The 71,126-nt window shown below is 47.6% G+C and overlaps 1 protein-coding gene across 1 annotated transcript; it reads left to right on the top strand.

The window, feature by feature from the left end:
* Positions 1-23,655: 23,655 nt before the first annotated feature.
* On the top strand, positions 23,656-49,075 carry CAPN14 (calpain 14). Its single transcript, XM_044379638.3, has 21 exons — positions 23,656-23,913; positions 25,128-25,197; positions 26,013-26,131; positions 26,268-26,404; positions 26,846-27,020; positions 27,650-27,712; positions 29,862-29,947; positions 31,162-31,236; positions 32,317-32,480; positions 33,416-33,579; positions 34,092-34,100; positions 35,889-36,094; positions 37,014-37,050; positions 37,550-37,606; positions 39,289-39,346; positions 41,924-41,988; positions 43,337-43,405; positions 43,997-44,075; positions 44,668-44,784; positions 45,135-45,190; positions 47,566-49,075. Exons 1-21 carry the CDS (start codon positions 23,689-23,691, stop codon positions 47,590-47,592), a joined length of 2,058 nt encoding a protein of 685 aa, XP_044235573.2. The 5' UTR covers positions 23,656-23,688; the 3' UTR covers positions 47,593-49,075.
* The last annotated feature ends 22,051 nt before the right edge of the window (positions 49,076-71,126 follow it).

Raw genomic sequence — 71,126 nt, forward strand, 5'->3', positions numbered from 1 at the left:
AGAGTTGGACGCTTCACCGACTGAGCCACCCAGGCGCCCCTGTGCCTGGCTTTTTCATTGCATTTTTTCTTTCTTTTTCTTAACACATTTTAAAATGATATTACAGAGCACCTGGTGAACCCATCATCCAATCCAAGGACCAGAAAAATAAGCAATAATTTACATCTACCTATGTGTTCCTCCCCTATCCTGCTTCCACCCCACCTGGAATTTAGTGTGCTCTATTCCCTTGCTTTTTAAATTAATGTTAGCACATATGCATGGTAGCCGGAACAACATGTTGTGGGGGCCCGGGCTTCGGGACTTGATAAACAGCTTACCGGCGGCACACAGTCTCCTAGAACTCCATTTTTTCCTATTCAACATTGTGTCACAGCATTGCTATTCAGCCCTCCGCGGCTCCGGGGCGCCTTTCTCCCGCCAGGTGCCTCTCCTGAACCCAGCACCTGTCACCCTGCTGGCTCACGGAGGGTCCCAGTCAGACATCCTGCAACATAGAATCCTGGTCCCCCAACATCCTGGCTGTGTGATCTTGGGAAAGTGGCTACATTCTCCAAGCCCCAGCTCCCTGGTCTCTGGAATGGAGAGAGTAACAGGATTGTTCAGGATGAAAGGAGACAATGAGTGTGCCGTGCTTAGGGCCATGCCCGGTCCGTTGCGTTGCGAGTGCTCAGTGTGACTGTTAGCTCTGCATGTGATGATCACCGTGACGTTCCGTCACGGCGTGTGCGCTGCCCCGGGTTCTGGACCTGTTTGGTAAGCTAGCGCATGAGTCAGGGGGTAGCTCTTCCGGTTCTTTTGTATCTTAACCAAAGATGGCTCACTGACTCTAAAGAATATAATTGCTAATAGAATTTGTGGCATTTGCAAAAGGCCCTCGGGAATGACACAATGAAATAGGGGACTTTCCCGTCTCTTCCTCTTTCTCACCAAGATCACCAAGGTCTGGCTAGAAGTAGAGGGAGAGAGATGGACACTGTGGAGGCAACTTGGAATAAAAGCTTGAGCCCTGGTTCAGGGAGGCTGGGGGAGTTAAGAGAGTTCAGTGGGGGTCCCGTGTCCGCCACCCCTGAACCCTCTCAGCCTGGCGCCTGGGTAAGCCATAGTTTACTCATTTCTTGGTCTCCATTGGAAGGGAAAGTGCATCAAGTCAGCCAATTCCTACCGTTGAGAAAAAGGCTAAACTATTTAACCACCTTATGACAACATCCTCATCTGTGACACCGGACCTGAGAATGACACTTAGAATACTATTGTGGGGATAGAATAAAACAGTGTAGGTCGGGACCTAATACAGTGTCTATGTATTTACATCTATCTAGATCTAGAGCACTCAGTAGATAGTGGTTCACTTCCCCTTGAATGAATGACAACTGAATGCACGTAAGGACAGGGAAGTCTGCAATAAAAATGAGGAGATTAGCAAATTGTGCTGCAGAAGTGTATAAACAGGAAAGGGGATGAAGAAACAGGGTCAGGCTGAGTTCAGTTGTCCAGGTGTCTAGGAACTGCTTTCCCCAGTCATGCCATTACTGCCACATCTACGTAATTGCTGGGACATGTGTCTGTTGTGCATGGCAGCTCTCATGGGCAGGAACCTAGTTTCATCCCGCGTTGTACCAGGAGCAGAGCTAACCTGGAAAGTCCACCATCACAAAGAAGAAAGCCCACACCAGGAAGGCAGTAGTGTATGTCTGGTTTTATTAAAATGCCTGCTTGATGAGCCCCCATGGCTCAGTTTTCTCTCCAAGAACCCCATCTCCCAAAGGCAGGACGTATGTAACTTGCAAGATGAAAGCTATAGTTAGAAAACCTCCCCACCATTACCTTCAACCTCAGACTCTGATTCTGGGGGAGGGGGAGGGAGTAGAGCAGGAGGGGCCATTACTCTTGCAGCATCTGGTCCTCACAGCAATCCTGGAAGTGAAGATGGGGATGTTTCCCGGGGAGGGACATCAAGCACAGAGAGGTTGAAAGCTTTGCCCACCCAGACATCTTCTGTGGAACTAGCTACTTTCCCCTCAATCCACAAAAGCTGAGGCAGCTTACCAAAATCTCCAGCATTCTGAAAAATAATTTAATCCTTGAGGCAGTAGATAGGAGGGGAATGGGCTGGTAGGTGGGTGGTGCAGTGAGAATGTCAGAGCAGGTGAGCTCACCCGGGGCTCCTTGGAAGTGAGCAGCCTGGGTGGGTCCGAGCTTCTGGATCAAAGCAAAACAGAAACAAGTTCTTGGTCCCCACCCAGATAGATCGATCTTTCCCTGCCAGCAGTCTTGGATTGCACCATTCTGCTAGACAACCTCCCTTGGGTGAGAAAAGTTACAAAGCAGTGAAACTCCAAAAGTGCAAGAATCCAGAGCTGGAAGGAGCCTGGTACTAGCAACAAGTACAAGCGTCTTTCCCAGGTCCTAAGTTTTGCCCGTCTGCCCACCAGGGGGAGCCACAGGAAGCTTCTGGAGGGGGAAGGAGGGACTTTCTATTTCTGTGTGTGTGTGTGTGTGTGTGTGTGAGAATTTGTATTGTAGTGTAAACTTTTTTTTTAATAATATTTTTTAATTATATTATGTTAGTCACCATACAGTACATCCCTAGTTTTTGATGTAAAGTTCCATGATTCATTACTTGCGTATAACACCCCATGCTCCATGCAATACGTGCCCTCCTTAATACCCATCACAGGCCTAGCCCAATCCCCCATCCCCCTCCCCTCTGAAGCCCTCAGTTTGTTTCCCAGAGTCCATAGTCTGTCATGGTTCATTCCCCCTTCTGTTTACCCCCCCTTCTTCTTCCCTTTCTTCTCCTAAAGATCTTCCTACTTCTCATGTTCCATAAATGAGTGAAACCGTATGATAATTGTCTTTCTCTGCTTGACTTATTTCGCTTAGCATTATCTCCTCCAGTCCCGTCCATGTTGTAGCAAATGTTGAGAACTCGTTCTTTTTGATGGCTGAGTAATATTCCATTGTATATATGGACCACATCTTCTCCAGTCCCGTCCATGTTGTAGCAAATGTTGAGAACTCGTTCTTTTTGATGGCTGAGTAATATTCCATTGTATATATGGACCACATCTTAATCCAGTCATCTGTTGAAGGGCATCTCGGCTCCTTCCACGATTTAGCTATGGTGGACAATGCTGCTATGAACATTGGGGTGCATATGGCCCTTCTCTTCACTACATCTGTATCTTTGGGGTAAATACCCAGTAGTGCAATTGCTGGATCATAGGGTAACTCAATTTTTAACTTTAAGGGACCTCCACACTGTTTTCCAGAGTGGCTGTACCAACTTGCATTCCCACCAACAATGTAGGAGGGATCCCCTTTCTCCACATCCTCTCCAACATTTGTTGTTTCTTGCCTTGTCCATTTTTGCCATTCTAACTGGTGTAAGGTGGTATCTCAGTGTGGTTTTGATTTGAATTTCCCTGATGGCTAATGATTTTGAACATTTTTTCATGTGTCTGTTAGCCATTTGTATGTCTTCATTGGAAAAGTGTCTGTTCATATCTTCTGCCCATTTTTGATTTGTTTATTTGTTTCTCGTGTATTGAGTTTGAGAAATTCTTTGTAGATCTTGGATACCAGTCTTTTATCTGTAGTGTCATTTGCAAATATCTTCTCCCATTCCGTGGGCTGCCTCTTAGTTTTTTTGACTGTTTCCTTGGCTGTGCAGAAGCTTTTTATCTTGATGAAGTCCCACAAGTTCATTTTTTCTTTTGTTTCTCTTGCCTTTGGAGATGTGTCATGAAAAAAGTTGCTGTGGCTGATGTCAAAGAGGTTGCTGCCTATGTTCTCCTCAATGATTTTGATGGATTCCTGTCTGACATCAAGGTCTTTCATCCATTTGGAGTTTATCTTTGTGTATGGTGTGAGACAGTGGTCAAGTTTCATTCTTTTGCATGTAGCTGTCCAATTTTCCCAGCACCATTTATTGAAGAGACTGTCTTTTTTTCCACTGGATGTTTTTTCCTGCTTTATCAAAGATAAGTTGCCCAAAGAGCTGAGGGTCCATTTCTGGGTTCTCTATTCTGTTCCATTGGCCTATGTGTCTGTTTTTGTGGAAGGCGGGACTTTCATCTCTCTTAAACTAGCTCAGGGGCGCCTGGCTGGCTCAGTCCTTAGAGCCTGCAGCTCTTGATCTCAGGGTTGTGAGTTCAAGCCCCATGTTGGGCACAGAGACTAATTAAAAAGGAAAAAAGATCCCTAGCTCAGGGCTAGTGCTGTCCCCCAAATTTCACTCATGGCTGAATTGGTTCTTGATGGGCAGAGACTGGAAATGTGACTTTCCTACAGCTGGCCAATGATTTTAAGACAGGAAGGCCATGACCATCCTGAAAAGTGCATGGGCAGAGGGAACCTGATAAGGCAGAGGATTTTCTTTTTTTAAACACAGAAGCAGACATCAGTGGAAGTCACAGCCTGCTCACATCTTTAAAAGTCAGCTGCTACCTCATTTGTCTCCATTTTAAAATTGTATGTCTTTTCATTTTATTTATTTTGCATTTGCTTTCTAATTCTGATTCTAGATTTGTTTTACTTACTGAAGTTTAACATTGTTTTATAGTAAAAGCTATTGATACTCTTCTTTATGATTCCTTCTACACTGAACTTAGAATTCCTCTGCTCAGATACTTGAGAATTGTTTTCTCAAAATTGTCCTGTAGTTTGACATTTTTATATGTAACTTTTTAATTCAACATTATCTTTATTGTTGTTGTTGTACAAAGTTATGGGGTGGTTCCAGATGCTTGAGCAGTTTTCTGTTAAATAATCTTCCATTCTCTTTTCCATGGAAGTCTTCTTAAAGATAAATTAGTACAAATGATTGGAGAACATGAAGCCTATTTCAGAATTATCTGTTCTGTTGCAGTAAGTGATTTGTCTATTTTTAGTAACATGCCATTAAAATCACTGTGCTCTTATGATACATTTTAATATTTGGTATGAATATCCCCCCTCCCTTACTTAAGTGATTTTTAAATTTCTTAGATATTCTCTTTCCTCTTGTCCTCATTGTCTTCTTCCTCTCTCTCTCTCTCTCGTTTCTTCTAACTGAAAAGTCATTGTGCAAAGTAACTACGCCATTGTCCCCAAGCAACATCATACCATGAGTATTTCACATATCCTAGAAAGCTAGCCAAATGATTAAATTGAAATGAAAGCTAATATTCAACTACATGGATATTTCATTAATTGAATTAGCCATAGTCAAAGGTGGACATAGAATTCATTTGCGGAATAATTGTCAACAATAATAAAAGCTCTATTTCAAAATTATCTGTTCTTTATAGAGATCATGGATGAAAAATGAGTATTTTTGTATATATGTCTTCATCCATAGCCTTATTTATGTAATATGTTTTATATAAATGGAATTATTGGGAACATTATTAATGCTTTTGGTACTTATCTCCAAATTGCTTTCCAAAAGAAGTACATCAATTTATATCCCTATCACAATGTTACCAGAGTTCCTAGGGTTTTTTTTTTTTCCCTTTAACACTGTATGTTATTAATAAAAAATATTCACCAATGTGGGAAGTGCGCAATGATATCTCATTTTTTAAAATTAGTAGATACATCATTACAAAAAATGTTTGAAAATTCTCTTGTGTTTATTAACCATGTATATTTCTTCCATGATTGTCTATTTTTGTTTATCCTTAATTTTTCTAAAAATGTTTAATGTTTTTCTCGTTGTTTTGAAAGGAACTCCTTATTAACAATAAGGACATTAGTCTCTCATGTGTTTATTCATCCAGATTAATTTTAAAGAAATATGTCAATTACCTTCTCTGTCCCTTCCCCCCTCTGCAAAATGGGATCATTGGGATTTTTTAAATCAGAATCTCACTAAAGCCGTACATTAATTTCAAGAGGATGAACATATTCTTTTTTTTTTTTAAAGATTTTATTTATTTAGTTGACAGAGATAGAGACAGCCAGTGAGAGAGGGAACACAAGCAGGGGGAGTGGGAGAGGAAGAAGCAGGCTCATAGCGGAGGAGCCTGATGTGGGGCTCGATCCCATAATGCCGGGATCACGCCCTGAGCCGAAGGCAGACGCCCAACGACTGCGCCACCCAGGCGCCCCGGATGAACATATTCTTAATATTTACTCTTTCCATCCTAGATGTCATGACTTCCCATTTATTCAAATATCTTCTACATCTTTATAAACTGTTTGTAGTTCCCATCAAACAGGTCAAAACATTTCCTTTAAGATTATTATTTTATATTTTTATTGTTACTCTGGTTGAGATATTTCTATTATGATAACTTCTAACTGCTTATTGTTATATATAGGAATGCCATTATTTTAATAAGATTTGTCTCAAGTATAGTTGCTTTACTTCATACTGATTAATATAATAATTTCTAGTTTATTCTTATGTTTTCTAGTTATATGAGGATCATCCAGCTGGTGTTTTTCCTCTTCATTAATACTATTTTGGTTTATAATTATATTTCATATTTTGGATTTTCAGAACAATGTTGAAAATTTTTAAAAAGGAGCATTCTTATTTTGTTCCCAATTTCTAGATGCCTATCTAGATTCTTCTTTCTTTGCTCCCTTGGCTTGGGAGTTGTGACCTCTGTCAACACTTTTCTCTTTTTTGTCAGATAAAAAATATTCTACTAAAACAGAGCATCTAGTCTATAGAGTCCTCTCAGATTTAACATACATATATTTGTGTGTATGTAGAATCCTGCATACGTAGTTACATGTATACGTTCTGTACTCTGAGTGTTCTTTTTTGGAAGCCGGGGTAGCTGGTGATGCATTCATAGAAATGAGGCCGCAGGAGGGGCTTGGGGAGTTATCCAGTGATAGCCACCAGAATACCGCAGCCCTTCTCAGTATCTTCTCAAAGGGTCGTCCTTTAACGGATGGGACAGAATTCACACGTTAAAGAGACATGAGATCTAATTTCCGGAAAACTCGATGTGAGTCAACACTTAGATGTAGTTGCCAAAGACAGCTCTAAGGTTCTAGCTGCCTGAGGACACACACAGGAAATGGTGACGGCCGGTGTCGCAGGCATGGTGCTGGGCGTTCTCGCACAGACTCCTCACGTCATTTTCTCGAGGACAGTTCAGAGTGTCAAGAGAGAAACTGCAGCTTAGTCCCTAAAATGAAGCAGAGCAGGGGACGTTGCCACAGTTTTTGTGAAGTGCAAGGTCTTGAGCAGAAACGGTATACCCCAGATGTGGCCTCACGTGGCACGCTCAGCAGTGAGGGAGCCAGTCCCAAATCGTATTGTGAAGAATTTAAGGAACTAAAAAATTTTAAGTTATGTTTGAAGGACTGTCACATGGGAGGGCAAACACTATGGATATAGGGGGAGCCAAAAACAATCAATCTACTACTGTGGTATTACCCGCTTGCAGATTTCAATTACTATCTCCCTGCAGGCCGATGATCGTGAACATTCCCTGGATGTCCTGTGGGCAGCGCACACTCAGTCCCGGGGGTTAGAGGGTCCTCAAAGACCTCTCTGTGAGCACGGAATCCAATCAAATGGAATAATCATAATCATTATTTTAACTAAATGTTTTGAGTGGTGATTATGACCAGCCCCTGAACTAAATAATGTTGTATTCCTTGAACATAGTATTAGCTGAATTCTTCCGCTAATCTTCCCAAGTGTGTCTGATCATTATGTTGTAGATGATTAGAGTGAGACCCTCAGGGGTGAGTTAGTTCTCACGCTCTCCGCCTGAAACCGGTATCCAAAGGGTTTATGGGACTAATAAGCAGAGTGGCAACTTTTTACCCAGGCCTTTCTCATTTGCCTTTAAAGTTGCCTGACTCTCCTCGGGGAGGAGGAGGTGGGGCTTTGCCCTTCTGTCTCCGCGTTTGGCTGCCTCTCAAATAATCTCTTTCCTTTCTGTGTGCTCCAGGTCCCAGTGATTGTTTCTGCTGTGCAGCTGGCAGTTGAACTTGGGTTCAGTTACACAACCCATAAATGGTGGAGTTGGGTTCAAGCTTCCAGGTTCATCTGGCTCCAAAGGTAAGCTCTTTGTAGGACACAAATGCCGCATTTCCAGAGCGGGCAGACAAGGTCAAAGGTACCACGCACTGGGGAGGCCCAGACAGGAGGGCCCTCTCGGTGACTGATGTTTTCACAGCTGCTGCCTCGTTCCAGAAGCCTATCAGATTTATGCCTTTCAGTTAAAGGGATGTTCGGGTTTTTTATGTTTTGAAAGGCACACACAAACCCTTCCATGGAACTGCAGGAGGACAACATGTTTCAACACAAATCCCTGCCATGTTCCCATTGAAGACTTTCGCCCACACAACTCCATAAAAGTCTGTTGTTTCCTGGATGTAGAGAAATCCGTTATTTTCCGAGAATGCAGGGTTGAGGATGGCTAACAGACGTACTTGTTAAGGTTAGGAATTCTTTTGATTGCATAGCCTGCAGCCTGCATGCTAGAGATACCGCTTTAGATGGTTATGCAGGACAAAGCTCTCAGGCATGGGAGCTGCCATATTGGCAACTCTGCTGGCGTCATCGCCCAGCTGGGATGCTGCTGACTTCAGGATGCTCTTCCCCTCCTATCTTGGATCTTCTTTCTTGGGCGTTAGGCACCTGTCTTACTCATTTTTGTACCCCTGGGATTAGTCATGGTTTATTGGCTATTGGGACTTCTTTCCTAACAGAAACTTTGCCACCACCTCTTGGAAGGAAATATGGAAATTGTGCTGTTTTTCCCAGCAGTTGATTTTCCCTGTTATGAACATCATAATGCAAAACAAACTTTTTGCCAAGAAAGATAGGCTAGGTCACAAGTCAAAAGGAAAACAAACAAACCAACCAAAACAAATATATAAGTAGAGGTAAAATTGTAAGACACTCAGGGGAAAAGGATGTCAGGAACAAAGTAAGAGTCAGGAAGAAGAATGGTTAGAAACGCATCCCATAGTTGAGTATTGATTTGGACAAGTTTAATAATGCAAAGAACACAATTAAGAATAGAGAGAGAAAACAAGGTGTACACAATGAGACATTGAAAGAAAAAGTCTAGACAACATTTTTATCTGTTAGGGAACCAGACTAAGAGCTCAAAAAGAATACAAATTATGCTGTAGACCTTTTTAAAATTGTCTGTCTTTGGGGCATCTGGGTGGCTCAGTCAGTTAAGCATCTGCCTTCAGCTCAGGTCATGATCCTGGGGTGCTGGGATTGAGCCCCTCTGCAGGAGGCCTGCTTCTCCCTCTCCCTCTGCCTGCCTTTCCCCCTGTTTGTGCTCTCTCTCTCTGCCAAATAAATAAAAATAATTTTCTGTCCTTGGACAGTCTTTCTTTGAAGGAATAATCAATAGTTTCATAATTATGTGATTTATGGGTATACTAGGAAGGCCCATCATGAGAAAAGGTTCTCCCCTAGTGGCTTATTGTTAATAGATGAAGGTCTATGCTTCAAAGTCTATGTTTTGTATTTATTTTTTAAAGATTTGTTTATTTGAGAGAGAGAGAGGATGAGTATGGGGGGAGGGGCAGAGGAACAGGGAGAGAGAGAGTCTTAAGCCGACTTGGCGCTGAGTGCAGAGCCTGACAGAGGGTTCCATCTCAGCCCTGAGATCACCACCAGAGCCGAAACCAAGAGTCAGATACTTAACCCCCGGTTGCCCCAGTTAAGGTCCGTATTTTGTAACTATATCATCGGCACTTGACGATTCAACTATTATTAGCCATCTTTTCATGAATTAGGTTATCAGATTCTTTCCAACAGTCATGGGAGAAAATGTGAAAAAAAAAAAAGGCAGGAGTGCTGGATGAATGGATGTTACCCGAACTTGTTACAGAAATGCCAACGTGTGCTACCCATCTGAGTGAGACGTTGGGTGCCTGTCATATATGTGTCCCAGGTGTTGCCCCAGTATGACTCCAAGTGCTATCCAGCCTGCTCCCCTAGGCCCACAGTAGATTAGAGAAAGGGGGGCGGAGAAGACATAACCAGAGTGGAGGCCGGCAGAGGGGGGCTCTTGCTTCTGCTTCCCTTTAGCTGCTCTCCACCCAAGAATTAGTGACCAATTCTGCCCCAACACTGGGGAAATAGCTAGGCCCCAACTCCGAGATTTTGTGGGGTCTTGAAGTCAACAACTTTGTTTGCCTTTCTAAGATCAAGCAATTTCCTTGCATCCTAATACCACGAAGGTGCTCCCCACCCAGGAGCTGCTTTCCAATTAGACAGATATCAGATGTGCTTCTGCCGCCTGTCTAGGAATTCAGTTGTGCTCTGTGGCCAGGTCCCCATTGCTGTTTTGAACCATCTCTGATGCTGCCTGGTGCTTAACCTAGTGTATTTCTACATTTCTTCACCACTCCAATCCTAGACCATCCGGCCCTGGCTCCCTAACCTGCATGGCTCCCCGTGCACCCCCAAGCCCTTCCCAGGTACAGCAAATCTTGTCAATTCAAGTTCACTTAGGTTATGAGTTTAAAATAAGTGTCCTTGAAATTCTGGTGAGCTCTCTGATAATTTAGGAAAACATTCTCTTATTGAAAACAAACAAACTTCTCTGTTTTTATTTCCCAACTTTGTAGTGAACTCCTTAAAGGGTATTTTCCTATGACATTCTGAAAATATTTTGAGCATAAAGAAATTAATAACTTGGGTCTTAGAATTTACATTGGAATCTTGGCGATGAATTAGCCCACAAAGCCTCTTTTTTTAATCTTGGGTTTTGGATAAATTTCTAATGTTTAAAAGTTATATATGGAATCACCAATTTTTCCTTTCATTCTTCTGAACTTGATGTGGTCCTTTCTCCCCCTCACAAATCAAACCCCTTCTCTTTACCTTGTTTGAGCCTAGTTTTGAAAACATGTAACCAACTGAACAAAAATCAAGCAAGAAAAACATCAGAGAATGGTACAACCTGTCAACTGATTTCACGAAGCTTTGGTGCTGCCATTACTACCCAGACCTTGAAGTCTTATCTAGAGGGCTGCCAGCACTAACCTTTGCCAGAGCTGTAACGAACAGCCCGTGATTTTCTTGTTTTACTCTTAAATCTGCACAGAAGGGAATCAATGCAAGAAATGGTTAGAGCTTGTCCATAACTATTTTAGTAGTTTTCCCCATTTATAGTTGTGTTGGACACCTTATAGTTTTAACTTGTTTTTTAATGTGAGTTGAATTAAGCAATAGAAGTGACCCATGTGAGCATGAATGAATACTTGTGAGCAGTTATATTTCCTGAACTTGGCATCTTAACTTCATCCTCAACCAGACTTTTTCACTTATTATTTCACTGCCTGAAATTCCAGCAATCAGGAATTTGTCTGGATAAGGAGCTCCCTATTTAAAAAAAAAATGCAAATCCTTATAGTAAGGTTAAGGAGGTGTGAGCTCTTGACACATTTATGAGAACTAGTTCCATCAGATTGTTTTCTCGTGCCCTGAAGGAACGAGAATTTTGTTTGGAGGAAAAGGACGGAGTCACTTTGGAGAGAGCACTCAGGTTTGTGTAGGGCCCTTGGAGAGTCCCTGGAGTGGGGTAAGAAGATGCCAGAGACAAACGTGTTTTCCTTCGAATGTTTGCTCAAGGCAGGTCCCAAACAGGGTCATAGAATGTTATAACAAAAAGCTGAGAGATGGTCGAGTACAACTTCCTCGTTTTATGTAACCAAGTCCCAGGGAGAGGAGGTGACTTGCCCAGCTTCACAGAGTCAGTGGCAGAACTTGGACCTGAATCCACGTTTCTTAACTGTCGTGTCAGTGCTCCTTCTCCAATATTCTGCTGCCTAGCGCAGGTAAGGAGGCACTCCATTCCCCTTTGGATTTTCCTCTAGGACCCAGAACTTGGCAAGCGCTTAGGTAGAGCTGCTCTGGAGCTTACAGAGGCCACCAGAACCCTGCTGGGGACTTTACCACTCCTCGAGCCTTGTTTTCACTGGAAAATGAACTCCTGGTCATGAACCACAAATTTGCTAACTCGCTTTTGGTTCACAACCCACTCCTGGGGCAAGGACTACCCATGCTGTGCAAAGAGAGAAGGGGACATCTGACTTCTGCATGACTGTAAGTCACAGGGCTCATGTGAGAGGCCAGGGAGCCTCCCTGGCCTGGTTTCCCTCACCCCAAACAAGAATTCACAGGAGGGTCAAAGGAGGAAATGACCACTGGGCCTTGCCCTCTTCCACACAGTTGATGACAAGCCCAGTGACGACCTGACAAAAACAGCTCTGACGTAAAGTCAGTCCCAGCCCTGCACTAGGCATGGAGCGGGGACCCAGGGTTGAGAAGCAGCCCCAGCCGGAAGTTCCCAAAACAATGACCGATACGAGAGAGGTAAGATCAGTGCAGGGCGAGAGGAGAAAAACGGATAGCTTGGAGACCAATCATAACAGTCCTCCACATGCGCATAGATCCCTGCGGTTCTTAGAAAACATTTCGTGTTCATGGCATGATGTATTATTAATAGGGATGAATTACTATGCTGCATTTTTCAGAAGAGAACATTAAAGTTTTCTGAACTAAGTAGGATCCTCTCTCCTGTCTTTTGATTCCTAAATCCACTACTCCTGCCACCCACACAACACCCTCAGATCAAATAGCGTAAGGAGGGCAGGCCGTTTAAACACGAGGTGGGGGCAAGGATTCAAAGAGCTTTGGACGCAGGAGGAAAGCTTGGGATTTGACTTACCGGTGACAGAAAGACATGGTTTCTTGGTTGATACGATGAAAAGCTAGTGGAATATGATGGATCTGGGACTGAGTTCCAGTCTTACTGGCTGTGGGTATCTCGGTGGGGTTACTGCTCTGTGCCTCAGCTTCGTTTTGGTGAGATGGGGATAATAGTCACCTCACAGAGTTGCAAAGATTCAGCAAGAGTCTGCTTGAGGTGTACTTAGCATTGTACCTGGCCTGTCACAAAGGCCCCAAATGTTGGAATGTTGGCTATTGTCTTAGTCCACTCAGAACGCCGTAAGAAAAAACCATAGACTAGGGGGCTTCAACAACAGAAATTTATTTTCTCATGGTCCCAGGTCAAGGTCTGGCAGGCTCAGTTTCTAGTGAGAGCTCTCCTCCTGACATGTGGACAGTTGCCTTCTCCCTGTACCTGCAAATGGCCTTTTCTCTACGTGTGTGCCCGTGCACATGCATGCACGCACACACACACACACACACACACACACACACAGACCGGTATCTCTGCTGTCTCTTCTTATAAGCATACTAATCCTTAGGATTACATGTCACTATGACCTCATTTGTTTCCTCATTTAATATAAATACAGCTACACCGAGGGGTTGGGGCTTCAACACGTCCATTTCTGGGGAGACACACAGTCAGTCCATCACATCTGTTACTACTGGTATTATTTTCCTTGTCGGTACTAATACAATGAGTGAGGTGATAGACAGTTGCACAAAAAGATCAAGGTACGAGAGGTTAGAGTCAGAGCAAAGGCCACCGCAGAGAAGCCAGTAGGAAGGAAGAGGAGGACGAAGTTCTAGAAGTAAGGGACTCATTCATTCCACTGGCGGTATTAACCTACCGGGTGCCAGGCATTGCTCCATGTCCTGGGGACCCAAAGATTACAAGCATGGAGTCAGGCAAGTGAGAGCTGACTTAGCCTCTGTGCTGAGCTCTGCACAAGCCCAGCTGGGAGCCTAGCACAAAGGTCCCGGGAGAGCCAAGAAAACCTTCCAAAGAGCCGCCATATGAGTGCCAGGAAATGCTTTAGGGGAAGAAGAGCCAGTGTGGAATGCAAGGAACAAGAAGACAAATAGACCGGAAAGTGGATTCAGGAAGTAGGGTTGGGAAAGGAAAGGGAGATCTCTCAACAGCACAGAGGAATCACCGTGTTCCTTCTCAGCAGAGAACATCCCCGAGTGCTGCATCAAACTCCAAAGACCGCAAAAGAACATAAACATTGCATTATTTCCTGTAATGAAATAATGTTCTAAGTCATATCTCCAACAATCCTCCTTTATCTGGAAGTGAGAAGATGACTAACTCTGAAGCAAATTCTGTCTGCCTGCTTTTCTAAGAAAATCACTGGATTTGTGCAATACCATCACAAAGCCCTGGGTGCTCCCCTCCCTTCCAGAAAACATACCGTGGGGAGGAGCCGAGGCTTGGGGAGCCAGGAACGCAGACTCCCAGCCAAGCACATGTGCTTAGAAAGGCTCAGATATAAGGTTGGTCTCGGGCAGGAGGCTTCTAGTTGCACTGGGACTAGAGCCTGCCCATTTGCTTAAAGAAACAAGATCTTCAGTGCAGGTAAATTTCTTTAGCTCCAGGGTTGGGATCAGTTTAGCCCAGAGCCCCTGGGGGCCTCTGGAGTGTTTGGGTTCAAACGATGAGAAAGAGGTAGTTGCTTCTCCTGGTTTGAACTTTGCAGGTCAGAGTGTATATGAAAAGAGCCCTGGAGTCTGGAGGCCTGATTTTTGTTCTCAACTCTGCAGTCCCAAATCTGTGTGACCTTAAGGAACAGACTTCAGCCCTTTGGCCTCAGTCTCATCATTAAACTCAGGGGGTCTTTGCGCCCAGGGGATCTCTGAGGTTCCTCCAGCTTTGATTGTTATCAGTGGTTATTTTGCGGAGTAACTGAAGTCACTAGGTGCTGTCATTTCCCAGGGCTCGGACCAGTCCAGGGGTTTTCTGAGCCTCCTCGATTTTGGAAGGGGTCTGGATGTGGCCGGTTCCTGTCCGGAGCCTTTTGTGGGATCCCGATGTTCTGGGAGGCAGGCTGTTCTCTGGGCGCCGATAGACAGGCTGTTTCGACTTCCGTGAAATCAGGTGTGAGGGAGACACCAGTGATGACGCTCACCTTCTGTAAGAGGGAGATAGTTCCTGAAGGGAACCAGAATACGTCACCCCAAAATATGCCTCTTTGTTATAAAAATCATTTTGAGCTGAAGGCCCTTGAGAAGCGGTAAACACAGAAAAAGTTCTCCCTTTTCTGCCTAAAGGCAGGAAATAAATTCTCCTTTAATTGGAGATATACTCTTGCAGGCTCAGAGAAGGTACTAGGGGAATCTGCAAACAAACCTCGTGAAGACCATGCTTGTCTTTCTCGTTCTTGTCCCAGTGAAGGAAATTCTTGTCTTAGTTAAGGAAGATAAGGGCTGCTTAGTTCTAGTTGGGCTACTCCTAGCCAAATTCCTTTGTCATGTCAATTAGTCACAGATTTATGGTTTCTTTGTGTAAAAGGTATGAAAGCTTCCTGCTCTGGCCACTTAGGTTTTCATCCTCCTGTCAAGGCTCCCATGTTCGTGTAAAAATTCAGTAAAATGTGTGTGCTTTTCTCCTGTTAATCTGTCTTTGTCGGTTTAATTTTCAGACCCAGCCAGGACCCCGAAAGGGTCAAGGAGAATTTGTTTCCTCCGCTCCATTTCTCATATAGTAGTTATCAGTATGGCGCTAGGACTCATTTAGGCTAGAAATCTAGAAATCACCATGGTTGGAGCCATTTGCTGGCCTCTGGACATGAGAAGCCACTAACTGGGACTCTGGATGATTCTGGAGGAAGGCAGGCTGCTCTCAGCTCAGCTCATAATCCTTTTTGTGGTTTGGGTGGAAGGTAGCCTGGATATGGGTTAGACATTGTTGTTTCAGAAATGCCAGGTATAGTCTACGGGAGCTCAGGGCTGGAACAGCAATCCTAACCTTGAACTGGTGAGGCAGACCTAGGTTTTTCAATCTGGGGACTCTCCCTGACCAGATGGGGTGAGAGGATGTCTTTGACTTTTAGAATGAGGAGTCTTAGACTGGTAGGTGTCGACTATTACACGGAGTGAGCACCTCAAAGTGAAGAGAAGAAAGCCCTCTCTAGAGTGGGAGCCTGGTCACTGGACCGTAATTTCCTTGTGGGCAGAAACCCTAATTCATCCTGTACTCCTATCATCAAGGGTGATGCCTGGCCCATGGGGAGGCACTTCATAAAGCCTTGTTTCCGTGAGTTGAATCTACCACTTTCCAGTCTCCCTATAAATCTCTCTCCTGACCATCAAAACGATCAATAGAAAGGAGTAGAATAGACTCATATATTAGTGGTTTAAGTGGCTTTGTGATAAATGTGTCCACTCCGAGGGTAACCAGTAAACCGATTTCTAACACATAGATTGGTTTTGCCTTTTTTTGAAAGTTACATAAATGTTGTCATAGGGTCTCTGTGCCTGGATTTTTTTCTCTCAGTACTGGCGTTTGTGGATTCCGTCCGTATTGTAGGAAGTAGTTCTTGTTTGCTTAGTCTCAGTGCTGTATAGTATTCTGTCGTATGAATGTAGCCCGATACTATTAATCCATGTTCATGGGTATGCAGGTGGTTTCTCGGTCCAGGCCTAGTTTGAATAATGCTGTTATGAATACTACCGTATCTGTCTTTTGGTGCATAAATTTAAGCAGTTTTGTTGGGTAATGCCCAGGGGTGGTTGTGTCATGCGGTGTATATACGTTTAGCTTTAGTATTCACGGCCAAATCATTTTCCTAAAAGATGTTTTTGATTACCTTACTTTCCCCAAAGTTTTGCCTTAGCTTCTAACTGCACAGCTTGGCGTTCTAGCGTCGTGCAAATCCTAGCCCGAGATGCAAAGCCGGCATTCTTCAGGTCCAGGACCGAGCCTTCCGGGGGACAGGGCATGCTCTTACCCAGCATCCTCCTACCTCGTTTACACAGTCGAACAATGGGCAAGCAAGCACTAGGTCATAGCAGTTTCAGGATTGTTCCTTCTGGACAGCTCCTTTTACAATGGTCTCTGCCTTTCATACAAGATCAGAGACCCTTAGCATACCTTTTCTAAGGTGAAAACATCGGTACATCAGTGAGGCCACTCAGCTGTGAGGACAACATAAGCGTGCTGGAGGGGCTGAGCGGACTCTAGGGAGGAAGGGAAACTGAGCTGAACTTTGAAGTCTGGATGCATTTGAAGCAGAGAGAGCAAGAAGCCCTTGTACCTGTGTGTACGTAAGAAGATAAGTTGGGATAGAGAAGAGGCGTGTGCCCTAGGTTGTTTACACAGAAAGGGGCCAAAACACCAAGAGCCTGACCATTTGGTTTGAGGCCATGGGCTGTGTGGGTCTGAGGGGAGTGGTGTGAAATGGCCACTCAGATGGTAAATGCAGGGTCAGTCTGAAGAAAAGCTACCTCGGTTGGACCAGGCAATGTAGTGCGAAGTCTGTGACTCTTTTAAGACGAAAATATTCCTGAAAAAAATAAGAGTGACAAATTTAGATCTGTTTTAAAACTTGTTCCTATTCAAATGTGTTTTGAAATGTTCAGAAGAAAGAAAATTGAAAGGATTAGTCCATTACAAATGCAGAAGGTGGTGGAGAAATGAGAGCAGGGACCAACCCGAGGCTAGGGTTTGGCCATCTCCTGGGTGGGAGCTGTAAGACCAGAAGCAGGCTTGAGGGAACAGAGTGACCCCACTGGGGTTCTGGATGAGGGGTTCACCCCTATGAGGCTGAGCAGGCTGAGAGCCCATTGGACCCCCTCAGAAGTCTCATCTGTACACAGGGGTGCTGAATGGGGGACCACCAAATTCCTTCTAGCTTGATGTTTGGTTCATATACAGTGAGTGACATCTTTCACACCGGCTAAGTAAATATTCCTCAGCCCAAGGACAGTTATGTCTACGGGAGTGTCTGTACTTCTACAAAGCCACAGATTTGTGGCTGTTCAGTGTCCCATGGAGTCAGATGAAAGATGGGGCAGTTGGGAGTGGGTAGAGAGCTCCACAAAATTTTAACATCTCCAGATAAACTTGCAGTCAGCTCATAGGAACCCCGATCTAGCATCACCAGCTAAGGCAGGGGGTTTCCTGCCCCTCCACCCCCCAATCTACTCCCAAGGTGTACGTTCCCTTTGGAGACTCTTCTCCTTGAAGGCTGACCTTGATTTGACTTTGTTCCCCAGGGTGCTTTGCCCCGGAACCTGCATAATTCCCCGGGCAAGTAACCCCAAAGCCAGCATGGGTTAGAAGGGAAGGCTGTTAATGAGGTTCCTGAAAGCAAACCTCATCCTAAAACAGTTCTCAGGGATGTGATCAGAGCAACAGAGGAACAGCCGAATGATGGACAGCTCACAAAAATATTTCATATCCCGTATCTCATTTCAGCTTCAGATCAGGAGGGGTGGAGAGGGCAAGCTTTGTCATTCTTTACATTTTGCAAATTAAGAACCCTCTGTTCATTCATTCAGTCAGCCTGTCAGCAAGCATTTATCAAGCATCTGTTTATTCATGATGTATTGCCTGGCTCTGTGACTCCAAGAGAAAAACATATGCCATTCTTATCCTCTGTAGCTCATGGCTGGGCCACATTCTTCACTGTTTCCTCAAAGACAGAAGTCTGCCCTAATAAATAAAGGAGTGCTTGGGGTCTCCTGTGACAAACCATATCTAAATCAGACATATCTAAATAGTAAAAACTTTCATGATCCTTTCGAACCATTAATTTTCCTTTACCCTTCCAGCTTCTTTTGGTTGGTCTAAGAATTAAATTGACCTGAAACAGATTAACAGGGGAAAACCAAATTTAATTATGTAAGCAAGAGGGCTCCATAAGATTATGAGGCCCACAGGCAGTCAGACAATTGAGGGTTATATGCCAGCCAGAACTAATGAAAAGGACGCAGAGGTCTGGGTCTTGAAAGGAAAGGAGGACAATCCACCCAGAGGTGAAAAAGAGTAAAAGAGTAAACAAATGTTTGCTGGGCCCATAGCAACGATGGGAGATAGAGAAGAATTTTAACGACAGACTTTTCTAGGTCCCACCCTCTCTACCACACCTAGCTTGTCTGTGGTAGTAGTTTCTTTTCTGAAATAAGTCCTCTATCTAAACATTCTTAGGCAGTTAGGAGAGAGGCAAAAAAGAAAAACTTCTTGAATCTTCTGTTTCTTAAAAATAAACAGCCTAAAATAATCCACGTGCCAAAGAAACGCACTTTGGGGTGGCAAATTTTGCTCCCCTCCGTTGCAGAATAACTTCCTCCTTTACAAACAGGTCATGAGCGGTACACAGACATGTGGGTTTTCCTATTCATAATCAGTAACCACAAAACCACCTGAAAACTTCCCAGGAATGTCTGATGCCATCATATCTAAAAAATGAATTAGAGACAAGACTTTAGCAGAGGGAAATGGCAGGCCACATCTTCAAGTCTTTTTGAGACATGAATATAACTGTAAATGTGGAGTCTATAAAAAACTAATGAGTCAATTAGAGATAAAATTCTGTTGCATTAACATATAAACTCTTGATGATGGACCCAGTTAATCACATTTTATTCTCTGAATTCCTATTTGAAGTCTACCACTGTGTCTAGCATTGTGCCATGACAATTTATATGAGTTAGATCATGATTTAAGCAAATTTGTCTGTAAAGGGCCAGCCAATAAATATTCAGGCGTGTTGGCCATATGATGTCTGTTGCAAGTGCCCAACTCTGCTGTTGTAACATGTGTTGTAGAAATAGACGTGGACAGCACATAAACAGGCAGTGTCGCTGTGTTTCAATGAACTTTATTTGCAAAAACCAGCAATGGGACAGATTTGGCCTGTGGGCCATGGTTTGCCAACTCCTGCTTTAGACTAAAGGTTTTTCACACTACTTCGTATCATTAGCTCTTTTGAGTCCTGAGACTGTACACGGTACATGCGTCTCCATTTTACAGGTAAGGAAGCCAGCTCAGAGAGGACAAGGGGTCTGCCCAGGGTCACACAGGTAGGAGGGGACAAACCCAGCCACCTCCTGGGGTTTCTGATTCCAAATCTCGTGCTCCATGACCACTGTATACTGCCTAGGACACAAAAGAAGTACGGTCCCGGCCCAAGACAAATCAGGCAGGGCCGGAAGTTAGTCTTGTTCTTTTGCTCCAGCTGTCGAGAGCCTGGAATTGACCATGTTTCCAATCCAATGCTTGTTATCATGCAGACAGACCATTGCACAAGAAGCCTAGGTTTCTTTTCCAATTTTACTTCTGACAGCTTGGTGGGTTGTGTGGCAGGATGCCAGAGTTCTCTGGAAATCAATCATCCCCTAGGAGGATTCTACAGGTCCGTAGCACCTGCGAATGAGAATGTGGTACTTACTTCTTTTGTTTCCTTTCCAGAGCCCCAACTCTACCCTTATGTGCGTGTGTTTAGCATGGGTACGGTGTCTGGCACGTGGTAGTGCTCAGCACACGTGTGATTTAACCCTGGGCAGGGACCCCAGGCGTGGAGCACTCAGGTGTCTCACCTGGCAGTGTCCCTCAGTGCTCACCAGCCAGCGAGCCCCAAACGGCCCCCTCTGGATTAGGAGCCCCAGGGACATCCCTCACCATCACAGAGCCCCCCCTGGCACCCAGCGTCTATAGAGAAGGCGTGTCGAGCCGATGGAGAAAAGTGCAACGGAGGCTCTGACCACTTATTTGCTGAGCACAAATGAATCCTGACACGGAGAACGTGCCAGAGTAGTCTAACCCTCTCAGGGGAGGCAAGGAAAGGACGCTGGGGCTCGGGCAGTGTGTCTTCAGGCTGCACACTCCAATATCACGTGCCTCCATCGGCTTTTCCTTATTCATTTGCATAGTCTTATGTATGCGCCTGATCTGACACTGTTTACTCGCGAGAGCTAAAATGAGTTTCCAAATACAACCAAGATACACCCGGCCCTTTGCAGAGCGCTGTGGCCCTCCGAGAAAGAGCCCGATTCAGCCACAGTTTGTAACGTACAGAAGGCACGTAAGGCCTGCCAACAGCCCACATCCGGCTCCAGACTCTCCTCCAGGTGCCTTAGGAATACTTATTTAAAGACAAGATACTCATGTATTTGGCCTCGTTCTGAAATTTGGAGGGAGAAAGCATCTTGTGATAGGCGTTTTGTCCTCTGAGCCCGACAAGGCACCAAGATTCATCCTGAGAGGCAGTGTTTTCAGGCATGGAGAGACATCCGGGTGTGACCCAGGCCTCAGGAGGGAGGGCGTGAGCCTGGGTCTGGTTCTGAAGCCAAGGGAACTGCTATTATTGGTCGCATCGCAAGCTGTGAAGGATTGCTGTTCAGGCTTGAAGGGGCGAAAATGTAAGATAGCCTCTATGTGGCCTTGTTTGTTTGCAGGTGTAAATGTGGTTGAAGGAGTTAGGGAGGAAGCATTGCTTGATAGTCTATATTGGGAAGAAAGTCGGGGGAAAGCACAAGAGCCCAGTAATAGCGTTTGGATCCCTGTGACCCAGGTTAGGAGAGTGCCGGGTCGTCCCCAGGAAGTGTGCGTGCACTTGTGACGAGTAAGAACAGCCGGGAATCCGACTGCCCTCACGTCAGAGAGAGGTAAGGGTGTGAGACAAACAGCATTCCACAGGTGTTAATCCCTGGGGGAAAAACGGGTGTCAGGCCCAGGAGGTTTCCGTGTGTGAATCACTCAGAGCGGAGCCCGCAATGGGTCTCAAGAACAAGACCATTCATGAACTGATCACCGGCAGTGCATGGCAGGCTAAATACAAACCCAAAGGTAAATGTTCAGAAACTTATTTTACAGTAATTGATCAAATAATTTTATTTCCGTTGAATCTGAAAAAAATTTTTTAAAGGAGGGCTTGTATATTCTGTATCTTTTTTAATTTATTTTTTCTATTAATTTATTTTCTTTAATTTCTGTGACAAGCTGAAAAGAAAAGAATACAGGTGCTTCACTAGTGATAATTTGAGAAGCACCAATTAGAAGGCGGTAGGGTGTCCTGGGTGGTAGACAGTGGGTCAGTAGACAGGACGGGGGGAATTCAGTGAAGACCAGATGCACAAGGAAGTCTTCCTGGTGGAGGGGTGAAGTTGGACTTTGGAGGATAGGCAGGATCTTGATGAGTGAAGAGGCCCCTCAGATCACTCGGACAGCTGGGAGGGAGTACTCATACTTGGCACAGGCTTGTTTGCAGGCTGCGTTCAGTGCATACACAGTCTGTCCCAAGCACTGTACTGCCACAAATGGGAGCTGTTGGCATGGAGGGCTGAGCACTGTTATGGGAATCAGGGCCCTGGGCTCTGGATCAGGCTCTGATGAAATTTCCCCGGGGAGCCTTGGGAAGATCACCTGACCCCCACTAGGCTGGAAAAGCCATGAGGATGGGGACTGTCTCTGATGAATGGTACTTAGCTCAAGTCAGACAGATGACAAATTCCCAATAAAACTTTTGGTGAGCCAATGAATGAATGGGTTTCGGTTTTAACACTTGAAAAATGAGAGGGGCTAGATAAAATGGGTGGTTTTCAAACCATAAAATGAGAAACCTTGCAAAGCTGCACTGGGGTCCAACCTACAAACTCAAGCTTCTACTCTTGAGTTTTTATAGGATTTCATTTGAAGAAGGAACTCCACTGTTAAAATAATTTTGGGGAAATACTGGATTTGGTGAATTCTAAGGCATCTTTTAACTGACATTTTCAGATTCTAAGTAGATGGGAGTGCAAATCATAGAGGCCATAAAGTCATTGACTTAATGAATCACTACTACACAAAAACAGGCATAGGAGATATAAGGATATGCTATATTAGGGTTGGTGGGGTCCAACTGGCTGGCAGAGCTTTTAATGTGAAGCTTGTTGATGCGTTTCAGAAGAAGGATCCATTGTTCTCCCAAAAGTGTATGTAAACTTTTACATACCATAGAGTATCACTTGAGAGGGCTGTGGTAGCCTGTAACAGAGTCCCTTAACACTGGCCAACAGAGAACACTGCCGGGTCTGGCCACTACCATGGCTTCAGGAAGCAGACGGTTTATCCTTCTCATGTAATGAGTCTAGAGGCAGACCACCCAGGCTGGGTCATTCGTTCAAGGAAGTCATCAAGACCCAGACTCCTTCTAGCACGTGGGTTTTCCTAGTGGTCCCTCTCTAGGTGTTGGATCTGCTTTCCAGGAATGGGAAGGGGGAAAGTCAAAAGTGGTGTCAACTGGGAAAATTGGGAAAGTTGCAGCTTTTCCAAAAGCCCCACCTGGTAGACTGCCACCTTCCTCTCATTGGCCAACCTGTCCTGCAAGAAGCTCTGGGAAACCAAGTTTTATTGAGTGATCAAAACTGGGATCCTATTAATAAAGTGAAGAAGGGAATGGGTAGGTACAGACAACTCTCAGTATTCAGCATAATATGTATGTGATTTTTTTTTTACATTGCCGAAAATGTCTGTAAGGAAGGAGTTAATTTGAAGACTATGTAGAAAGAGGAAAGTGAGAGACTTTCCATGTTTTGCAGGGAAGACAGAGGAGGACGTCAGAGCAGGTGAAAGGACACGTGTGAGCTTGGGGGTGACACAGGTAGGTCCTGCGAGGGAGGACAGAAGGGGCAGCCACTGCTCCTTCCTTGTCTGGCACAGGGACCCTCAAGCCCAACGAACTAAGCTTTAGCTCTGTGCTGCTCTCCCCATCCCCCACCCGAGCAAAAGTGTCCCTGTGACACTGGCATGCTCAGGGGCCCAGGACGCAGCCCTGACGTTGGAGAGACCCCTCCTTTCCCTCGGCCTCGGCCGTGGGAGCCCAGAACCCCCGTCAGAACCCCAGCCCTGGAACAAGTGCTCAAGGACGCCCGGTGTCTAGGCTGAGAATCGGACCAGGGGCTGCAGTCCGTCTCACGTCTCCATCCTCCTCCTGCTCCCTGGGGGAATGGCACAGTGTCGACAGGCATCAAGGAAAGTGAACATGGGCTCTCCATTCCAGGAGCAACAGAGACCATCCAGGAAGATCCCCTTGGCTATGTCTCTGTGGCTGCCTTTCCGAGGCAGATGGAAGCTGGGGCGGAAGAACTCATTGGGGGGCTCCTCGCAGCTCCCCAGGCAGGACTATGAGGCCCTGAGGGAAAGGTGCCTGATGGAAGGCCGCCTCTTTGAAGATGAGAGCTTTCCAGCCAGCCTGCGCTCGGTGGGCAGCGGGCCCTTGCTGCGGAAGCTGCCGCCCGGCCTGCGGTGGAGAAGGCCTCCGGTAAGGGAGGAGGGTACTTCCCCAAGACACACACACGGGTCAACCCAGAACCTTCCTTGGGAGGTGTTCCAGATGCCAGGTTTTACTCACTGCCAGTGATCCCCACGTGAGGGCAATGGGTGAGTGCCCATATTCCCATTCTCCAGATGGAGAAAACCAGGGGTGGCACGGAGAGGGGTCTGAGATGTGGTCTCCCTCAGCCCCTACCCAGAAATATGCTGGGCAGCTGCAGCCGAAGTACTGCTGGGCCCCCTCCAAGGTGGCAGGGTGTCCTGAGCCGCCACGGATGCCATCAGCCAGGGAGACACAGTCTCACATACCTTCACTCCTAACCCCCACATCAGGCCCATGGAACACATAAATTAAGACGCGATTAATCACTTTACAACAATGTTCTTCACTTTTTAAAGTGCTTTGACAATTCCTTTTAAAGGCAACTTAATGTGTTCAAAAGCAATCCAGCCCCTGCCAAATTGATTTACACGATAGATTTCCCAAACACGGCTAGTGAACAAAGTGGAGTCAGCCTGTGCTGTCGATTCTCTGCCCTTCTGGGCCCTGTTCAGCCTTCCCCATACGGCCCCAGACTAAGTCTCCTCTGGGTGCAAAATTCCCAAGTGGGCCTCCCAGGCTGGATAGCAGCCAAGATTCCGCTTTGCCCAGAAAATTCGGGCACTGCTGACGTAGAGTCTGTCACACACCTGACCTTGGGCGAGCTGTGCCTGTGCAGGACATGGGGGCTTCAGTGCTCACCGTGGAGCAGAGACCACCCGCCCCACCTCCCACTGCCACCCCACCCGCATCTCAGCATGGAAAGGCAAAGAGGCCTCTATGTTGGGGGGGAGGGCGGGGTGGGAAGGGGGAGTAGGAGGAGAATAAGGACAACAGGAAGATCTCTAGGAAAAATACGAACACCCTTTAAAAGACATACTTCCATTTTAACAGAAACTCCAAGCAAAGGCATTTTGGTACAAGTGCTATTTCTCAGTATCCACACAGAGTTCTTCTGGACTCTGGCTTACGTGTGCTGCAAGAAGGAACAAGAAATGCAACGGGCTGAATCTGTTTGCCAGATTGTCTGGGCCAGCCCTGATTTCACATATATTCTATATCTATGTCCCTGTAAGTCCAGTCTTGGGGTGTGAGAAACTATGGTCTCTGTAGCTCAAGGAGCTTCTTCTTGGTCAAAAGGACAATTCCGTCTGTCTCCCCAGGAGCTACACAGCAATCCCCAGTTCTATTCTGCCAACGCCAAAAGGCCAGACCTGTGCCAGGGAGTGGTAGGTAAGTCTGTTCAGCCCCTGGACACACAGACCTGGCAGCTGTGAGCCCGGCCCAGCCAAGGCTGAGTGGGGTGGGAAAGAGGGGAATTGAGAGATACCAGTGGGGGAAATGGCCACCCTGAACCCCACCTTGAAGTCTGTGTCCTTTGCCAGGAAAATGATAACAGCTGGTCCTCTGAGGATGTATGGGAATGCCAAAACTTGCCCTAGGACAATCCTCATTATGTTCGCAGGTCTAGGTTTTGTTTTGGGAGAACGTGCTCACTCTGCCCTGGTCCCCATGATGGGTCCTTTTAGGCCCATTAGTCACCAGATGCCCCAGATAGAGTCCAAGCAAGCCTGTCCTCATCCCGACTTTCTTTCTAGGCGAAAAGAGAAAACCCTTGACCACAAAGGGAAGGCGCCAATGTAGTGATACCTGTTTCACAGATGGGGAAAGGGAACCCGGAAGGGTTGAGGCTTTCCCAGAAGAGCATACATCAGTTACAGAGGCAGGACTTTAGAAAAATGTGGTTGTGTTTGGTCCAAGTTCCTGAAGATGTGGCATTCAGGAAGCCAAAAGCTGGTCCAGGACTTTGGCTCAACTCCTGATGTCAAGTTGAGATTCCAGCCAAGGCTCCTCCCTGCCTTCTGCGCACTCACAGTCTTCCTCCTCAGTGTATCTTTCCCTGCTGCGGAACTAGGCTACAAGCCCAGAGAGGAAAGCAGTTGGGACTAGGCATTTCTTGCATGTAAGAAGTCTTCAACAGATTCATGCAGACACCTGTGGAATGCAGGCAGTACACCCACGCGGGCGCTATGTGCTCTCTGGCTTAGGTGACTGCTGGTTCTTGGCTGCTTTGCAAGCCCTGACTTTGCACCAGGACATCCTGAGCCGTGTTGTCCCCCTGAATCAGAATTTCACTGAGAAATATGCCGGCATTTTCCAGTTCTGGGTGAGTAAGCTCCTGGGGCCCCAGCCTGGAGGAAGCTATAGGAAAGAGGGTTCTTGGAAGAGTCGTGTCTTTGTCTCCTGGGCTGACCATCTTCCACGGAAATCTTCACTCACCAGTGGGGACTTTCTCCTTCTAGTTCTGGCACTTTGGGAAGTGGGTGCCTGTGGTGATAGATGACCGACTTCCTGTGAATGCAGCTGGCCAGCTGGTGTTTGTCTCTTCCACCTACAAAAACTTGTTCTGGGGAGCTCTTCTGGAAAAGGCCTATGCTAAGTAAGACAACCACCAGAAATCTTTTCCCTTCCCTTTCCCTTTCCCTTCCCCTTCCCTTTCCCCGTCTCTGTCTTTCTGTCTCCCTCTCATCAATGCTGGGCAAGTGCAAGAGGAGGCAGGTAAATATTATGAAGTGAGACACTGAGGCATGGCTCAGTGAATATAGGAGAGATGTATTCAGAATCTCTTAGGTACTGAGTTTACCCCATCTGAACAAGCATTTGGGAATTTTGCTTTTCCCTAATGGGTGGAGTTGTTTAACAAGGATAGGGACTCAGAGTGTACATTTTCTCCTTTGCCCCGGGATGAAAGAAAGGAGTAGCACGCACGTGCCCAGGGAAAAACCAAGCAGGGGGTTCACTAGACTCATTTGGACCATCCCAGGCTACAGTATAAATGCCCCTTCCCTTTTACTCCCATATGTACTCCTTCCCTGGGCAGGCTCTCTGGTTCCTACGAAGACTTGCAGTGTGGGCAGGTGTCTGAAGCACTCGTGGACTTCACTGGAGGGGTGACGATGACCATCAATCCGGGAGAAGCCCCCGGCAACCTGTGGGATATCCTAACCCGAGCCACCTACAGCAGAACCCTCATTGGCTGCCAGACCCACTCGGGGGTGCGACTAGGCTGTGTGCTGGCGGAGTGTCCTCTCCTGCTCCCATCCCCTTCATCCACCAGCTTCTGTTCTCACCTCAGTGTGGGCCCCAAGACCCCCACCCAGCTCTTACTCCTAGAGTCCTGATGTTCAAACCAGAGCAGCCAAGCTGAGCCCTCAGGGCAGGCGAGGCCACAGTCACATGCAGAAGGTGTGCAGACAAGCGAGCTCACAGTGACTAAGTGTCAACCAGGTGCAAGGTGTTTGCCAGCACAACTGGTCTCTACTGCCTAATTTAGTCACAACCAAGAACGTGGAAGTAGAGTCAGGAGCCCTGGGTTCAGCCCTCCCTCTGCAGGCACCCACCATGTCACCCCACATGATGGCTTAAGAGCTCCAAATCTGAGCTCGTCTTCTGTCCAGGGGGACGGGAATCATGGCAGAATGGCATCCTGACTTAGAGGCTCCAATGAGACTGTGGGTGCTGGAGAGCTTTGACAACTGTGAGGACACAGTATGGGTCTCTCCCAGCCCTCCCCATAAGCCCTTGCTCCAGCCCCACAGGTCCTCATGCCCCCCACCACCCCCCACCCCCCACATACGCTGTGCAGAGCAGCAGGCTGACAGGAGCTCTCTTGTCTCCACAGAAGGAGAGGGTGCTGGAGAACGGGCTGGTGGGCGGCCATGCTTATACCCTCACAGGAATCAGGAAGGTGGGTGGAACCAGCCCCTTTGGGCTCCCCCTTCTCTCCCAGGGCTTCTCACCAAGGCTTTGGTGAGCATTACTAGCTGTGCCCACTCTAGGGGGCAAATTCTTCACCGGGTTTTATGAGGCCTGCCACAGAAGGGGGTGGGCTCCCTGCACCTGTGTTCTGGAGTGATCCGGGCCACCTGCAGGGCACCATCCCAGCCCCTCCTGCCCGGGGGCAGCCCTGCCAATCAGCCATCCAGCCCTGCTGGGCCTCACTGCCCTTCCTTGAGGCCCCCTTCGCTTGGGCTGCTGCTGATGACCTTCATGTCTGGGGCTTCCCACCCAAATTCCCACTTCTTTCTCACACACTGCTTTTCATCAGTCTTCCTGGTTCTTTCCATGGCTGTTCTTTTGAGTTATGCTAAGCATTGAGGGAAAGATGCATCAGACAGGGACCCTGTATACACAGAGCTCACGGTCAGGGATGGAGACAAACCATACATAAAAGTGGGAAGGAAACAAAGTAGAAAGTGAAGGGAAGAAAGAATATGAAAGGCTTTAGGGGCTCAGAGGTAAGAAAGAAGACATTTGCCTGGTTGGCTTGGGGAAAGTCAGGAAAGGCTTCATAGAGGAGGTGGCATTGAGCTGGCCCCGGAAAGGTCAGTAGATTTGTCTGAGAGAAAGTGGCACTCCTGGTGGACGGGGCTGCATGGAAAAGCATGTAGGTGAGAAATCTGCACGTTCCATCTTGTAGAGTCTGATGTCCCCACGTCCTCCAATTCCCTTTTACTGTTTGAAATTTCTTGAACTCAGCTCCCACCTGTCTTCCTCCTCCTCCCAGATCTGTATCAGTCATGTTCTTGTGTGTGCCGAGAGCTTTTCATGTATTTTCATATTTCTTTAACAAATTAAGATTTTATTAATATTTAAAATTATATGTTTATGTCCATATTTTGTTGTATATTTATTTAACACAATTAGCAAAATTTAGCACTTAACTATGTGTTAAGCCGTGTTCCAACTGCTTCACAAATGTTAACTCAATCCTCACAAGAACCCAGTGAGGTGGTATGTTAGCGTCCTGGGGTTGCCAGAACACATTACCACAAGTTGAGAGGCTTCAGACAACAGAAATTCATTCTCTCACATTTCTGGCGGCCAGAGGTCTGAACTCAAGCTGTCATGAAGGCCTCTGCAGGCTCTAGGGGGGATCCTTCCTCGCCTCTTCCAGCTTATGGTGGCTCCCAGCGTTCCTTAGCTTGGGATGGAGAGCTCCAGTCTCTCCCTCCATCTCCATATGACCTTCTGCTATGTGTCTTCTCCCACTTCCTTTACCTTCTCTGTCACTGGGTTTAGGACCCACCCTAATCCAGGGTGATTTCTTTTCTTTCTTTTCTTTTTTTTAGAGATTTTATTTATTTATTTGAGAGAGAGCAGAGAGTGAGCCAGAGAATATAAACGGGGGGTGGGGTGGGGTGGGGTGCGGCAGAGGCAGAGGGAGAAGCAGGCCCCCCGCTGAGCAGGGAGCTGGGCCACAGGGCTCTATCCCAGGACCTGAGCCGAAGGCAGACACTTAATGGACTCAACCACCCCGGCTCCCCTCCAGCGTGATTTCATCTCAACTTCCTTAATTTTATTATATCTGCAAAGACCCTTTTAATAAACAGCATCACACAGGGGCAGTTGGGTGGCACAGATGGTTTCAGCTCAGGTCGTGATCTCAGGGTCATGGGATTGAGCCCCGCGTTGGGCTCTGTGCTCAGCATGGAGTTGGCTTGAGTTTCTCTCTGCCGCTCCCTCTGCGCCTCCCCTCTGTACTCTCTCTCTGTCACTGAAATAAATAAATAAATCTTTAAAAATAAGTAAATAGGATCCCACTGACAGATTTTGGGTAGATCTGTCTTTGGGGGGCCACCATTCAACCCATTACAGCCAACGACGCTATTAGCTTTGCTTGACAGATGAGGACGCAGACCCAGAGAGGTAAGTCCCTTGTGCTCGGTCTCAGCAGCTCGTGAGAGGCAGAGCCGCTTTCTCTTCTCCCCACGCTCAGGGCCTTTGGTCTTCCACTTCAAGGTCCCATCTGGCAGGCACGGATCTCACCCAGCTATCTGCAACATTTGCATTTGGCGCTCAGCCCGGCCCCCTAAATTGCTTCTCATTTTGTGCAGGTGACCTGCAAACATGGACCAGAATATCTCGTCAAGCTGCGGAACCCCTGGGGCAAAGTGGAATGGAAAGGAGACTGGAGTGACAGGTGAACGCCCGGGACGGGCTGGCAGGGGTGAGGACGGGGAGGGCAAGGCTGCGAAGGAGGCTGCCATCCGCACACAAATTCAAAAGCGTTCTTTGGTCTCCAGCTGGATGGGGAGAGCGTTCCGATTGTGAAGGTCAACTGCTAGCGTTTATGAGATGCTTAATGACATATAGATGGTTTCCTCATTCATTATAATAATTGAGCTAATGTTTATTGAGAGCTTGCCAGCACTGTGCTAAGCACTTTGATTTTTTTTTCCTGCCCTTATTTATTTAAAAGTAAAAATTACCTTGACTTCGAATGTGCAGAGAACCCCCCCTTATGTGTAGTCTGGTGTATTTCCTTCAAGCACTTTGAATATTTATTATCTCTAATCCTCTGAACAGTGCTCTTATAAGGTAGGGAGTTTTATCCCCATTTTACTGATGAAGAAACTGATGCTTAGTAAATGAATTACTTAAGGTCTTTGGAGTTGAATCCAATGTCCTTTCCTGGGCAGGTTCAGTGTGCTCTTGGGCCCGAGAGGTACACGAATCTGGTTTGGCCCCGACCTCCTGGTTCCATGTCGTGACCTCCGGGAGCTCTGCTCAGATCAGAATGTGATTCCCTGTGTCACCTTCCAGGGACTTAGTTTTGGGCAGGAGTCTGGGCGACGTGAGGGCTCACCTCATTTACTCCCCACCCCCCAGGTCATAACCCTGTGCTGTCTGCTCTCTAATGTCTGAAAATAGTTGTTTTTTATATTTTGTCCCATTTTTAGTTGTTTATGGTGGGAAAGTAATGCAGGAAAGCCTTATTCCCTCATGGTCAGGCACAGAAGTTCAAAATGAAGGGTTTTGAAAATACATAGTACCAACATAGGTTCCAATGCGCTCGGACATTTCATAACTTTGTAACTTCGGGAAAGTGACTTAATCTCTTTTAACCTCTGTTTCCCAATCTCTGAAATGGCAACAAAAATCCCTACCTTGCAAAATTGTTATTAGTCTAAGGTGAAATAAAGTATGTGAAGGGCCTGGCCCAGAGCTTGGAGCCCAGTGAGGGATGAGTTCGTTACATGTCGTTTTTAGAAGACGGGGTGTGAGATTAAGTTGTTTGCCAAGCCGCACGAAGAGGAGAGAAATAATGATACCCTTGAGCATTTCCTAGCGCATTTCCCCCACGTCCTCCACACTCCTTCGTTCCCCATGGAAACACCCCTTTTCTGTTTTCAGCTCAAGTACGTGGGAGCTACTGAGCCCCAAGGAGAAGATTCTACTGCTGAGAAAAAGTGATGATGGAGAATTCTGGTATCTGACCTGGGGACTTGGGACAAATGCCCTGGCTTACATTTGGACACCCAGCCTGCAAATATTTACTGGGTGCCACACGTATGCTCGGCACCGCGTGTGCAGAGATCACAAAGACCCGTTAAACAGCCATGGCCCCTATGATAAGAGCAGTGGCCACTGGCATGGCGCTCGGTGGGCGCTCAGTGCAGAACATGGGGGTAGCCACCTTCTTCTCCCTGACTTCCATCCTGTCTCTTGTCACTGTCACTCAAAACACTCAAGCCCAAGGTTTTGTCTTTCTTGGCCTGAAAGGGAGATGAGGAAAGAAGGCACTACAACTATAAGCCACCTCAGAGCACCGTGGCACCACTCCCACCCACCCCAAAGCCGCTCACCCTCTTTTATGAAAAGCCACCAAGAGGCCTTGAGCTGAAGCTTTTCCTGGGTGTCTGAGGCGAGCCCCATCTGCTCCCTTTTCCCTTCGCTTTTGGCCCTTACTATTAACTTCCACCTTCCACCCTTGTTCCCATGGGCCCCTCTTCCCCCACCCTGCACTCTTTTTAGACTGCTGCGACCCCTCTCTCTTTGGAAGCGGTCACTGAACTCAACAGCCCTGCAACTACTATTCATTTCCCTCGTACAGAGAAGTAAACTGAGCATCAGCCGGGGCAGATAGCCTGCCCTTGGGTCGCAAAGTTAGTGAGAAGGGGCTAAGACTTTCATCAATGAACAGCTGAGAACCGACTTGCACAATTATTATTGGATATTTATCTCTCAGCTGGCTAGCTAGGAATGTCTCAATTCAGCTTTATCACCGCCATCAGCAAAGCAAGAACACTTCCCCCAGGCACACATTGCAGCAGGCTGCTTCCAGCGATGGGCTGGAGGTGGGGGGTGGTTTCTCGATGGCCCACCTCCCCTGATGCACCCTCACACCAATCTAGCCAACGCCGCTCTCCTGTGTCCCAGGCCGGCTCAGCTGGACAGAAGGGCGAGGTCATGGGGCTGGGGCTGGTGGGGCTGGTGGGGCTGCTTGATTCCAGCCCCACTTTGGTCCTGATGAGTTAACATTGGACTGTGACCCCTTCCTCTCCACAGGATGACACTGAGGGACTTTAAAGCACATTTCATGCTTCTGGTCATCTGTAAACTGACCCCAGGCCTGCTGAGTCAGGAGGTGGGCCAGAAGTGGGCATGCACCATGCGGGAGGGGAAATGGGAGAAGGGGAGCACGGCTGGTGGCCGGATGAAGTCGCCCCGAGGTAAGCACGTGCACAGGAGCTGGGGCTCTTGGGGCTAGAGTGGCAGCTTTACCAGTGAGGGCGGGGATACGGGCGCGGCCACTGGGTGGTGGGGGGCCTGCTCCCTGCACGGGGCATCTGGCTGAGCGTGAGGGGTGTGGATGGTTGAGCCGAGGGCTCTGCCCCTGGGCTGTGTCCTCCTCAGCCCTGGGAAGCCACAGGCACACATGCATGGGAGGGGGGTGTCAAACCCCCTTGTTTTAGGACAAGGTCATTTCCAACCTGAAATAACCACCCCTTAAAGGCAGGCTTGAAATAGTAATTTTGTCAGGTGTATCAGGCCCTCCTTGCCTGGAGGTTGGTGGTGAAACAAAATCAAGGATTCCCAGCTCAGCAGTTAGAGGAGACAAACATGTCTGAATTCTCAAAATGGAGAGACTTGGTCACTGTGTCCCTGTCTCCACGATGGAGGTGCTGAGCCCTCTCTTTGGAAGGAAAGGCCTGAGGGGTATGATCTCAGTGGGCCAGGTGCCCTTGGCTCTGGCTTCCCCCTCTTGCAACAGAGCCCCGCCCCCCCCCCCCCAGGCTGCAGTTGCCCTTAAGCTAAGGCTTGGTCCCTGTTAAAATGCAGATCTCCCCGGGATCATGGACCTGGTCTCCTCAGTTAGTTAATACAGTCCCTTCTTCAGACAGTCAGTGTTCATGGGGCACAAAGTCTGTGCCAGGAACCGTGGTGTGCGAAGGGGCTATAGTGACGAGACGAGCTCTCAGTCTGTGTGTCTGTAGAACATGGGGTGGCAGGGGTGGGGTGGGGGGGTTAAAGAGAGGAGGCTGAGAACCCCACTCTGTCCAGATGGACTTCTGAGTGGGCATCTCAGGGCAGCTGCCCTGGGTCTGTGGGAGCGTGATGCTAAGGGACCCGGGAGTGTGGCTCACCGCACTGTGTTCCCCTCCAGACACATTCTGGAAGAACCCACAGTTTCTGCTGTCAGTCTGGAGCCCTCAGGAGGGCAGGAGGTCCCCGATGCCCTGCAGCGTGCTGGTGTCCCTGCTCCAGAAGCCCAGGCACAGGCACCGTAACCGGAAGCCTCACCACGCCATTGGCTTCTACCTCTTCAGGGTGAGTGGGCCTCTGGGGCTGCGGCCGCGTGGGACATCTCCCGCCGCCGGGCACCCTTCCTTCCTGTGTCCTGTCCTCTTCACCATCTGCCTCTGTCTACATGCAGACCTGGGTGACCTTGGCTCCATCCCTTAGGAACATGTGATCTAGAACACGCCACCTGCTGCCACTTAAGCATCTTCTTCGTCTGTAAAGTAGGGACACTGATATTTAGGCAAAGGGTAAACCAGAAGGACATGGCGTGCCAGTGCTCCCCATGGTGCCCGGCACACAGTTCCTATAATCAATACCGCTGTTCTTTTCCTCTCTCAGAAAGTCAAGGTTGCCTTCCCTCACCCTTTTCCAGAATTCCTGATGATGGATTAAAATGTCACTGACTAGAACAGCAAGTCTTATGGGAGAGAAGGGGGCCCCTCGGGGGAGACTTCTTACATATCAGCCCCTGTTAGTTTGTGCTTGTGGAAGAGTTGTGTTCCTTACCTAATGAGGCCTCTCTCTTTTCTGTTTTTCAGCTGAGCAAGGTGAGTGCCACACTTGGCCAGCTGGCCCTGGTTTGGAGTGATGTCACATGTGAGGTTCAGCTTGACCGTAGCAGCCTTGTGTACGGAGCTGTGAGGATGTCCGGCCAACAGTGCCGAAGTGCCGAGCGCTTGCCGTTCCTTTTACCCAAGGACCCAGAGAAATCCTTCTGCCTCTGTGGGGCGGTCTGTGAGCCTGGTGTAGACCCAAAACGTTTTAGAATTTATTAAATCCTTGTGTAAATACCTAGCACTGATATTGATGACCTTCCCAGTGTCAGAAGAACAGTAAATCACAGTCTTGCCTTAGTTATGAAGCCCATCGTAAAACAGATCTGCAACATATGGGACATCAGGAGACCATTCAGCCCACCTCCTTGGGGACAAGGGACAAAGGCTTGGGAAAATGGGACAGAAACACAGGCAGTGGACAAGAACAAGTGTGGATGTCACGTGCGGTGGGAGCCTAGAGGGAGCAGTTGAGAAGGTTGGAGGGATCCCAGTCTTTGCAAGCGTGCCAGCTATTATTTTGTTTCCCAAAGCAAACAGGAATGGGAAACTTAATTTTCTCAGATTAGACTGAATCGAGTAAAAGGGTTTTTGTAAAAGAAACCATTTCTGCACTGGGTATCTTGGGTCAGTTTTGTTTTTTTTTCCTCCTGTAGGAACACTGAGGGCTCCGAAAGTTGCCTATAATTTTTTTTAAAAGTTATTTACATCATGCATATTTCTAAGTAAAGTTTGGGTCAGCCTACTATAAACTTGCAAACAGAACAAAACTATAAGCCAGTTAAAAATTTAAAAGGCAAGAAAAAAGTCATATATGGATAAGGTAAGCAGTTGAGTCTATCAGGAACACTAAACCTAGGACAGCTAATATGGCTGATCATAAAATTTAGTTCTGAGATTCCTAGTAGCCAAGGCAAAAATGGCAATAGGATGATTCTCTAGTTCTCATTGTCTGATAAAAGAAAGCATACATCATCAGGAGTTACATTTTGTTTCCTTAGCCTTGGGTGGGACCTGTGAAATGTTTTTTATGTGGATGGGTCACGTCTTTGTCATCTGTATATAAACTGGAATGGAGAAGCAGCATACGGTCCTCCACAACCCTTGAGTGAGAGCAAAGGGAAGAAGCAGCGAGAGAGAAGATAGGGAAAGATAGGGAAATAAAGGAGGTCTTCTGAGCTTTGGTCCATTTCTCTTTCCCTTTCACTGAGATGATGTAGAGTGTCCAGTTTATCTGTACACAGCTGTTTTAATGTAGGTGGGGAGATATTTGCTGGTCCACCCGTATCTGTGACCATAGTCACGTCATAATCAACTTTGAAATTGCATCACATACATGGAGGAAGCATCAGGGAGTGTGAAGAACATGGACTTTGGAGCTCAGCTGCCCTGAATTCCAACCCTGGCTGGGACTCTTACCAGCTAGGTGACCCTGGACACATGACCTAACTTGTCTGAGCGTCAGACCCTCAGCCGTAAAATGGAAAGTGCAGACACAGTGACATTTCTCACGTCATTTGTATACGATGTTGTTTTTAATGTAAGGTTACATGAATTGACATGTGTTTGCTCAGCCCCACATAGGATTCCAGCTATGGTGCCCGTTCCTGACACGTTGTGTTTCTTCCTCTCCACTCCTCACCCCTTTATCCCTCCACTGGAGCAGGTTGGGTTTGGCTAATCAGAGACCACCTTCATCTTGTCTCCTGGCCAAGGGCCCCAGGGCTGGCCACAAGCCCTGGGTATCACCTTAACTGGGGCTCTTCCATCCTCCACCCACAGTACTATGGTGACCAGAGGAGACTGCCTCCTGAGTTCTTCTGGAAAAATGCCCCGCTAAGTTGGCCTGAAGCATTTCTCACAGAGAAAGAAGTGAGTCAGGAGCTGCAGCTGGAGCCGGGGACGTACCTCGTCGTGCCCTGTACCTCGGAGGCCGGCCAGGAGTCGGAGTTTCTCCTGAGAGTCTTCTCCAGGAAGCACATCTTCCAGTAAGGGCACAGGACTCCCCTGGAGGTTGGGAGGGGAGGTATGGAGGAGGAGGTGAAAATGGCAGAGGACGGGGTCTGTATGGCCAACACAGGAGAGGAGTAGGGAGAGCAGGGAGCTCCCTGCGTGGAGAGCACCCTTCCCCTCTTTCTCCCCACCTCCTAAGAAATGAACAGTCTGCTAGACATGTGAGAGAAAAAGCTAGAACAGACCTGGCCCCTGTGCTCTGAAAGCTCAAGGCCTGGAAAGGACAGAGACGTATGAGCAAGGATTTATGCTATACTGTGTTCAGCGCAAGCATTTATCTACACAGGGTGTTAGCAGAACATCGAGGAGGAGCATCTGAGCCAACTTCCCACAGTCCTGGGGGCAGCAGGGGTGGCTTCGGGGAGCTGTTAATTTCTAGGAGATGCATGGGGTTGTGCACACGAGAGGAGGTTGTCATCAATGAGTAGGCTCAGATGCCGTAAGCGTGTGCGAGTGAATCAATAGACACACATCCCAGCCCAGCTTCTGCTGCTTATGATTGTTTTGACATGACAGCCCTCCAATGCTTAGAATCCAGTTCTCTTTCTTTTTTATTTCGTGGTTCGTCCCTATGTAGTCTGACCTGACCTCGAGCCTCACAGTCTAGCAGTGCCAAGTCACATATATGAGTAGGAGCGGTTCGGTGTGGGTGGGGACAGTGCAAGGCGAGCTGGGCGTGCACAGGAGCAACAGCCCCGGGCACATGGGAGGGACAAGCAGTGTGCGGGGCCACGTGGCTGGACTGCCCAGTGCAAGGAGAAGTGGGGGGAAAGGCGCGAGAGCTGGGCGAGCCCACGTGGCACGTCAGCTAAGGGACTTGGAAAGTGTGTTCCAGGGGAAGAATATTGGCCAAGATGTGCCCACGAAGTAATTCTGCCTTTTGTTCTCCCTCAGTGAAGTTGGCTGCGGCGCCAGCGCTGTCTTCTCTAAGGTGCGTGGGCAGGTGGCATTCCACGTGCTGGGCCTGTTTCCGAAGCCAGGATGGTGGGCTTCTCCCCCCATGTTCAGGCGCTGGGGGAAGAAGTCTGTAGATCCTGAGGACCCTCCTCTGTGGCACCCATACTACCTTCTCTCCTGCGCCCTGATAGCCCCTAGGCCCTGCTGCTTTTGCACCAGGAGGACTGCCCTTCTGGTCAGGTCCTTGTCATGGACGCCCCAGGGCCCTAGATGTATGAGTTACACATTGACTTGCTTCTGCTTCTTCCTACCTGGTATTTCTTTTACCCATTTCGCTGTTTGCTACTCCCCCAAAGGCAGTGAGAAGTGGAGAAACAAAGGATGTGTGAGTGCTGTGGTAGAAAACTTAAGGCAGTGCTCAAGGTCTAACTTACGGACTTCCGGGGCCTGGGGGTTGTGAGACATTAGTGTGTGCATGAGCACCTGTTCATCCAGGAGAACAACAAGGTCTTTCCATGTGTCTGTTCCTCTAGGAAATAGTGGACCAAAATGAAGGGCAGGATGAGTTCTTCACAAAACTCTTCGAGAAGGTAAGTTGACCAGGTGTGGTGGCGAGCAGAGGGTGAAGCAGGGGACAAAGAGGAACACAGAATTCCATGGAGGATGTGTTTACAGCTGCCTGACCCTGGGTACAAAGTGTGATACAAGGTTACTGTTCCCCAGACTGCCACTTTCTATCCAAGTCCTCAAGCTTTTAGACACATAAGTAGAAGTGGATTGTCTCCAGAAGGCCCCTATAAAATGCATATCTGTTCTTCAAAGCGACATTTATTAGTTGTAGGAGAAACAACCTTAATCTTTAATCCCTGAGAAAATGGAATATAGAGTTTAGAATCCGTGTTGGCAGTGGGCACAGAGCATAGTAATGACAAGCTCTAGGGGTCTGAGGGGGCCCAAGGAGGAAGCCCCCTTGAGTGGTCATCTAGAGAAGGGATAGGGCTGGGAAGAGAGCACTAGGGAAGAGGAGGGCCTGGGGCTGCATACCTGGTCCCCTTGCAGCCTTTCCTTGCACTGACCCAGATCAGGAGGCCAGTGGTGCAAGGTAGGGCTCTGGAAGCCACTGTGTCCCTAGGCTGCAGGATGCTAGATCCGTTGAGGAATAGGACAAGAAATACACTAGAAATCTGGCGTCTGACAGCTTAGTGATGTCATTAAAACTAGAGGAGCATGAGCTCCTTATGTTAGTAACACTCTGGATTTAATTCACAATGTGCCTGCCCCCGTCTTCTATTCACCCCTGGCATTCTGCCTAATGTAGCCAGAGAGGATAGTCAGAATTTTACATGTGTTGTTCATAAATGTTTTTCTCCATACCAGGGGTTTCCAAACATTTTCTGTTGCAGTCCTTTTATCAAATGGAATCTTACTGAGAACCCCAATATATATAAAACAGATAAAAATGATATGAATATGTATCTGTTTTAAAAGCTCACATTGATGATACTTAACATTTCATTTATGCTTTTTAAAGTTAATTTTTTAAAAAGATTTTATTTATGGGGTGCCTGGGTGGCTCAGTCGTTAAGTGTCTGCCTTTGGCTCAGGGAGTGATCCCAGAATCCTGGGATCGAGCCCCACATCAGGCTCCTCCACTAGGAGCCTGCTTCTTCCTCTCCCACTCCCCCTGCCTGTGTTCCCTCTCTCGCTGGCTGTCTTTCTGTCAAATAAATAAAATCTTTTTTAAAAAAAGATTTATTTGAGAGAGAGCAGGAGAACACAAGTAGGAGGGGCAGCAGAGGGAGAAGCAGGCTCCCCACTGAGCAGGGAGCCCCATGTGGGGCTCAATCCCAGGACCCTGAGATCATGACCTGAGCCGAAGGCAGATGCTTAACCAAGTGAGTCACTCGAGGGCCCCTTTAAAGTTAAATGTTAATGTAAAGGGTTGCTTCTGATAAACTCTAAAACTTGGAGCCTTGGCTAAAGATATCTTATTAAGAATAAAATTCAAACCATATTGTTTGTCAACTCCCGAAGCATCTTGATAAAGCCCAGTTTGGAAAACCCCATTATTGCACTGCTTCCTATAAATCCTGTCCTGCTCAGGTTCCCTGGACTCGATACCTGGGCTCACTCACTCTGCCCAGAAGTGGTGTATGTCCCGTGCTGAGCGGGTGTAGGAGTGACTTTCCAGCCCTCTTCTCCTGCAGCCCCTCTGCGTCTAATGAGCCTTCGGTAATGATAATTTTCTCCTGCCACTCTGCTCCCACTTCAGTATCCAGAAATAAATGCAGTGCAGCTGCAGAAGATCCTGAACCACATGACCTGGTCAAGTGAGTATTTCAGAGTCATCTTGTAGGACGCAGGGGGCACAGCTGTTCTGAACTCCGGGTCTGCTCTCTTTCCCCGGTGGGACATGTGAATTGCTGCACGAGGGTCCCGTAAGCAGCTGTGTCTTACACCAGGGTGGGTCATGTGGTCTGAGGAAGCAGCAGAGAAATTTACACAGCTTGGAAAATAGTTTGTTTGTTTTTTGGAGGGGGGTTTGTTTTGTTTTGCTTTTGCTTTGCTTAGTTTGGGTGTGTAGAGATATGGCTGTGAAAATAAAGATTTCTGATGATTTGCTAGTTTGAGAAGGCTATCTGAGTACTTCTTTCTTGGCATATAAATTCCATGAGGAAGAACTGTACCCAGGCTGGCATATAAATATTGTATTTATATACAATATAAGTGTTGACTAGCCCTCCAGGGAGCTTTCTCATGAACTTGAATTTTAGTTGACCAACCTACAAAAATTTGAAGGAGGGGAGCACATCCCCTCAGAGGGCTGCAAATGGCCAGTGTGGGTGCCTTCATATGAAGCCTGAGATAAATTATTAAGAAAACTTAGTCTGTGGAAAAATTTTTATATGTATATTTCAAGTGGGAAGAACATGATTTCTTCAAGGAGGAGAATGAACTTCAAAACAAAAAAAATAAACCAAATAATTAAAGGGTATTTGCCACCTAACATATGTGATTGGTTCTCCTTTATATGAAGCCAAGACTTCAACCCCAAACAAATTATAGTCCAGGGTATTGTATAACGCAGGGCTTGAAATAATTTCCAGATGGTTCCTCAAAGCCAAATTCAGGTATCATAAAAGAGCCAGAAGGAGAGATTCTAGAAATTATAGAATATAAGAATCCCCCCCACACCCCGGAAAATAAATCTGAGGGAAATTCTCTAGAAGAGTTAGCTCGAGCACATTTACAATTTTTAAAAATGTTTTGAGCACAAGTATGCAAAATCATTTTCCAAAAAAACGTGTGGACAAATTGCTTTCATTTAGTCCTATGAGAGAATTTTTGGATTAACAGATCAAAGAACTACTGTGGTTTTGGGCAAAATACTTGGTAATCTGATGGTAAATGATGACATGTGGGTTGGAAAGGAGCAATATGAGATGTATTCACAAGTCTGATTACCACTCCCAAGAGTTACATAAATATGAAACCAGAGGGGTAATTCTATATCATAGATGAGAGTTCCTGGTTTCTACCCTTGGTCCCCTTCACATGCTCAGCTTTTATCCGTGACTCAGAAGCGGGCATGGGAGGTAGGCTTATCAGATTTGCAGATGGCACCAAGCTGGAAGGAGTCGTTAATATAATAGATAGCAGAATTGAAATTCAGAATGCTCACGACAAGCTATGCCCAAACCAAAAAGATGAAACAGAGTCAAGATGATAATTAAAAATTGCCATTTCATTATTTCTTAAAAATTGATTGCATAAGTTCATGGCAGAAGAGATCTCATTTTTGTGGCAGTTTATGTGAATGGTATCTGGTTAATTTAGTTGACCTGGAGCTTAACACAAGCTCACAGTTTCAAGTTGCTGCTAAATAAGCGAATCGAAACTCCGGCTATATTTAATGGAAATGTTTAGATTTGTATTTTTGAAATTGCGTTCCAAGGAGTATTAGACACTATGAAGTTTTGAGGAAGTGTTCCATGAAATAAAAGGGGTTAGACTCTGTGGTCAATTGTGCTCGGGAAATTCTGCATTAAACAAAAACAAAATTTCAATATTGACTTCTCATAACCTATTACATGCTAAGATGCATGGTGAATGGAGAAAAGGGTCTATAAATACAAAATATTTCAAATACAGTTGAACTCAAAACCTTTCTCTACAGAACATAATTTTGGAAATACAGCTTGAAAATTTGGGAAGCAATAGCCCCCTTGTACCCTTCTGCTTTACACTGCAGCTGAAGGAGTACATTCTGGTCTTGGTACCACATTGAGAGAGAAGATGGCAAATCACAGTGTCCAGAAGAAGGCAAAGAGTGTTTAGAAGCCACGTTTAGCATGGAGGGGAGATGTTGAAGAGCAGACATATGCCAGTTTATGCCTTTCTGGAAGCAGAACTTGGACTCAGGACTGAATTTTGCAGAAGGTTCCTTTAGAATTAACATAAATTTCTCCTGATTGGAGCTATTCATCCATGTGAAAAAGCAAACACCCGTAACCGAGAGACCGTCCACCAAACATCTGAGGAAAGGATCCCCCAGTTTAGGTGGAACTTGGACAAATTGATCTCTCAGCTCGCTTTCAGATTTGGGAGTCCATGGCTCTGTGAGGTACCCATGTCCTAGGTACATGGGGCCACGTTCACCTGCCTATGGTGGGGACAAAGCTGGGCTGTAACCGGGTTGTCTCTGCAGAGTTTATGGTGCTCTGCAGGAACCACCATGGAGCCTTCTCTCTCTCCACTGCCCTCTTGTTCTTACTCCCTGCTACCCCCCATAAATGACGGCCATTAGAGGCTACAGGTGGCCTAGACAGCTTGGCCTCTTCCCGTTCAGAAAAGGGCCATGCCATCCTAGGGCCACCCCCATGCACACTCTTTCTGTCCCTCTGCAGGTCTGGGAAGTGCCCAGCCTCTCTTCAGCCTGGACGCCTGCCAGGGGATCCTGGCCCTGCTGGACGTATCCTTTCAGGTTTGTGGCAGGAGGTGTGCTGCTGCTGGTGGAGAGTTTCGCATCGGACCAGGCTGCCTGGGTTTGAATCCCAACCCAAGTGCTTCCTAGTCGCGTGATCGCAGACAAGTCACATAGCCTCCTGGTGCCTTCAGGCCCTCCTGTGCAGCATGGAGATGCTATTAAAAGCTACTCTGTAGTATCAGCAGGAGAATGCACGTGGGGTAACCGAGGCAAAGTGCTTAGTGCTGTCATCCAAGGAGTGTTGAATATTAGCTACAAATAACAAGAATCTTATTTGCCGAAAGGATGAGGCCGCTGGAGGGTGGTGGTTGGGAGCAATCCTCCGGGTAACAAGAAGCTGTTACAGGAGCCTCAGACTCCCAAGTGTTCCAGCTGGGGACCAGGCAGTGGCTGCTCCCATTTACAGAGCAGGAAGTCAGAAGTTAGTAAGCTCAGGGGCATGCCACAGCCCCTGCTTTCCTGGCTCTCAGCCCTGTGCTGTTTCTAGCAAACCCTCTGCCTTTCTAAGTGGACGATTTAATCACTGTTTAATTATCCATAGTACAGAGAGGCACATGGAATGGATAGCGTATGTGTGGGGGGGAAGGGGATTGTAAATACAAAAGCGGTCTTTGCAGAAACGTTGCAGAGGGCAGCGTGCAGCGGTGGGCCGGTGTGCAGGCATTGGAGGAGGTCCTGACCTTATCACCGGCTGCATGAACTTCAACAGGAGCGTACTCCCTGAGCCTGCATTTTATCATCCATTACAGGGCGGGGGAGTGAACACCGACCTCCCCTAGGAGGTGAAAATGAAGTAACGTAGGCCAAGCATATAACTCGGCCCTAGACCCACCAGATGGGCTCAAATAGAGGTGTGTGTGGTAGTATTTTGACCCGGTCTCTCTGAGGCAGAGGTATTTGTACATGATATGATCTACAAGGCCAATCATTAAGCTTTTAACTTTTTATAAAAGGACTAAATATAAGAGCGGCCCTGTGACAGACTCCCTCCAGAAGTTGGTTTTAACAATAATGAAAAAGAGAGTGACTGTTTTTCACTTAAATCACATCACATTGGCTGTGTCAAAATATCCTCTCACTGAATGCTATCACCATCATCCTCGCCGTCATTGGATGTCTCCCAGTGTGGCTGTGTTTCTGGTTCCTTCTGTCCCTTCTTAGCAGTGGCAAGGGAGCACTGGGCTGGACTGAAAGCCAGCAGAGGCCAAGCAGGGCCATCCCACATGGAGCAGGGCTGTCCGCAGATTGCACCCTGCTGTGCGGAAGGCCGACTGCTGCTCCCAGAGGTGTGAATGCAGTTCCCCTGGCAGCTTTGACCTTAACCCTCTATCAGCTTAATGCATCTGGTACCGTGAGCATCCAGGAGTTCAGGGACCTGTGGAAGCAGCTGATGCTCTATCAGGTAAGAACTAAGTCTTAACCACACCTCCTGGTGGGAGGCGCAGGTCAGCCCCGTGTACCCCACTGTCCGCCCATCGGCTCTCCCCTCCCTTCCGTGGGCCCGCCTTCTCGCTCCCCCAGACTCAGCCTGTTGCAACAGTCTCCCGGATTCCTAAAGGGCATGGCTGATCATGTTGCTTCCTTACTGAAAGCTTTTCAAGACTCCCCCTGGCCTTCAGATAAGGTCTGAACTGCTTAGCGTGGCAATTACAGTCCCGGATCAATTGGCTTCTTCCTATTTGTCCAGTTCTTACTCACCACTATCCCCCTCGTCTCCTGAGTCCGAAAGTTGGCAGCCCTTCAAGGTTTGGAGAATGTGCCCAAGTCAAGTACATTCATTTACACCCAGACTGTCTATCCTCATGACAGCAAAACCACGCCATTTCTCAGAAGCCCGGACCCTCTGTCTATTCACGTCCTGGCAGCAGGCCCTGCCGGCGGGGTCTCACGGGGGCCGGAGGTCCACTGCAGCATCGATGCTGGGGCACGGAGGGGTTCTCGGGTAGTGCTTGGAAACGCCTGGTTCCTGAGCCTTTGGAGTGGTTCTTTGCAGGAGGTTTTCCACAAGCACGACAGTAACCAGTCGGGATACCTGAACAGGATTCAGCTGCGGGCCGCCATGAGGGACGCAGGTAGGCCGGCCGAGCAGTGCTGCAGGGCGCATGCTCGCAGGGCGGGGAGGGGCGGGGCTGCGTCACTGCGTCACTTCCGAAGTAATTCTAGCGCGCAGAGTTGCTCCCCCAGAGTCCGGAGGCCCGAAGTTGTGGATCTGCAAATCACGGAAACATTTATTATCCCTATCACTGTGGTCACAGCCGACATTATGGAGGGCTGGGGCAGGCACACTCTCGTGTAATCACACCGAGTGATAATCCCCACGTGACAGAGGAAGAAGTTACAGCTCAGAGAAGTTAGGTAACTTGTTTGGAGCTTGAATCCAGGACGATCAGGCCCCAAAGTGGATGTACTTGAAGACTCTTGAGCAGACTGCCTCGCTTTGAAGGCCAGCATCGCACTCGATAAGAGGATCCTCACGCTGGTGGCTTAAGGGGTCAGGAATGGGGAGTCAAGATGCAGCTAAAGTTAATGGACTAAATAATTAAACAATTCATACTGAACCCCACGAAAGAAGACCCCTGTGTTATCAGGATTCAGGTCCTGGAAGGGGAAGGGAGGGGGCATGGAGTCCCCAGCCCCCATGGCGAGCGTCTGTGTTGGATGCAGGAATCATGCTCAGTGATGATGTGTGCCACCTGATGCTTATTCGGTACGGCGGCCCCAACCTCCAGATAGACTTCGTCAGCTTTGTCCACTTGATGCTGCGTGCGGAGAACATGGAAGGTGAGCTGCTGGGAAGGAGGCAGGGCCAGGGCTTCCTCTAAACTCCTTGTGGATTGCCCACCTGTCCCCAGTTCAAGCAGGAGGGTAGACGGCTGCCAGTGCAGAAACAACAGGCCAGGAGCTATGGGGCACCCTGGCTCTGTGCCCGAGAAACCCAGCTGCATCACCCCAAACTCATACACACCCTGCCTGTCCTGGGGGCAAAGGTCTGAGGCGGCTCACTTACCCTTGTAAAGTGTGGCCACATGGGGCTGAAACCACGTTCCCAGGTGACGGGTTGGATGGGGGAAACCAGTTCATAATGTTTCCCGCACACATTAGCTGTGTTCCTTTCTGCTGCATTTTCACAGATGCCTTCCAGAACTTAACCCAAGATGGCAAGGGGATATACCTTCAGAAGCCAGAGGTAAGCCTTTGATCATGGGATGGACTCACATCATCTTAGGCAGAGGTGGCCACAGCAGCTCCAGGCTCTTGTGAAGGAGCAGTTCTGGGGCCTTCGTTCTACTGAGTTAGGGATGTAGCCCTTCGTTGCACTCATCCGTTCATTCGTCTGCTCTTCACTGAGAACTCACTCTGTGCGGGCACGTATGCAGGGACCTAGACCCTGACTCAGTGGACCCAATAACTGTGACTGCAATAATGCCGTGGGACAAATCCACCCAACTTCAGCCGTGACAAACAACACTCACTGAGTTCTGGTTACGTGTCTGGGGGTCAGCGGGTCTCATCTGGTGGCTTGTGATTGGTGGCTGAACTGGGGCTTTGCTGGGGTACCTTCATTGAGGAAGCTCTGACCGGGCTGGTCTCATTGTCTCTGGGCAATGGCAGAAGTACAAGGGAGCGAGCTTACAATGCAGGGTCTCCAGGATCAGGCATGTCGTGCTCTACAGTTTACTCTGTTATCCAAAGCAAGTCACATGGCCAAACCCACTTCCAACACATGGGGAAATAGCCTTCTTCTCTGTCGTGCAACGTGCCTCAAAGACACTTGCAGAGGGCACAGACACAGAGCAGGTGAAGACCCAGGCCAGCAATGAACTCCAGCACAGACAGTAATAGGGGAGCTGGTCTGACTAGGCCATTTCACAGAGGCCTTTCTGGAGGAGGTGACATCGAAGTTGAAACCTTAAAGATCAGAAGGAGCCAGGGAGGCAGAGTGGAGAGTAGGAAAGGCTCAGGCTAGAGGGAACAGTGTGTGTGGTCCTGGCTAGAGTAGAGAGAGTGACAAAACTGGCTCAAGATGAGTCTGAAAAGATCAGGGTCAGATCTCTCTCAGGAGCTGGCCTAGCCTTCCCACTATGGGCAGGGATTCTGATCTTGTCTGGGTTGTGTCTTCTCAAACCTCATACGGTGGTTCGCACGTAATAGGAGCTTGACAAACGTTTGTTGAGTGAATGAGATGAAATGCCGACAAGACAAATCTGTGCCTGACACTGATGGTCTTCCTTGATGGTTCAACTGCGCGGGTTTACTGAGCACCCGCTATATGTCACATGTGGCCCTAGGTAGTGTTTGCTGCAAAGACATTGGAGTCTGGAATTAAATGATCTGTTCTTTCTAGAGAACTAGACCCTTTTTAAGCAGCCCAAAGAGAGGAAACACATCCTCTCTTTGGGCTGCTTAAAAAGGTTCTGGTAAAAACTCAGGTTTCTTCCTTGACCTCAAATGTCCGTTTTATGTAATCTTTCCAAGATATCTGGATCCTCAGCATGTGTCTTGCCTCAATCACAGTCATATTTGAATGTGAAGATTGGATTCAGCTGGAGGGGCAATAGTTAGACTCTTCCGAGCCCATCTCCATCACAAATCCCCAAGCTCACACCCTGATCCCAAGCAGTCCCTCCATAGTGCAGGCTCCGAGCTGGGAGAGCAGGACAACATGAACATGTAACTGCAACAGGGCAGCCCACAACCCGAGCAGACTCCAGCAGTGCAATGTGTCATCATGGGAAGAGAACTGGACCGAGACCCGAGTTGAACCCACAGCACTGCTTGTAACTAGCTGCGGGACCCTAGGCAGATCAACTTCAATATATCTGGGCCTCAGCTTCCCCACATGTGAAATGAGTGAGCTGGGCTAGGTGGTCTCTAAGATCCTCTTCAGCTCTGACCATCTCTGGCTCCATGAGAAGGAGATCCTCAGGGCCATCCAAGGAGGTCTACGGGGAGTGGCAGCCCACTTGTTGGAATTTCACGCTGGTTTTCTCTGATGCCATTGGTAAATCACCATTGTCATCTTCATCACCAACATCAGCGGCAGCATCATTCTGATGTAATTGGCCTGGGGAGTGGTTTCTCCAGAGTCCCCTCTACGTGAATCAGAGGGACTGTTCATCACACCCACATAAAGCTGTCAGACAAATGGGCCCATAAGTGTAAACATGTAGAGTATGCTCTAATGGATTTCTGCTACCCAGTTGGTCCACACACCTGCACGCTGCTGTCATGAGCACGCCAAATTGAAGGCATGGCAGAAAATTGCATTGAGAATTGAATACAGAATCAGCCTGTATCTTGGGTATCATCATTCACAGGCACCAGGAGAAGTCAAGGTTGATTATATTTCAGGTTGATTTATACTTACTACCAGATGGTGTGGTCCCTCTGGCTAAACCATCCATTACTGTCCTGTCTCCATGGCTTCCCAGAAACGAGGGGGAGGAGGTCCCAAGTCCTGTGTCAGGCTCCAGGGTCTGGTGACCGAAAAAAGAAGTACCCTTAGCTGAATGTCAGGGGTCTGCCTGAACTGACCGTAATTTGCTTCCACATTATGTCCAGTGGCTGCTGATGACTCTGTACTCCTGAGGAGGCTGGAGCCCTGTCTGCCTTCACCGAGGACTCTGCATATGGTTCAAAGGTAGCCTTCGGCTGAGATCAGTTCACACTCAACCCATTTATCATTCTTCGGGACCATGTCTCCAGTCATCATCTTCTCAGCTGAGATGATTTCTTTTCTGCAGATCTCCTTTGGATAGGCAGTGTGCAAAAAGAGAAAGGAGTTAGGAAAGATTGCCTTGGACTTGTAAAGACCAGCTGTCATTCTCAGGCTGCAACCTTTTCACAAGCAGATATGTGACCTAATGTGACCTAAGCAATCAGACTCCAGAATTGGTGTCTCAACCTTTAACAATACTGCCTCCATTGCGGTCCAGTTTAAATGACCTTAGCCGAATGTTATCCCATTTGGAGTAATAGTCTAGGTTTCAGGCTCTGAAGAGGGATTAATATGTCCTTAAACAACTGTACCAGCTTCTAGAAATTGGTGGAAGCATAGGCTAAATTTCAACTGTGTGGAGGTGGATGGGGCTATATTGAGCTTTCAAGAACACAGAAAATGAGAGGATTGGCAGAGTCCAGGTGGATTGGGCTGGCTCTGGCATTTGAGGTCACAGGATGGTCTTCTGCTACAGTATCTCCAGATGGTTGAAATTGGGGTGGGAACCAGTGTATTTAAAACACCTGAATTCTCCAAGGGCTTCCTGCATATAATAGGTGCCAGTCTGTTTACTTGACCTATGGACTATCAGATCCATTTCAAATCAGTCCCCAAAGCCTCTGTGTGCCTACTTTAAAGAGGAACAACAAATCAATGCTGTATCAGAGAGCTAAGCATGGTTCATATCTCTGATTTTTTAAAAAAAGATTTATTTATTTATTTGGCAGATAGACAGCCAGCGAGAGAGGGAACACAAGCAGGGGGAGTGGGAGAGGAAGAAGCAGGCTCATAGCGGAGGAGCCTGATGTGGGGCTCGATCCCGTAACGCCGGGATCACGCCCTGAGCCGAAGGCAGACGCTTAACGACTGTGCTACCCAAGTGCCCCCATACCTCTGATTTTTTGAACTACCATGCTGCCTCACTTTCACAGCCTCCCTCCCAACCAAGAACCTGGAGGAAAACCAGAATAAAGGCCATCTCCCAAAGTCCATACATTTTACTCACAGGTTAGCAACTCAGAGCCATTTGTTAAAATTCTATTTATTCTTAATTTCCAAACTGTTCTAATAGACGTGACTGTCTGATCTCCAAGCACATAAAAGACTAAAGGAGGAAAATGAATGATGGGATAAAAGGGTGTCCATTGGCAGAACAAAAGGAAACTTGATAGTCGGATAAATGGGCACTGAAGAAGGAGCAAATACTTTCTAAGCATGGCTTAAGGAAGTAGAAAAGTATTTTACTTAGAAAAAACTCTATTGATTCTAAGTGATGAAGTGTAAAATGGTTTTCCATAAAGTTCCAGGGACATGAGGTATTACTGCTTTTATAAATGATGATCATGTATTATAGCCAAGATTTTTATGTCTATTTGTCAGTATCTCTGTCTTTAGATTTTGGCATTGTAAATATTTTTTTTAATTAAAAGGCAATTTGGAAGATTTTTGGGGGTGAGAAGGTGATACCATCATCCTGTTCATGACACTTGGACTACAGTGTAATAGTTTTGCTTGGTGCCAATGGCATTTATATTGAAGTTAATTAAGTCTGATAGAACCTCCCTTCTATCTTCTCAGTGGTCTGACCTGCCCTCCTATGTCACTCGTGCCTGAGTCTGTCACTGTGGTAACTCAGATGCCTCACGCCGTGCTGACCTCCTCCCCCATTCCTTCCAATGCCCCCCAAAGCTGAGTACTGGAGACCAGGGGCAGAGCTGTTTTCCCACTCCAATATCCCTTCTCCATCCTCACTGCAGGGCATGTGAGGCAAGTAAAGATCTGGGACAGGATGGACCGCACAGGGGTCAGACTGAGGTCAGGCTGAAGGTCTGAGAAGTGGACATCTGCATTTCCTGGAAGTCAAAAGCCAAAAGCCAAAAGCTTGATCCTGACCGAGCCAAGCAGGAAGTGTGCAAACCCAGCGAAGGAAGAGCAAGGAGTCGGTCCTTGGGTGCCAAGATAGGTGAGGTCAGAGAGTTCGGAAGGTCGGGGTGTCCACCCAACCAGCGTAAGCAGGCACAGCATACCAGGCTGAGCACTGGCGCAGGCTTTCAAAACCTCAGGAAAAAAAGGAAAAAAGACCCTAACTGGTGAAAAGAAAAGGACAGTTGCAAGAGAGGACTAAAATACCTGCCCTTTCTTTACCCCTGTTTTTACTCTTTTCCTTCTCTCATAGTTTTGTTCAAAAACTCAACCACCAAAGAGAACCTTCTAGATTCCAGTCGGAGCCTGGGGCAGGGCAGTCAGCAGCTGGCTGTAAATAGCTCTGCTTCCCTGCCACCGTCACGCTGGGTTAGAGAAATGATTTTAGCCTCTGGGATTCTCAATCTGATGTTTCCCCAGTGAAATATATGCATTTATATTTATAATGGGAAAAAAGGAGGAAATGAGTTTCATGGGTCGTGGGTAGGTCAAAGTGGGCCAGCTGGGCCGGGCTTAGTTTGGGGGCAGGCTATGTGTCCAGCTTTCGGGGAGCTTTAGAAAGATTGCCATCTGGGCTCGCTGGCCCCAGGGCCTGAGTACCATCTCTTTTCCAGTGCTCTGAGGACCCAGGGGTACAAAGTCCAACAGCCACAAAAGCAAGGAGACGTTGGGAAGGAACCTTCTAGCTGGATGACATCGGGCCTCAGTTTACTCATTTGTAAAATGGAGCCCAAAACGTCTACATCACTGGGTCATTATGATGATAAATAATGCCAGCATACTGTAGGCACTCAATAAATAAAGCATCTCTTTTTTTCCCTTAGGCAGTACAAGTGTTTTTTACAACTATTATAATTTCTTTTTCTTTTTCTTTCTAACGACATTGTCCCTCATAGTGATGGCTCTTTGTAAACACCCAGGATATGAGAGTCCATTTCCTCTTTCCTCTTCGTCCTCCTCTCTGCACACTTCGTGTCCCCTCTCTGCACACTTCACACCATGTCTTTGAAGTTTTGAAGTGTGGCCTCAGGAGGACGGCCCCTGTTTCCGGTGTCAGGGACACAGCTCCTGGGAACCTCTGAGAAAGTAGCCGTCTCGTTATGAAAGCTCTTCTGTCAGGCAGACAGCAGTTCTGCCCTCTGCTCACCTGGTGCCTCAGGAGCAGAGCAAGTTTACGCATCAGAGTCCAGGTTGCGAGCTGGTAGTTTCCTGGACCACCGACCACGCGGCTTCTGGGAGAGTCTTCTGTGAGACTGCAGACTGGCCAGCAGTTATTCCAGAAACTCTGCTGGGCAATTCCATTGGGAGATAGAGCTGGCCTTTTAATGAGAAGGTGTGGCACATCCGCGGTCTGGAGGGCGGCCCCTGGCTCCTAGACTTCTGTCCTCACTGTGGTGCCCCATCCTGATGGGCTCGGAGGCTACCCCAGCTGGCCAGCATGAGGGGGGGGCCCGCTGGGCAGTGAGCTTTCACCTTATCTGTCTGTCCATCCAGCCATGCAGCCAAACGTTCAGCGCTCTGTGGGAAGACACTTGGCAGCCTTCTACGGTGGGTCAGGCACAGTGCTAGGCACTGGGGACCAGAGGGACAGTCTTCTGGGGCGGCAGATGACTGCAGGTGGCCTGGCACTGTGACAGGTGGGGCAAGGCTTCTTGGGAGGTGATGCTTAGTTAAGAGGCTGGAAACTAGACACTAAGGGGAGAACAACAAAGCTCCCCACGGAGGGTACTGCACGGCTGTGTGCGTGCGGGTGTGTGTGTGTGTGTGTGTGTGTGTAAAAGACCCAGAGCGAGGGATGGAATAGTATGTTTGGAAAGCGGCTAGTGTGTCGGAGGAGCCAGAGCTTAGCTCTGCTCGAGGGAGCAGCAGGGGCACAGGTGGCACAGGCAGGCACTGGCCAGGGCCCTGTGAGCTCCGTCGTGTCACAGCAGCCGGATCCTCTCCTGTGGGTCTGAGACATCATCCAAGAACTTCAAGCCTGGGTCTCAGACGTTCAGACCCTTCCTCTCCACCCCCAAAGCCATGAAGTCAGCAGGGTGCTGACCATGCACTGGGAGTCCAAGGGAATCACCAAGTTCAAATCCCTGCCCTAGTTCAGGGGAACTTGGTCCGAGGACTTCACCTTTCTGAATCTCGATAGCATCACCAATGAGATGGTGAGAAGAACACTTGCCTCACAAGGCGAGTATCATAATATAACATACCAGCATTTCCGGCCTTTGGCCTTGCACACGTGAGCTCTGCCTGATTCCCCTGGTGGCCGCTGTTACCTTTATTCGTGCATCTGTGGCGTGTGCTGAGGCTGTTCCAGCACTAGATGGCGCTCTGTCCCCACACAAGGGCTCCTTCCCGGGTGTGGGCTGGCAGGGGACAGCTTCAGCCCCTAGCCTGGGAAACTGGGCGCTTGAGTGCCCTGCCAGCCTGGCCCAGCTCAAAAGGCCAGCTTCAGCCCCACGCAGGCTCACTTTACTTTTCTTGCTTCTTTGTTTCTGCTTAGTTTTTAATGGATGCCCTGTACTTTGTTTTCTACTGTTCTGTAAGTAATGTATAATTTTTTTGTTTCTGAAAAAAGCAAAAATATGTTTTTAAGCCATGACTGTAAATGCACCTCCTTGAGAGATACAACCATGCCTCGGCCTCTCACCCATGAACCCCAGCACCTAGCTTAGCACCTAGCTTAATGCCGAGTTCATGTTTGGGGTTTACTGAATGCATGAACAATTTTTGAAGTAATTCAGGTGAATCCTTTCACAAAAACGTCAGTGTGTATTTGAGATGCTAACCGAAGATGTTAGCATAGAAGAGTTGCTTAAAGAAACATAATGATTTTCCTTTAAAAGGGTCCCTCTGATGTGGCCCAAGATAGTTTACTCTGTGCCCATGCGCCATGCCCTGATCCCAGGGGCAGTTCGAGCCACCGTTCAGAAGCTCATCAGACTCTCCCTGAAGACAAGCTTCTTATTTTGACATTCCGGGCATTTGGACATTGTTTTCTCTTATGTATTCAGAATTCATCCTCCCAGAAGCATGAACCAACTGGGTCAAGTTCCAGAGCCTGTTACTTCCCATGGAAGCTCTGTGAGCAGTAGGAGGTAGCTGGTCCTGGGCTAGACCCAGACTGAGGTGAGGCCAGTCTGGTGAGACACCGTGTCCATCTTCAGCTTGCTCAGCTGCTCCTGCTTGCAAGAGCAAAGGAGGCCGGAAGTGGTGTAGCCCAGCCCAGGCAGGGTGGGGTGGCGGAAGGCGCAGGCCTCACCTTGTCAGGGAGTCGGGCTATTTTTTTGTTCCCCTGACCAGCTGCCCATGGGGCTGTAGATGAGTTCCCGAACTTCTTAATTCAACTATTTTAGGAAGTTATGTATGCAGTTGGAGGAGACTGGGTTGTATAACTTCTAAATCTGCCTCTGGCTGGACGTCACAAATTTGCAAGAGCACAGGCTGGCCTTAAAAAAAAGATGCTTACTTGAGTCCAGCTCTCCCATTTACTGGTGTAAGTTACCTTCATGAGTCACCAAGTGTTCATACCTACAGTCCAGAGGATGCCCTGTGGATCACATGGGATCACACACTTCAACTGCTCAGTGCAGAGCAGGGCCGCTGCTGTGCCCTCTCTCCTAGGGGAGAAGCTAAATGGTTTCTGAACCAGCGCAGAGCGGAGGCCACAGGGCTGTGAAGCCTGAGACCCAAGCTTCCATTCTGCTTGAAAACATCTCTTGGAAAGATTTTGTACAAAAGATCCAATTCCCAGATTCATTTCCATTTTGGCTGAATGAAGGGATCAAAATGATGGTTGTCTTTGTTCTGACTTCCCATTGACCTCACATCAAGTCTCCCCCAAGAGGAAGCCTCAGCAAGCCTGACATTCCACCTATACAGATCTCAGCCCAATTTGTTCGCCAGCAGGAACAGTGGGAGACAGCCCTGGGGAGGCCACCCAGCGCCCAGCAGCTCAGGCACAGTGGGCAGGCCAGGTGTGGGCCCCTAGGCTGCCCCCTCTGACTTTTCACCCTTGGTCCCGCACACACTGGGGAAGAGGGCCCGGTTCAGGCCCCTCAGCAAGGCTGGCCTGTGTGCTAAGCCTTACTCCCATTGCGTGCGATTGGGGGATCCCCGGGGTGCAGCTCAGATGGTTAACTCACAAGAACATTCTTTTCCTGGTCTTTAGCTTGCTTGAGAAGGGAGAAATCAGAGACTGTTAGAGTGCCCTTGGCCTGGAGTTTAATGCTGAGAGGACCATGGTGTTCTCGGGGTGTTCTAGAAAATAAGAGAAACCAACGGAGGAGGATAGATCATACTAAGTGTAGAAGCAGACAGCTTGAGAGACACGTTAGATCTAGATAAAGGGAAGCACATGTATAAACACATAGGGGAGGAGGAGCAGAGTAGACACACAATATTCGTGGCTCGTGCTGAATATACATGAGGCACGGGGAGAACCAAATCCTCAGGATATGGCAAACAGGTTTCCAAAGGCAAGGGAAACAAAAGCAACAATGAACTTTTGGGACTTCATCAAGATAAAAAGCTTCTGCAGAGCAAAGGAAACAGTCAACAAAACAAAGAGGCACCCCACGGAATAGGAGAAGATATTTGCAAATGACACAACAGATAAAGGGCCGGTATCCAAGATCTATAAAGAACTTCTCAAACTCAACACTCAAAAAACAAATAATCAAGTCAAAAAATGGGCAGAAGACATGAACAGACACTTCTCCAAAGAAGACATACAAATGGCTAACAGACACATGAAAAAATGTTCAACATCATTGGCCATCAGGGAAATTCAAATCAAAACCACATTGAGATACCACCTTACACAAGTTAGAATGGCAAAAATTAACAAGGCAGGGAACAACAAATGTTGGAGAGGATGTGGAGAAAGGTGAGCCCTCTTACACTGTTGGTGGGAATGCAAGTTGGTACAGCCACTTTGGAAAACAGTACGGAGGTTCTTCAAAACGTTAAAAATGGAACTACCCTATGACCCAGCAATTGCACTACTGGGTATTTACCCCAAAGATACAGGCGTAGTGAAGAGAAGGGCCATATGCACCCCAATGTTCATAGCAGCATTGTCCACGATAGCCAAACTGTGGAAGGAGCCGAGATGCCCTTCAACAGATGACTGGATAAAGATGTGGTCCATATATACAATGGAATATTACTCAGCCATCAGAAAGGATGAATACCCACCATTTGCATCGATCGACATGGATGGGACTGGAGAAGATTATGCTAAGTGAAATAAGTCAAGCAGAGAAAGACAATTATCCTATGGTTTCACTTTTATGTGGAACATAAGGAATAGCATGGGAGACATTAGGAGAAGGAAGGGAAAAATAAAGGGGGGGGGAATCAGAAGGGGAGATGAACCATGAGAGACTATGGACTCTGGGAAACAAACTGAGGGTTTCAGAGGGGAGGGGGTGGGGGATTGGGCTAGGCTGGTGATGGGTAGTAAGGAGGGCACGTCTTGCAAGGAGCACTGGGTGTTGTGCGCAAACGATAAATCATGGAATACTACAAACTAATGATGTACTGTATGGTGACTGACATATATTATTTAAAAAAAAAAAGGATATACAGCAAACATACAAGAGGCCCACAAGGCCCTCCATCTTTCATCAGCCACCCATCAGTGCCCCCGTATGGTTCCACTGTAAGCCCAGGAAATGCAGCTAGAGAGCCATGGCTCCCAGCTGAGTACCTGGCGAGTGGCTGCTGTGGCCAGCCAGCCCTGCCCCCCGTCTCTCTGACAGAACAGCTGTGTCGTTGGGTTCCAGCCCCTTCTGCCCTGTGGGCTCCTTGCTTGAGCCTCAACTCTGGTGCTTGTGACCCCACCGTCAGCTGGAAGGGCTGATGTGGCAGAGGCATGACCGGACCCAGCAGTGTGGTCCTTCACGCTCTCCCCCGGTATTTTAAGTGCGTTAACTACCCTGTCTCTTTCCCCTTGCTTTCCACTGTGTTTTCAAGTGATTCAATCGACCAGGTGATCTCAGCCTCTTGCTTTGGTCCTGAGCCCTTCTGTGTGGTGACTGGAATGGCGCGCTGGTGTTGGGGGTGGAGGCTACCACTGCAGCAAGGTCATCTCTCCTGTGACAACTGGGGCCACAGCAGGGAAGTGGGGGCTAGGGGCAGGACGATGTCTAGCTTGGCTACTGAGATTTGGCTTGGCTACTGCATCTACATGTGTGGTGGGTGGAGGGGACCCCTCAGTGCCCCCTCTCCACCAGCCCACTGCACCCAGACCAGCTGCCATGCAGAGCACTGAGCAGTGCCAAAGATCACACCACCTGGACCCTTTCCCAGTGACCCCGCTGCTCCCTCTCCTTGTCCTCAGCAAAGAGTGCAAAGAAAACGGGGTCAATGTTTAGCCACTGCCACATACTAGCTGTGGGGTTTAAGCGAGTCAAACTCTGTGTCTCGGTTTCTTTGTTAGTAGGACCAGGCTCTAGTAACAGCTGCTTATTCAACAACCCCAAGCACAGATAAGACAGAGTCCTTTATTTTATTTTACTTTACCATATGTACTTGATTTTATTACTTTTATAGTTTTTTTTTTTTTTTTTTTTTTAAGAATAGGCTAGGCTAGATCCTAGGGCATAGAGATGAAAACTCAGCTCCTGTTCTTAAGAAGGTGGCAGTGCAGTTGGAGGAAAGTGCCAGAAAGTCAGCCCAGCACAGGGCATAAGGAACATACTGGGGAACTCAGTCTTGGAAGCATTCCTGGAGGACTTGTACTCAGCGTGAATGCTCAGTGACATACCCAGGGAGACAAGGATGATCTACGTCGGAGGAATAGTATGGGACAGGACCAAGCATGAGACAGCAGACTCCTCAGGAGAGGGACACTGGCTCTCATGGCAAGTGGCTGTAGCAGAATACAGCATGTTTTGGAGAGACTGTTCTAGTAGCTTAGCAGAGGACAGATTGGCAGAGGTAGAAAAGGGAAGAACATCAGTAGCCTACCCAAGGTCTAAGGAAGTAGGAGGTTTTCATGACTTATCTCTTTCTGGACCCTCTTCCCTTTCTTAGAACCCCAGAAGGTCCTGATGGGTATCTTTCCAGCCAGGTCTGCTGCCAACCTCCACCCTCATGGCTGAGGAATGAGCCACTCTTGGGAAGGGAGGTGGGGCGAGGAGGCTGCCCCATCCCACCTCATGTTTCCGAGACCCAGACAAAGGCCAGGTTGAAAGTGTAATGGGGACAGGGCAGCTCTGGGACAGGGTGTACAGGGGGCCTCCCCAAGCCCTGCTGTCTTGGCCAGGCCATACTCCGTCAGGATGGTCCTGAGGGAGGTAGGGATGAAAGGGGAGGAAGAAGAGGCTAACACTCGACTTCACAGCTGCTTCTCAGCTTTGGTTTTCCCCACTCAGCCAGAAAGGTATTTCTGTCCCATCCACCTTTTTTTTTTTTTAAGATTATTTATTTGAGAGAGAGAGAGAGAATGCATGCGAGTGGGGGGAAGGGCATAGGGAGAGGGTGGGAGAGAATCTTAAGCAGACTCCCTATTGAGTGTGGAGCCCAACTCGGGGCTCGATCTCACAACCTTGAGATCATGACCTAGGTTGAAACCAAGAGCTGGATGCTCAAATGACTGAGCCACCCAGGTGCCCCTATGTTCCATCCATCCTGTGAGCTGTGTAACAGACACAGCCCGAGAAGCAAACAGGGCATTCAGTGATCAAGACAAGGCATTTTCCACCCAGACTCACACAGTAAGACCAGACTTTCTGGACAGGAGCTTTAAAAATCGCTTTTTACTACCATGGAATCTTACTGAACTCTGGGGGGCTGTTGAACACAACACTTCCTTTCCAGGGGATGGTCTTTTGGAGGAAACTGTCTTATCAGAGGAGCCATCTGGGCCCAATCAAGAGAGAGAAATGCACAGTATGGTGAACAGGAAATCTTCCTATAAAGACTTTGTAACTGTGACAGGGGATTGGAGTAAGGAGAGATTGGGTGAGAAAGCGTAATGAGAGAGCTAAACAATGCAACATCAGCAGGAATAGAGTCACGTGCTACCCCCGTAGGGCTGAGGCAGGGTGGCCAAGGGAGAGCCCCTTGGCCCTCTCAGAGCCAATCCAGACTTTGAGGAAGAGGGCACGCCTGTGGCTTATGAATGGCAGAGAAGTCTCTGTGATGCCATATGGCAGAACCTATAGGAATGTGAAGCCAGGAAGTTGCTGGAAGTCTGCCCTCTAGTGTGCCAGGGAAAGCTGTTCACGGGAAAGTGTCTCACCAGGGGTACTCTACTGCTCAACTCCCTTTAAGTGTAACTTCCTCACACGAAATCTTGAAACAGCATGAATTCAGGGGTTGAAATTTAAAAAATTAGTCATTTTTACTGCTTCATCAAAGACACTCTTAAATGAAATTGGCATGTAATTTCCCCCTTTCTACTGCGAGTGTGGGCTGGGGAAGAACATGATGAGAGTATGCGGTTCGGTGGCAATGGGACAGGTCAGCACCAGGGCACCTGCGGCTTACCCACACTGCTTCTGCACCGTTGGTGTGCGTGCTGACACAATGCACAAGGACGAGAACAGCTTGGTGCTGTTACTCAAATAGTTTGACTCCTCTGGGCCCTGAAAGGATCCACAGGCCACCCTTGGAGATCTGCAGGGTTCAATGACTTAGGTTACAACCAGGAGGTAGAGTCAGGATTCCGATATTGGGCTCCTGGCTTCAAACCCTATGCTCTTTCCACCAAAGCTGTTGAGATCCCCCAATAAATAGCATACCTCTTCCTTGTCCAGATTCTCAGTAAGTTGAGAAATAAAAGAAAACTTGAGTCTTAAGTGTCATTTTTATTACTGGTAGAGGCCAGGTTGGAGGATGTAGCATCAGGTCTGGTAACCAGGTGGGCTTGCTAGTAGCAAGTGCACTCAGCCATGTGACATCCGCCATATGTGTGTGCAGGATGGGCAGGGCGCAGGGAGCACTGCGTCAGAGAGACAGGGCAGGACGCGCGGGCAGTCTGTGACTGCTCACCCCCGGAGAGAGAGAGGGCAGAGCTGAGCTGAGAGTGGTCAGTTATTCCCAAGTTTTGATTTTCCTAAAAGAGGGGAGAAACCCAGCCTTAGGACAGGATTCTCAGATACTTACAGCCCTCCCATTCCACAGCTGGGGTGTCTTCCCTCTACCCACGGCTGTATCCTCATTCCACCCAGCTGAAGACAGTCTCCATGTAGCCAGTTCCCAGGATTTCTTGTCATTTCTTGGGCATGCCCAGCACCCCTGCTGATGCCTTTTCAACTTTCTACATCCTACACCAAAAACGACCAGATGTTTTTTAGACAGATACAGCATGGTGGAAATCCAGTTAATGAGAGGCAGTGGGAGGTGGGAGAGGAGAAGTGGACTAGTTTCTAGCTGGGTCTCTGATGGCTTGTGGGACCTTCCCAGCTCGACATTCATCTGGTCAGAAACCCCCAGGTCAGGGCACCCAGAAGTGACCGGTCTCTGGGAACCTGGATCCTCACCCGTCATGCTCAAGTACGTGTAACATGTCCTGGGAATTCAATCCGTCCACTGTCAACAGTGGATATTCCTTTGGAGTGACCAGGTGGGGACGCCTGCCCTCCAAGTAGGGCCACCTCTGGGCACCTGGAAAAACAAAGCATTACATGGCTAAACAGTGAGACGAGCCAGAGCTGCTGCCACAGGGGCCTTTCTAGTGATTAAATATTTGTGCTGCCAGCTGCGCACTCCCCTGTCCCCCCGGACGGCCGTCGGCTGCGGCGTGAGCTCTGCTTCCTGACTGCGTGCCATCAGCTGTTGGTCCCTGTCATCTGTCTGTTCACGCGTGTGTGACACCACTGTCCTCATGTGAGCGCACGGAGCTTTCGTGGCCATCCACGCTGTCCAACTTTCCCGGTGATTTTGTGTGGGTTTACATTGCTGAGTGTGCAGGGTGGGCCCTCTGGCACCCATGGGTGCCCACCCTGTCGCGCCACAACCCAGCCCCCTGTAGGCAGCGCATCTCCCTCAGGAGCGTGGGTCCCCCTTAGGCCTGAGCACAGAGGCTCTGTGACCTGCCCTGCGAGCCGCCGTGAAGGCCCTGCATGGGTGGGTTTAGTTCACTAATGACTGCTGCCTTAAATGTTGCCAGGAGCCCACGGGAGCTTATATAAATATCCTTAAAGCCCAAAGTAATAGGAAGTGTGCAGGGGCCTTAAGCAGAGCCAACCTTTGACTTTAAGCTTGGGAGTTTGAAACTGAAAGCTTTTTCACCCTTACAAAGAATTAAAAAAAAAAAAAAGGAATCAAACAAATGTCATTAATAGGCATTTAAAAGCTAATCTTTAGGAGGAACAAGTAACTTAAACCCCAGATCTGTATCTTCAAGTGTGAATCCCTTCTTAGAGCCCCAGATTTATGAGGTTTCATTTGGGGATTACGCATTTGTTCCCTGTGGCTTGGTCTCCTCATTGGTTGTTTGAGCTCTCACTGTTACAGCCCCGTGAGGAAAGTGGTCTGGAAAGGAGTCCATTTGCTTCAAAACTGAGGCTCTTCGTGGCTTCCTTGGTTTCAAACCGTGAACTCTAGGGGTGAGGGGACTTCACATGGTATGGGGTACCCTAGCGTGGCCAACCAGTGGGGCCTTATATCAGAACGCCCTGGGGAGGTTTGAAACACAGACCCAGGCTTCTTCATTTTCACAAATGGCACTTCTTTTTTTTCTTTTTAAGATTTTTATTTATTTGTTTATTTGTCAGAGAGAGAGAGAGAGAGCATAAGCAGGGGGAGCAGCAGGCAAAGGGAGAAGCAGATTCTCTGCTGAGCAAGGAGCCCAATGCAGGACTTGATCCCAGGACCCTGGGATCATGACCTGAGCAGAAGGCAGATGCTTCACCAGCTGAGCCACCCAGGCGCCCCTACACATGGCACTTTCATGGCATGTCACGTTTGTCAAGTTCATAGATGACTTTGTGTTGTTGCATCTTCCGGGGGGGGGTGCGGCTTCCCTGGGCATGCAGGGAGGCACCTTCACCCACCACTGACATCTGAAATTCTGGGCCAAGATGTGAAAACCCAGGTTTTTCACAAAAGCTCCTAATTTCATGAAAAATCACTTAAAATGGTTCTGATGTGTGCAGAGACCTGTGTTCAGAACGTACCCACTTCTCTCCGTTAGCTTTCATGTGTTCCACCATCCTCCAAGAGAGGCTCCGGTCAGAGGTTTCCAGGACATATCAGACTCCTACCAGACACCTGCCAGTTGGGTACTGACAACTCTCACATCCTGGCATAATGGAAAATGCTGGTTTGTGCATTTCCTCGCCCTTGCTCCCGTGCCGCTCTCTCAGACCTGCACTTGGTCTGGAGCTCCCCAATGCCAGGGACACCTGAAGATGCTGAATCTGACCCATTAGCCACTCGTGTGCCTTGTCGAGGAAGGGTGAGGAAATGAGTGTTTGGCTTTCTGGAGCTGGCATACACACATTAATTTTAGGGTCTTCATCTGCTTTGGTAGATAAATCACAAACATTCCCATGAATAACCACGTCTGTTATGCAAATTGGTTTCCATCCGCTGGTCTGTTGAGAATAATGTTCCATAATTACAACAGTTATTTACTTATGGGTAAATCGGCTTTCTTACCACCTTCTCCACTGGAGAGAAGCCTCCAACTGCTGCTGGAGACTGTGGGTCTGGCTGGGCTGATGGGGTCCGCCTTCGTGAGCCTGTGGTCTGAGTTTGCAGGCCTGGGGCTGGGAGGATCCAGATACGTTCAGCCAATGAGTGGAGATGAGGCCCCCTTTCGGCTTCTCTGTGCCAAGGTGTCTAGGACATGGTCCTCAGGGGTTTCATAGCTAGTTGAAGAAAGAGGTCACATGGAACAAATGTAAGAGAATGAAGGCCTGAGGTGGAGGCTTCTACAGAGGATCGATGCAGTAAGTATTCAGCAAGGAAGAGATCCTGCCCTGGCTTCCTGGACGGGAACTCGCCCCAGGCTTTGAAGCCAGGAAGAATTCCTGGAGAGGCCTCAGGTGGGAAGGCATTCCAGGCCCCGAGCACAGGCTGGGTAAAGGCTCTAACATAACATGGGCTGTCTGAGGGGCCTCCCAGCCTGGAAGGAATGGACACGTACTGAGCCACGGCTCTGGCCTGAGTCACATCAGATTCACTTAGCCTCTGACAGTGGTGAGGCAGGGAGAGGTAGCTCCAAACAGCGAAGCTGAACCAGGGAGAAGTTAAAACAGATTGCTTGTGGTTACAAAACCAGGAAAAGGCAAGATTGGAAAAGAAGGCAGGATCAGAGGACAGTGCAAATTCTAGAGTCCCAGGGAGAGACCCTAGAATAGGACTCTCTGGGATCTTGATGTTCAGTGAAATGAGATACAATGTTGGGAGGACAAATCAGAGTAGAGGGGTGGGGGGAGAGGGGACAATGATCTTGTTTTCTTTTCTGGATCTCTTGACTTCCCTCCCCAAAATGTCTTTTTCACCTTGATTTTATAAATTGAATGTAACTCTGTGGCCCCATCAATCGCATGGGCACAGGGAGTTGTATAGAGGAAGCGATTTGCACATTACTCATTCGTACCTTTATTCCATGAGTGCTTACCGAGCACCTACTTCACGTCCAGAGCTGTGCGAACAGAGAGGAACAGACCCAGTCTGGTTCTCCGTGATTCACATCCTAGTTAAAGAGACCCAAATGCTCAGGTTTATTAAGATCACCGTGGAGCTCTGAGGAGGGCTCAGGGTAAGGGGTTATGCAAGAGCAAGGAGGGCTCATAATCCAGGATGAGGAAAGACTTCCAGGCACAGGCAACATCTCACCATACTGCAGCCACACTGGTCTTTTTGCACTTACAGGTTCCTCCCCACTCCAGGGAACTTTCATTTACTATTCCCTCAGCATCACGTGCTGTTCCCTCTCATTTTGACTGTCTACTCCCATACATCTTCAAATCTTGGCACAAACATCACTCTCTCAGAGAGGCTTCCCCTGGGTAAACCTCCCAAACCCAAATGATGATTCCTCTGTTTTTCTTTTCAACTACTCTACTCCTTTATTTTATAACACAAATGTATTTGTATCTATGTGAATCTTTATTTTTTATATTATTAACATTTAATATATTATTTGTTTCAGGCATAAAGGTCTGTGATTCATGAGTCTTACACAATACACAGCACTCACCACAACACATACCCTCCCCAGTGTCCATCACCCAGCCACCCCATCTCCCCATCCCCTCCCCTCCAGCAACCCTCAGTTTGTTTCCTGAGATTACGAGTCTCTTACGGTTTGTCTCCCTCTCTGGTTTCATCTTGTTTCGGTTTTCCTTCTCTTCCCCTATGATCCTCTGCCTTGTTTCTCAAATTCCACATATCCGTGAGATCATATGATAATTGTCGTTCTCTGATTGCCTTATTTCACTTAGCATAATACCCTCTAGATTCCATCCATGTCCTTGCAAATAGCAAGATTTCATTTTTTGATGGCTATGTAATACTCCTATATATATATCCCATATCTTCTTTATCCATTCATCTGTTAATGGACACCTGGGCTCTTTCCATAGTTTGGCTATTGTGGACATTGCTGCTATGAACATTGGGGTGCATGTGCCCCTTCAGATCACTACATTCGTATCTTTGGGGTAAATACCCGGTAGTGCAATTGCAGGGTCTTAGGGTAGCTCTATTTTTAACTTTTTGAGAAACCTCCATACTGCTTTCCAGAGTTGCTTCCCCAGCTTGCATTCCCACCAACAGTGTAGGAGGGTTCCCCTTTCTCTGCATCCTTGCCAACACCTTTTGTTTCCTGACTTGTTAATTTTAGCCATTCTGACTGGTGTGAGGTGGTATCTCATTGTGGTTTTGATTTGTATTTCCAAATGCTAAGTGATGTTGAGCACTTTTTCATGTGTCTGTTGGCCATTTGGATGTCTTCTTTGCAGAAATGTCTGTTCATGTCTTCTGGTATCTATGTGAATCTTTAAATTATCAACTATTTTCCCCCACTAACATGTAAGCTCCTCAAAGTAGACTTTCCTCCGCTATGTATACGGTAGTGCCTGCCACACAGAGGACTCTCAATAAACATTGGTGGGACACATGCACGACCCTACCCAACAAAGGCAAGTCAAATTTCTTCATCTGCAAAATGGGATTTATGGACCTACTTTCTACGGTTTCTGCAGTGTGGCTGGCTGAGTAACATCCCCCAGAGATTTTTCACATCCTCGTGGCTGGAAGCTGTGAATATGTTATCTTATAAGGCAAAAGGGGCTTTGAAGATATGATCAAATTAAGGATTTTTGGATGGGGAGATTATCCTGGCTTATCCAGATGGGTCTGATGTAATCACAGGAGTCCTTGCAAGAGGCAGGCAGGGTATCAGCAGGACAGAGGTGATGTGGTTACAGAAGCAGAGAGACACTTGAGGGTGTTGTGTGGCTGGCCCTGAAGATGGAGGAAGGGGCCACAGGCCAAGGACTGCAAGTTAGGAAGGGCAGGAAACAGACTCTCCCCTGGAGCTTTCAGAAGGAGTCACCCCTGCTGACACACTGCTTTAGCTCTAGGAGGCTCATTTTGGACTTCTGACTTCCGGAACTGTAAGAGCAAAAAAAAAATTGTGTTATTTTAAGCCTCTCAATTTGTAGTAATTTGTTACAGCAGCAATAGGAAACTAATACACGTAGGGATCAAATAAGATAATGTGTGGGAAGACTCTTGGAAAAACACAAAGCCAGGAATCATTATTAGTTTATGACAGCTCACCCTTGTTTATTGCATTTCGGTGCGGTGCTGTGTAAGTTCCAGCTACCATAATGAGGAGAGATGCTTGAATAATAGCCCTACACCCCAAGGAAGGGTATTTTTTCATAGTTTATAATTGCCATAGAGCTTGAAAATCTTCCAGGTCTTATAGTTCTTAATTATGCTCTCATACATATGCATCAATTACCCACATGCTCCTACCTAGCTTGTTACTGCAAAGATATTTAAAAAAAAATATTTGGAACAGTTTCCTCTGCATGCATCTCCCTCTGAAAATATCCTATGAAATATTTCACCTCCACTGCAGTAATCTGCTCCAGTTGGGACAAGCTTGCCAATCTTCCCTGCTCGACAGAAGTAAACCTCCACCCTCGTCAGCAGCCTCGGTGCCCGTTTATTCTACCTGACAATTCTCTCCTCCTAACTCCCAGTGGCTTAATTGCAGGTTTGGTCCTCTGGGTTTGTGTCTGCTTTGCTGGGTATGATCTGCAATCCAGGAGGGGCCAGGGAGTGCCTGACCCAGGTGGTTATATTTAAATAGCAGTGGAGGAGGAGGGGAGGGCGTTGATGATTTTGCCTGCTGTTTCTCCCTGTAGAAGTGGCTCTTCGGGGAGTTTCAGTGCTCCAGAGGCCATTCTATCTGCAAGCAAATGACTTTGTCAAGCGATAGCGTGTGACCTCCCCAAGTGGCTGTTCCGGTGATTTTCAGGCCTGCCTGACTCGGTTTACCAACCTGTGAGTCAGTTTTGTTCTTCCCTGGCCCCCTCTTTTCCTTCTGTTCCCTCTTGCCCTGACTGCTCCCCTGGGAGATGCCCATAGGCACTCTGCCTGTTTGTTTCTGTTGGGAAGATCACAGATCTTCATGGGGCATTTTTATCAAATGGACCAATGCCATTCTGTTGCCGAGCTAAAAGGGGGTGGTCTGTCTCAATTTTTGACTGTTACATTGAACTTTAAAAAATGTCGTTTTGTGAGACAAGAGATCTCACCTTTGGAAATCTCCATTTTATAACGTGAGTCATAAATCAGGTAAATTCCTTAGTCTCTCTGCAGCTGTGTTTCCTCGTCTGTAAAATGGAGGTAACAATAAGAGAAACATGGTGGAGGGTTAAATTCACGGGGAGGGTTAAATTAATTAATATGTAAAATGCTTGCCACGCACAGAGCACAGTCACTTGGAGTCGCTTGTTTCCTCCTCTGCCCCCTCACCCCACTTTCACACTTGAGGAGCCTACACACCTTCCGGTGAGATGGCTTTAAAGGAAGGTTCTGGGCTCTCAGCCCAGAGAGTCAGATTTGGTTGGTCTTGGGAGGAGCCTGGGAGTCTGCACTTTGAGCCGGCTGCCCAGGTGACACTGACGCAGGTGGTCTTCGGACTGCTTCAGAGACTGCTGCCTGGGCTGTGAGGACGGCAAGCTTGGACCATAAGCATCCTAAGGGTAGCGCCGCTGTGGTGTCGATTTGTGTGCCATCACAATGCCTGTCACAGGGGAGCCATCCAACATACATTGGCCAATGTTAAACGAACACCTCCATGCTCTTTCAAGATAACCTGATCTATTTTTTCAAGTTTTACTCTCACTGGGCAATTAGAAGTCTAAGTATAAAGTATACTAGGGCAACAACCCATCATCTGAACTCTAAAACATGTTCACAGGGAACATCTGGGGTCCCCAGTCTCCCCCATTCCAGCGTCCCCAAATCTAACCGTGTTCAATAAGCCTCAGTTCAGAGCTCTGTTCTTTCTCCATGGTGCCTTTCCCAGTTAGAGCCAAGACTACCCTCCCCCACTTCAACCAGTTTCTCTCTGTCATTTAAAATAGGTTAACTCAAAAAAATAAAAATAAACAACATAAAATAAAATAGGTTAACTCCTACAGGGTATGTGTGTGCATTAGCTCTCTCAGCAGATTGCACAGCTCTTTATGGTTTCCCCCCGAATATCTATCAAATCCATGCTCTTCTCCCATCTGGGCACAACTGGCCTGGTCCCAGCTCCATCGTCTTGCTCGTATATACTACATTGCTTCTTTGGTCTGTTCACATCATTCTTCCCCCTCCAAATCGTTTTTCTCTTTGTAGCCAAAGGGAAACTTAGAACACGGGTGTCTGATAATATCAGCCCTCTGCAACACTTCCTCACCCACCTGCCACTTAAAATCTTCCTGTGGCCCTTCTTTCCTGTGCTATTGGGATAAAGCCCACAGATATGACCTCAACAGATCTGTGGAGTGGAGCTGCCCCTTGCCTCTCTAGTCTCATTGGGAATTATCATCCCTTTGCTCCAGACATCTTGTGCTTCCTTAAGTGCAACACGCTGCCTTTGGCCACATGGTCTTTGCACATGCCATTCCTTCTTCTCCTCCTGGAGTGCTCTTTTTGTCCTTGTGCCCTGGTCTAGGTAACTTTGTTTTTGGCACTGAATGCAAATCTCACATCCTCAGGAAAGCCTCTGGTTCAGCCCCCTCCCCAGTCTAGAAAAAATTCCTTTGTTCTATGATGTCCTCAAACTGTGTTCCTTCCCTCATTGTCCTCATCTTACTTTATAATCATGTCAGTAGTACAGATACTTGATTAATGTATGTCTCCAGGAGAGCAGGGACTTGTCTGCTTTTGTTCACCAGGGTCTCCTTTGCCTTTGAAGGTCAGACTTAACACATACCAGGTGAATAGTTGGTGAATAAATGAAGGAGTTAGTATGCAGTTTTTACTTTGAATGGGGGCTATTGTTTTGAACTCACTCAAAAAGCACCTGGTTTTATTAAGTTCTAGGGATCAGAATTAAGCCATCAGTCTCTAGAAATTAAGTCAGAATTGAAAAATTTGTGAAAACTGGTTTATGGCTTAACTTGGACTCAGGGACCATGCTGATTGATGTGTTATGACTATCTTCATTAAGTTTAAGTCCTCCAATTCTCAAAGGAAGTAGATTTTGCTGACTAAATGACTTACGGAACAGACTTGGGTAGACAGATGGCTATAGAGTACTGTGTCAACATAAGTTTTGGAGACAGATGTTTTCCAGCAAGCAGGAAGGGGCTGTATGCTCAGATAAGTGGAGTACGGGCAGGTGAGCGTGGAGGTGGGAGATGTGGAACGTCTGGATGGAGATCCGTACCACCATACACCATATTGTATATGGTGCCCTCCATCCAAACATGAATCTCGGACTATCACGCAAGAGTAACTGTGGTTGAGGGGCACCAGGGTGGCTCAGTTGGTTAAGCGTCTGACACTTGATTTCAGCTCAGGTCATGATCCCAGGGTCCTGGGATTGAGCCCTGTGTTGGGCTTCCCACTCAAAGGGGAGTCTTCTTGTCTCCCTCTGCCACTCCTCCTGCTCATGCTCTTTCTGTCTCTAAAATAAATGATTTTTTTCTTTAAAAGAGTAACTATAGTTGAGGGTAGGTGATGGGACCGGAAAAGTCATGGTCAGCAAAAGGACGCTCAAAAGGTGTAAAGAAAATGTGGAAGAACAAAAGGAAGTGTCGAATGACAGACAGCAGTGCACAGAGACTTCAGGAAATAAAAAGGCTCAGGAGATCCCCGTCCCAGAAGCTGCAGTCAACACAGTTCCTGCCCCCCGCCAAGCTTCCTCCTTGGCCAGTTGATCCCGACCCAGATTGAGGAGGTTGCCCAAGGCAGTCGTGACTGTGGCGCGTAGCCTGCTCTTGCCCCGTACTCCTCATATTCTTGTTTGGTCTAGAGCAGTTTCCTGAGCAGAGCTGAGCCAATCAGATCCATCTCTTAAAATCTGGAAGTGGAATAGTGAAGGGACTAAGAGAGTTTTTGGTTATAACTTGGGCCCAATGTGTAGAGAGAGACAGGGTCAGGGTCAGGTCCAGTGTAGACCAAAGCTGGAATTTCAAGAGCAGACACCATGAGTGACAAAGCAGAGAGGAGAGGATAGAACAAGCTGGAGGAGGCCGAGATGCAAGACTATTTGTGTTAGAAAGAATCAGAGAGGGTCGTCACTTGGGCCCTGTGCCTTTCAATTACTTATATCCTCTTTCCAAGAGGCCCAGCTCAGTCAGGTGACTGCAAATTCTGTAACTTTGCAATAAACTCTCCTTTATGTGGGCTAGCTTAAATAGGTTTCCCTCTGTTCTTTATTTTCAAAAGAAATGTGAGAAGCCATCAGTGATTGAGCATATGATGGAGTAAACAGCTTCCACTCGAATTTGAGATGTACCCGGGAGGACTCAACTTCCCTAAAGAGTAGAGCCACAAACAGCCTGAGAAGAAATAAGCTGGAAAATTCATGCTTGTAACTAAGCCGAAAGCTAGTTCTCATGTGTATGCACACAGCTGGCAGTCTCTGTTACATCTGAGAGGGAGATTTCCCTGCCTGGACATCTGACCTAGCCTGAGTTGGGCTAAAGGGCTGCTACGGAGGAACCCCTGAGCCTGAGGTCCAAAGTGAAGAGTTTTCTTTGTTGCCTTGGGAGATGGTAGTGGGAACGACAGGCAGAAAGAATTGCTTTAGCTTTCCCTCTTCTTCTCTAATCACCACCTGGCCTACAAAGTGCTTGTGGTCCCTTCCCTGCTCACCTGGATTATTTCTAAGGTCTTAGCACCATGCTGACGCTCTTGTAAAATCACACTGGCTGTTATTCCCTTTGGACGGTGTCTCAGCCACCAGCTCTAAATGCTTCAGATGTTCAAGGCAGCAGATGAAGCACCCTCCTCGTTGGCCTTGGTGTTGTCAGCTAGTCAGCAAGTGTTTACTGAGCATCCCCTGGGTGCCCGTCTCTGCACCAGGTGCTCCGTGCACTTGGCTTATATGTGTGAAGAAAACAGTTAATTGACTACTGGATGTGCTATTCTGTTGGAAGGGTTCTGATGCTTTGGTGAGCATTGCCAGGGCAACCAGACCAGGAGTCTCTTAATTAATTAATATCACAGTGATTGCACCCAACTCTAGCTAAAGAGAAGAGGAAGCTGGGTGGGATGATTTTCTTCCTTGTGAGGGATGGTTGAAAGAGAAACACGGAGTTTTATAGCATGGGGTTTTGTCTCATTTTAAAGCTAGTTGGGGAAAGACCCTGAAAGAACTGGCAGGGTGGGGGGAGGTGTGGATGAAAATAGTTCAGCTCATAACCAACTGGATAACCCGCAGAAAAATAGCTGAAGGTTTTCTTGGGAGAGAAGGAAACCGTCACTGAAGCATCTATCAGGAGAGAAGCTCAGTTGCTGGGTTAGGGTTCCGGTTCCATGTAAAGGCTAGCCTTCTGATCAGGGTTCCTGAGAAGATCCACTTCAAAGGGCTCTCATGGAAACAATTGGGAATTCATGAAGAAAGACCCATACATGTGTGTTTTGTGTATTTTTATTTTGTTTTGTTTAATATTGTATGTGTGTGTATATAATAACAAAAACCAGTTAGTGATTGTCCAACTTTCCCAATGGGAACACAAAATTAAATAAAACAAAGACTGTGCACATGATGGTTTTTTACTAAAGATGCAAATTCTTTCTTCCCACAGTCCTGGCTGCCTTTTTGTGCTTTGGGCTCCATTCTGCAGCTAAAGGTCTTGGGACATGGAGTGGACTCCAAAGGAACTCATTTGTAGGATGAGCTGAGCCAATCAGATTCTTCCTCTCTTCAAGGATTTCAGTAGGAAACTAGTCAAGCTTAGCTTGAATGGAGGGTTCAGGGGAGGTCACAGGGATTGGTGTTAGGCAGCCATTTTGTTCTGTGAGCACCCAGAGGCAGAGAACAAGACTGGGGAGAGAAGGAGAATTCCCTCCCTCATTCATTCTTTATTCATTTAAAACTATTCAATGAGCACTTTCTGTGCATCATACTCTCTCTGGGGCACAGATGATGCAACATTGCCTAAACCAAAGTCCCTTTCCTCACAGACTCTACATATTTCGGGGCAAGGGAGAGATAGAGAGTAAATAAACTTAGCCTATATGTGCAGGCCATCGTGAGTGCTATGAAGGAAAAAATCCCAAGGCCATGGAGATTGATACTGGTGTTTGAGAGGCTGCTATTTTTGACAAGGAGGAAAGAGGGGTAGAACAAGGGAACCATCCATGCGACTATCCAGGGGGTTATAATGAAGCGAGCCACTGAGAGGATTCGTGGCAAGACTTCATGTGGTCCTAGAGAAACGGACAGAAAAATTCTTTTGAGATCTGGCTGTCCTTAGTGTCCTTACTGTCCTTGGGTTCTGTTAGATACTTGGCTATACATCCAGTGAATTTCCCCCTTTTTGCTTAAGCCAGTTTGAGTGGTTTTCCTTTCTTGCATTTAACAAATTTCAAAGTCGTCTACAAATCCACAAGGTGAGTCAAAAGCAGTGATGAGCTGTCTAGAATTTCGGCTAAGGTCCTGGTCGGAGCATGTGGCTCTTTATCACCACCTGCTGATGTCCGTCAGGGGCAGGGGCCTTAACAAAGGGGCAAAACCCAACCAGTCTGTGAGTAGAAGAGATCTCAAGAGGTAATAATTCTGCAACTGTTTCTTATTCCCGTTCAACAAATCTTGAAAATGCAAGGAATTATAGTCTTGAAAGCATTAAAAGAGTATTTGTGCCAAGATCATTCCATTTCATCTGGGGGATTTGGGGAAACTTAGATACATTAGCTGTGGTTTATTTGACATATAAATGTGTACAGGGTATGGCTTATTCCTGGCCTCGTGGCCTTGCACAGCTGGAGGCTGTGGCTGCCACGGCACTTATGCTGTAGGAAAAGAATATTTATAAATATATGTCAAATAAACCAT

The sequence above is a fragment of the Ursus arctos genome, unplaced genomic scaffold (genome assembly GCF_023065955.2).
Source record: "Ursus arctos isolate Adak ecotype North America unplaced genomic scaffold, UrsArc2.0 scaffold_8, whole genome shotgun sequence".
NCBI lineage: Eukaryota > Metazoa > Chordata > Mammalia > Carnivora > Ursidae > Ursus > Ursus arctos.

Excerpts from the sequence above, each read along its gene's own strand:
- CAPN14 (XM_044379638.3), top strand. The coding sequence starts at position 23,689 with ATGTCTCTGTGGCTGCCTTTCCGAGGCAGATGGAAGCTGGGGCGGAAG. Across the intron at positions 36,095-37,013 it reads TCCAGGAAGCACATCTTCCA|TGAAGTTGGCTGCGGCGCCA; the intron begins GTAAGGGCACAG and ends GTTCTCCCTCAG. Across the intron at positions 37,051-37,549 it reads CCAGCGCTGTCTTCTCTAAG|GAAATAGTGGACCAAAATGA; the intron begins GTGCGTGGGCAG and ends CTGTTCCTCTAG.